This window comes from Notothenia rossii (genome assembly GCF_949606895.1).
Source record: "Notothenia rossii genome assembly, chromosome: 3".
Lineage (NCBI taxonomy): Eukaryota > Metazoa > Chordata > Actinopteri > Perciformes > Nototheniidae > Notothenia > Notothenia rossii.
The window spans coordinates 26313327-26385205 of NC_136901.1; the positions used below are offsets into that span (position 1 = coordinate 26313327).

At 41.6% G+C, this 71879-nt stretch overlaps 4 protein-coding genes and 2 long non-coding RNA genes across 9 annotated transcripts in view; 4 read left to right on the forward strand and 2 right to left on the reverse strand.

Moving 5' to 3' along the window:
- Nucleotides 1-196, forward strand: part of LOC307034250 (uncharacterized protein) — a 1243-nt gene extending 1047 nt beyond the window's left edge. Inside the window, exon 4 of the mRNA XM_079673008.1 lies at nucleotides 1-196. This exon is cut by the window's left edge and continues 322 nt beyond it. The gene's annotated coding sequence lies outside the window, so the exon portion shown is untranslated.
- Nucleotides 197-3981: 3785 nt separating this feature from the next.
- LOC307033276 (uncharacterized protein) lies at nucleotides 3982-5224 on the forward strand. The gene is made up of 4 exons (XM_079671681.1): nucleotides 3982-4106; nucleotides 4210-4328; nucleotides 4503-4556; nucleotides 4707-5224. The coding sequence occupies exons 2-4, from the start codon at nucleotides 4215-4217 to the stop codon at nucleotides 4980-4982; spliced, it is 444 nt and encodes a 147-aa protein (XP_079527807.1). The 5' UTR covers nucleotides 3982-4106; nucleotides 4210-4214; the 3' UTR covers nucleotides 4983-5224.
- Nucleotides 5225-9008: 3784 nt separating this feature from the next.
- On the forward strand, nucleotides 9009-10251 carry LOC307033347 (uncharacterized protein). The gene is made up of 4 exons (XM_079671777.1): nucleotides 9009-9133; nucleotides 9237-9355; nucleotides 9530-9583; nucleotides 9734-10251. Exons 2-4 carry the CDS (start codon nucleotides 9242-9244, stop codon nucleotides 10007-10009), a joined length of 444 nt encoding a protein of 147 aa, XP_079527903.1. The 5' UTR covers nucleotides 9009-9133; nucleotides 9237-9241; the 3' UTR covers nucleotides 10010-10251.
- Nucleotides 10252-27776: 17525 nt separating this feature from the next.
- On the forward strand, nucleotides 27777-30000 carry LOC307034242 (uncharacterized protein). 2 transcript variants are annotated; one of them, XM_079673000.1, is made up of 4 exons: nucleotides 27833-28034; nucleotides 28210-28303; nucleotides 28411-28529; nucleotides 28872-30000. In XM_079673000.1, the coding sequence occupies exons 1-4, from the start codon at nucleotides 28002-28004 to the stop codon at nucleotides 28914-28916; spliced, it is 291 nt and encodes a 96-aa protein (XP_079529126.1). In that variant the 5' UTR covers nucleotides 27833-28001; the 3' UTR covers nucleotides 28917-30000. The 2 variants fall into 2 exon arrangements, with proteins under 2 accessions (XP_079529125.1, XP_079529126.1); XM_079672999.1 differs by having other exon boundaries at nucleotides 27777-28303.
- A 44-nt stretch (nucleotides 30001-30044) lies between these two features.
- On the reverse strand, nucleotides 30045-32301 carry LOC307034243. Of its 3 annotated transcripts, XR_013806842.1 has the most exons (3): nucleotides 31426-32301; nucleotides 30901-31139; nucleotides 30045-30513 (listed from the first exon to the last, which is right to left on the reverse strand). It is a non-coding gene; the product is annotated as an uncharacterized lncRNA (long non-coding RNA). The 3 variants fall into 3 exon arrangements; XR_013806841.1 differs by lacking the exon at nucleotides 30901-31139; XR_013806843.1 differs by lacking the exon at nucleotides 31426-32301 and having other exon boundaries at nucleotides 30901-31407.
- Nucleotides 32302-44562: 12261 nt separating this feature from the next.
- LOC307033873 lies at nucleotides 44563-45902 on the reverse strand. Its single transcript, XR_013806691.1, has 2 exons — nucleotides 45764-45902; nucleotides 44563-45595 (listed from the first exon to the last, which is right to left on the reverse strand). It is a non-coding gene; the product is annotated as an uncharacterized lncRNA (long non-coding RNA).
- Nucleotides 45903-71879: the final 25977 nt, after the last annotated feature.

The window sequence follows — 71879 nt, forward strand, 5'->3', positions numbered from 1 at the left end:
GGGAGGTTTCTGTTTCTTACTGAGCTGCTCCATCTTTACATTACAATGCACTGGCTTAGAAATCATGAATTTCTGTAATTGAAAATAGGTTATCGATAATAGGTGTGTTGACCTGCAACTGTAAATTAATAAATGTACTGTTCAAATGTACTATATTCAGTTGTTGCTCAAAATAATAAAAACAATGATTGTATAACATGTCTTTTTACAGTGTTTCTGTCCTGAGGAGTTATTCCTTGTGTTTTCCAGTGAAGTCAAAATGTGTGCTGTGAGAGAGGTCACCGCCAACGGGTTTAACACTTATTTGATCAAGTACTGCCCTCTGGTGGTCACAGTAAACATAAAAAGGGTGTGTCAGGTGGAAAAAGGAATAACCTGTCCTGCATTAAATATCAGGTCCAGACTTATTATACAGGTGTTTTCTGTAGCATTGGTTAAATATAATAGTTTAACCTTAACCAATGCTGATTTAATTCTAAGATTTGCAGCACGCATCTCTCTCAAATATATTTAGAACAAATATTGGAATGCCTTTAAACAACAAATTATTGAAGGGAAAATGAAGTAGAAGATAAAGAAAGATATACTCATTTGCTTCTTGAGTGATAAATGGACTGCATTTATTCCTTTCTTATTCCTCTTTGAAGCGCAAGCAGCCATTCACTGTTTCACACACATGCACACACCTGTGGCAGAGGCAACCAAGGTGCAACCTGCTCATCAGGAGAAATGAACTTCACACACCGATCCGGAGATTTGCCTGAGAAAACTCAATCTGTTGTGGCTGTTGTCTGGCCCCACAACTAGGAGAGGTCACATATTATTCCTGTGGAAGTAAAACTAAAACAGAGTGTCATGTGGAAACAAAGGACTTTCTGCCCTGCATGTCATCACATTCTCATAGACAAGTATAAAGCTGGTGTGTTCCTGTAAAGAGAAACTCCATAATACTGTTTATCTGAAAGGGAAACTTAAGAGACAGCATGACGTAGTAGAAATACCAAGGAGTGAATGCAAAAAAAAAAAAAATAGCCAATAGACCCCGCCTGTTGTTAATTGATAAGCCTGAAACATGCACCTGTCAAGGTTCAGAGGCAAATTTTGCAAATATTGCAGTAGCCATCAATCATCTTCAGATTAACATGATGTTAAGAAATTAATGATTTTGATAACTATATAAGCAAAGCCATAACGGTAAACCACAACCTTAAACACACAAGTTTATTTAAAGGATAAACCTCTTGTGATAAACTCGCTTGACATTGCAGAAAAAGGTGATAGGCAGCAGTGATCAAGTACTGCCCCCTGGTGGTTACAGCAAACCTAAAAAGGGTGTCAGGTGGAAAAAGGAATAACCTGTCCTGCATTAAATATCAGGTCCAGAATTATGATACAGATGTTTTCTGTAGCATTGTTTAAATATATAGGTTTTAACCTTAACTAATGTTTAATTAACCTGTTGCATGCCTCTCTAAAATAGATTTAGAGAAAATACTGGAACGCCTCTAAAACACTAAAGGATAGAACTATTGACAAAGTGAAAATGAAGTGAAAGAAAAAGGCAGAGATACTCAGTACAGAAAAGTTATCATAGTATCGATTGTAAATATTTGTTAAGTATTGTAGTAAGATTACATTCAACACACCAGCATACAGACACCATAAGGGGGGGGGGGGGGGGGGAGCATTTAGCATTCATGTTCAAAGTACTGTAACATGTCGTGAAGTAAAACAAAAGCTGTTGGGGTTTTCTACGAGTCCTCTATACAGTACATGTTTTAAATATTGCTTACTTCCACTTGTCTACTGTTTGTTAAGTATTGTAGCAAGATCATTGCACACTTATTATCCTCATTATCACTATTCAAAAGCACCCAAATGAGAAAGCAATACTGTTTACTGGCAACTAAATCATATTTAGTAATGACGGTCTTCCTTCTCTCTTCACTGATGGATGACAACAACTGGTAAATAACTGTTTCACATTTTATTTGAGTTGTTCTTAAGAAGGATCTTAATTTATTTGAATCTGCAGTCTTTTGCGCTAACGTGTGGCTATATTACAGCTGCTGTCAAGCTAATACAATCGGTTTCCGTGTTGAAGCTTATTCTAATGATGGATTTCAAGGAGAAGTGCAAGAGAGAGGTACAGGAACAAAAACTGGAAAAAAGGAAGGCGAGTCAGTTTCTATATTGCTCACATACATTCTTAATACTCTGACAGGAGGAGAGAAAGTGATTTAATGCACTACAGTTGAAACAACATAGCTAATAGAGTCAGTGCCATGTCATGAAATTAGTGTTTTCTTTCCCATATTAGGCAAGATGGGACGCCATTTCAGAGCCTAAGAATACAAAAGTGCCCAGCTCTTTCTCGTTCCTGATAGGATTGGTGGAGGTATTTCTGCTGTTTAATGATGTCTTGGAGACACTTAAGGTTATCAAACAAAATCAAATGTGGGCGTTAGATCCAGCAATTCAGAAAATTGAACAGGATCTGAGAGAAATGAAGAAATTAGTCAAAGCCCTGGAGGTGTACGAAGCTGCGAGGCAACATTAGGAGATACATGAAGACCTTTAGAATTTTTAACATAATCTGATAGAAGAGGAGAATATAGAGAGAGCCCTGGAGGAGTACCAAACTGAGCTGTAACGTAATGTCAATCAGTGCCTCCATCCTCTTTGAGATTATGCAGCTTTATCTTATGTTGTTATTCACTGGTTTGAAATCATGAATTTATTTCAACTGTTAGATTTCAAACGGAAAAGGAATTTGTGTTGACATACATGCAACTGTAAATGAATACATGTACTCTTCAAATGTGCTATATTCAATGTTGTTGCAGATAATAATAAACTGTTTTTATTATTAATGGTATAATATTTGTAATTACTGACCCTTGATGTTCACAGTAATTACACGAGAAAACCAAAAGGATGTGTAAGATATGCATAAAATTGCATGCAATCACATTCAAATAAAATTATAAAAAAACATATTCAAGAAAGACGTATTCACAGCTTTGCTCTCAACCTTCATTCTCAATTTCAGTGCAGCTGTCTGAGGAGCTTTTGTGGGGATTGGCAGGGCGTTTAAAACTAAATTAGTAAGGTATTTGTGAGGGAGACATGCAAGATGACATATATATTGGTTAAATATATTTGTTTAACCTTAACCAATGCTGATTTAATTCTAAGACTTTCTGCACGCATCTCTCTCAAATAGATTTTAAAAAATATTGGAACGCCTTTTAAACAACAAAGTATTGTAGGGGAAATTAAGTGGAAGAAAAAGGAAGATATAATAATAAAAATAATAATACATTTTATTTATAAAGGCGCCTTTCAAGGCTCTCAAGTTCGCCGTACAAGGTACTCAAAAAGAACAAAAGTCCTAAAAACCCGACAATATAATCAATCAATAAAAACAGAAAAGCAGAGGACATGTGATGTGATCAGTGATATGCTCAAAAATGTTATCAGAGTTTAAATTGTAAATGTTTTTGATTGTAGTTTTTTAAAAGCATTGAGGCAAGATCAATCCAGACATTACTTTAACATCCACGTTTGCTTCTTGAGTGATAAATTGATTGCATTTATTATTTTCTTAGTGAACATTCAAAGCACTTCACAACACAAGAAGCCATACACTGTTTCACACACATGCACACACCTGTGGCAGAGGCAACCACACAAGGTGCAACCTGCTCATCAGGAGAAATTCACTTTACACACCGATCCGGAGATTTGCCTGAGAAAACTTCAACATGTCTTGATTCCTGTGAAAGTAAAACTAAAACAGAGTGTCATGTAGGAACAAAGGACTTTCTGCCCTGCATTTCATCACATTCTCATAGACAAGTATAAAGCTGGTGTGTTCCTGTAAAGAGAAACTCCATAATACTATTTATCTGAAAGGGAAACTTAAGGGACGGCATAGAAATACCAAGGAGTGCATGCAAAAATACTAACCAATAGCCAATCTGCATCAAGGCACACGGGGCGAGGTCACAGGAAGGAGAGTATAAAACATTTTGAGGTGAGGCATCAAATCATTCCCTTCATCCATCCCCGGTACAGACGCTCTCCTTTCACTCACATCACAGGTGAGATCAGAAACCTTTACTCACTATTAGATCAAATATATAGACCTCTAAATATTTGAACATTTCTTCAAGTCTCCATTGACTCTAATCATTTGAATCACAGCAGCGATGGCAGCAGCAGTTTCATCCAGAAGCAGAGGAGCAGCGGGGGGGCTGTTCTTCCTCTTCACTCTGCTGGGTCTGGTTTGCACCGCAGCTTCACTGATGGATGAGAACCAACTGGTAAATAAAAACTGACTTCACTTCTAATTGTTATTGGAAACAAATCCACATTTTCTTTCAGTTGCTCTTAAAACATGTTGAAATTCTGCCGGCTCATGCCCCAAAGTGCGGCTATGAGCTGCTTTTATGTTCCCAAATGTAACTGGTCATTTTCATTATGGATTATTTCTTTAGAAAAATCTCAAGGAAAAAATTCAGGAAGCAGAACAACACCTGGAAAAAGTGAAGGTGAGTCCATGGGTCACATCAATTCTTTGGAGGAACTGACAGGCTGAGAGAAGTAGGCCTTGTTCAGAAGGGACTTTATGCACTACAGTGGACACAACACAGCAAATAGGTTCACTGCCATCTCATGAAGTCTGTTTTTCCCCACATTAGGCACAAAGGGACACCGCTTCAGAGATCCTCAATGGATATATGAGCCTCCTTGACCCAACGATGGCGTTTATGAGGAAAGCTGCGGAAGATTCACCTGAATTCTTTGCAGTAACGGAGGAATATCTAAGGAGCACTAAGAGTTTCATGGAGAATGTTAAGTCCCTCATAGATGGGGATAATGAGGAGCTGGATGCAAAGATTTTGAAATTGGAAAAGGGTTTGAGAGCAAGCAAGAAAATAGTCCAATCCCTGAAGGAGTACCATGCTGAATTATAACCTCCATGTCAACCAGTGCCTCCATGATACTGCACCTATTGTATCTGGGAGGTTTCTGTTTCTTACTGAGCTGCTCCATCTTTACATTACAATGCACTGGCTTAGAAATCATGAATTTCTGTAATTGAAAATAGGTTATCGATAATAGGTGTGTTGACCTGCAACTGTAAATTAATAAATGTACTGTTCAAATGTACTATATTCAGTTGTTGCTCAAAATAATAAAAACAATGATTGTATAACATGTCTTTTTACAGTGTTTCTGTCCTGAGGAGTTATTCCTTGTGTTTTCCAGTGAAGTCAAAATGTGTGCTGTGAGAGAGGTCACCGCCAACGGGTTTAACACTTATTTGATCAAGTACTGCCCTCTGGTGGTCACAGTAAACATAAAAAGGGTGTGTCAGGTGGAAAAAGGAATAACCTGTCCTGCATTAAATATCAGGTCCAGACTTATTATACAGGTGTTTTCTGTAGCATTGGTTAAATATAATAGTTTAACCTTAACCAATGCTGATTTAATTCTAAGATTTGCAGCACGCATCTCTCTCAAATATATTTAGAACAAATATTGGAATGCCTTTAAACAACAAATTATTGAAGGGAAAATGAAGTAGAAGATAAAGAAAGATATACTCATTTGCTTCTTGAGTGATAAATGGACTGCATTTATTCCTTTCTTATTCCTCTTTGAAGCGCAAGCAGCCATTCACTGTTTCACACACATGCACACACCTGTGGCAGAGGCAACCAAGGTGCAACCTGCTCATCAGGAGAAATGAACTTCACACACCGATCCGGAGATTTGCCTGAGAAAACTCAATCTGTTGTGGCTGTTGTCTGGCCCCACAACTAGGAGAGGTCACATATTATTCCTGTGGAAGTAAAACTAAAACAGAGTGTCATGTGGAAACAAAGGACTTTCTGCCCTGCATGTCATCACATTCTCATAGACAAGTATAAAGCTGGTGTGTTCCTGTAAAGAGAAACTCCATAATACTGTTTATCTGAAAGGGAAACTTAAGAGACAGCATGACGTAGTAGAAATACCAAGGAGTGAATGCAAAAAAAAAAAAAATAGCCAATAGACCCCGCCTGTTGTTAATTGATAAGCCTGAAACATGCACCTGTCAAGGTTCAGAGGCACATTTTGCAAATATTGCAGTAGCCATCAATCATCTTCAGATTAACATGATGTTAAGAAATTAATGATTTTGATAACTATATAAGCAAAGCCATAACGGTAAACCACAACCTTAAACACACAAGTTTATTTAAAGGATAAACCTCTTGTGATAAACTCGCTTGACATTGCAGAAAAAGGTGATAGGCAGCAGTGATCAAGTACTGCCCCCTGGTGGTTACAGCAAACCTAAAAAGGGTGTCAGGTGGAAAAAGGAATAACCTGTCCTGCATTAAATATCAGGTCCAGAATTATGATACAGATGTTTTCTGTAGCATTGTTTAAATATATAGGTTTTAACCTTAACTAATGTTTAATTAACCTGTTGCATGCCTCTCTAAAATAGATTTAGAGAAAATACTGGAACGCCTCTAAAACACTAAAGGATAGAACTATTGACAAAGTGAAAATGAAGTGAAAGAAAAAGGCAGAGATACTCAGTACAGAAAAGTTATCATAGTATCGATTGTAAATATTTGTTAAGTATTGTAGTAAGATTACATTCAACACACCAGCATACAGACACCATAAGGGGGGGGGGGGGGGGGAGCATTTAGCATTCATGTTCAAAGTACTGTAACATGTCGTGAAGTAAAACAAAAGCTGTTGGGGTTTTCTACGAGTCCTCTATACAGTACATGTTTTAAATATTGCTTACTTCCACTTGTCTACTGTTTGTTAAGTATTGTAGCAAGATCATTGCACACTTATTATCCTCATTATCACTATTCAAAAGCACCCAAATGAGAAAGCAATACTGTTTACTGGCAACTAAATCATATTTAGTAATGACGGTCTTCCTTCTCTCTTCACTGATGGATGACAACAACTGGTAAATAACTGTTTCACATTTTATTTGAGTTGTTCTTAAGAAGGATCTTAATTTATTTGAATCTGCAGTCTTTTGCGCTAACGTGTGGCTATATTACAGCTGCTGTCAAGCTAATACAATCGGTTTCCGTGTTGAAGCTTATTCTAATGATGGATTTCAAGGAGAAGTGCAAGAGAGAGGTACAGGAACAAAAACTGGAAAAAAGGAAGGCGAGTCAGTTTCTATATTGCTCACATACATTCTTAATACTCTGACAGGAGGAGAGAAAGTGATTTAATGCACTACAGTTGAAACAACATAGCTAATAGAGTCAGTGCCATGTCATGAAATTAGTGTTTTCTTTCCCATATTAGGCAAGATGGGACGCCATTTCAGAGCCTAAGAATACAAAAGTGCCCAGCTCTTTCTCGTTCCTGATAGGATTGGTGGAGGTATTTCTGCTGTTTAATGATGTCTTGGAGACACTTAAGGTTATCAAACAAAATCAAATGTGGGCGTTAGATCCAGCAATTCAGAAAATTGAACAGGATCTGAGAGAAATGAAGAAATTAGTCAAAGCCCTGGAGGTGTACGAAGCTGCGAGGCAACATTAGGAGATACATGAAGACCTTTAGAATTTTTAACATAATCTGATAGAAGAGGAGAATATAGAGAGAGCCCTGGAGGAGTACCAAACTGAGCTGTAACGTAATGTCAATCAGTGCCTCCATCCTCTTTGAGATTATGCAGCTTTATCTTATGTTGTTATTCACTGGTTTGAAATCATGAATTTATTTCAACTGTTAGATTTCAAACGGAAAAGGAATTTGTGTTGACATACATGCAACTGTAAATGAATACATGTACTCTTCAAATGTGCTATATTCAATGTTGTTGCAGATAATAATAAACTGTTTTTATTATTAATGGTATAATATTTGTAATTACTGACCCTTGATGTTCACAGTAATTACACGAGAAAACCAAAAGGATGTGTAAGATATGCATAAAATTGCATGCAATCACATTCAAATAAAATTATAAAAAAACATATTCAAGAAAGACGTATTCACAGCTTTGCTCTCAACCTTCATTCTCAATTTCAGTGCAGCTGTCTGAGGAGCTTTTGTGGGGATTGGCAGGGCGTTTAAAACTAAATTAGTAAGGTATTTGTGAGGGAGACATGCAAGATGACATATATATTGGTTAAATATATTTGTTTAACCTTAACCAATGCTGATTTAATTCTAAGACTTTCTGCACGCATCTCTCTCAAATAGATTTTAAAAAATATTGGAACGCCTTTTAAACAACAAAGTATTGTAGGGGAAATTAAGTGGAAGAAAAAGGAAGATATAATAATAAAAATAATAATACATTTTATTTATAAAGGCGCCTTTCAAGGCTCTCAAGTTCGCCGTACAAGGTACTCAAAAAGAACAAAAGTCCTAAAAACCCGACAATATAATCAATCAATAAAAACAGAAAAGCAGAGGACATGTGATGTGATCAGTGATATGCTCAAAAATGTTATCAGAGTTTAAATTGTAAATGTTTTTGATTGTAGTTTTTTAAAAGCATTGAGGCAAGATCAATCCAGACATTACTTTAACATCCACGTTTGCTTCTTGAGTGATAAATTGATTGCATTTATTATTTTCTTAGTGAACATTCAAAGCACTTCACAACACAAGAAGCCATACACTGTTTCACACACATGCACACACCTGTGGCAGAGGCAACCACACAAGGTGCAACCTGCTCATCAGGAGAAATTCACTTTACACACCGATCCGGAGATTTGCCTGAGAAAACTTCAACATGTCTTGATTCCTGTGAAAGTAAAACTAAAACAGAGTGTCATGTAGGAACAAAGGACTTTCTGCCCTGCATTTCATCACATTCTCATAGACAAGTATAAAGCTGGTGTGTTCCTGTAAAGAGAAACTCCATAATACTATTTATCTGAAAGGGAAACTTAAGGGACGGCATAGAAATACCAAGGAGTGCATGCAAAAATACTAACCAATAGCCAATCTGCATCAAGGCACACGGGGCGAGGTCACAGGAAGGAGAGTATAAAACATTTTGAGGTGAGGCATCAAATCATTCCCTTCATCCATCCCCGGTACAGACGCTCTCCTTTCACTCACATCACAGGTGAGATCAGAAACCTTTACTCACTATTAGATCAAATATATAGACCTCTAAATATTTGAACATTTCTTCAAGTCTCCATTGACTCTAATCATTTGAATCACAGCAGCGATGGCAGCAGCAGTTTCATCCAGAAGCAGAGGAGCAGCGGGGGGGCTGTTCTTCCTCTTCACTCTGCTGGGTCTGGTTTGCACCGCAGCTTCACTGATGGATGAGAACCAACTGGTAAATAAAAACTGACTTCACTTCTAATTGTTATTGGAAACAAATCCACATTTTCTTTCAGTTGCTCTTAAAACATGTTGAAATTCTGCCGGCTCATGCCCCAAAGTGCGGCTATGAGCTGCTTTTATGTTCCCAAATGTAACTGGTCATTTTCATTATGGATTATTTCTTTAGAAAAATCTCAAGGAAAAAATTCAGGAAGCAGAACAACACCTGGAAAAAGTGAAGGTGAGTCCATGGGTCACATCAATTCTTTGGAGGAACTGACAGGCTGAGAGAAGTAGGCCTTGTTCAGAAGGGACTTTATGCACTACAGTGGACACAACACAGCAAATAGGTTCACTGCCATCTCATGAAGTCTGTTTTTCCCCACATTAGGCACAAAGGGACACCGCTTCAGAGATCCTCAATGGATATATGAGCCTCCTTGACCCAACGATGGCGTTTATGAGGAAAGCTGCGGAAGATTCACCTGAATTCTTTGCAGTAACGGAGGAATATCTAAGGAGCACTAAGAGTTTCATGGAGAATGTTAAGTCCCTCATAGATGGGGATAATGAGGAGCTGGATGCAAAGATTTTGAAATTGGAAAAGGGTTTGAGAGCAAGCAAGAAAATAGTCCAATCCCTGAAGGAGTACCATGCTGAATTATAACCTCCATGTCAACCAGTGCCTCCATGATACTGCACCTATTGTATCTGGGAGGTTTCTGTTTCTTACTGAGCTGCTCCATCTTTACATTACAATGCACTGGCTTAGAAATCATGAATTTCTGTAATTGAAAATAGGTTATCGATAATAGGTGTGTTGACCTGCAACTGTAAATTAATAAATGTACTGTTCAAATGTACTATATTCAGTTGTTGCTCAAAATAATAAAAACAATGATTGTATAACATGTCTTTTTACAGTGTTTCTGTCCTGAGGAGTTATTCCTTGTGTTTTCCAGTGAAGTCAAAATGTGTGCTGTGAGAGAGGTCACCGCCAACGGGTTTAACACTTATTTGATCAAGTACTGCCCTCTGGTGGTCACAGTAAACATAAAAAGGGTGTGTCAGGTGGAAAAAGGAATAACCTGTCCTGCATTAAATATCAGGTCCAGACTTATTATACAGGTGTTTTCTGTAGCATTGGTTAAATATAATAGTTTAATCTTAACCAATGCTGATTTAATTCTAAGATTTGCAGCACGCATCTCTCTCAAATATATTTAGAACAAATATTGGAATGCCTTTAAACAACAAATTATTGAAGGGAAAATGAAGTAGAAGATAAAGAAAGATATACTCATTTGCTTCTTGAGTGATAAATGGACTGCATTTATTCCTTTCTTATTCCTCTTTGAAGCGCAAGCAGCCATTCACTGTTTCACACACATGCACACACCTGTGGCAGAGGCAACCAAGGTGCAACCTGCTCATCAGGAGAAATGAACTTCACACACCGATCCGGAGATTTGCCTGAGAAAACTCAATCTGTTGTGGCTGTTGTCTGGCCCCACAACTAGGAGAGGTCACATATTATTCCTGTGGAAGTAAAACTAAAACAGAGTGTCATGTGGAAACAAAGGACTTTCTGCCCTGCATGTCATCACATTCTCATAGACAAGCATAAAGCTGGTGTGTTCCTGTAAAGAGAAACTCCATAATACTGTTTATCTGAAAGGGAAACTTAAGAGACAGCATGACGTAGTAGAAATACCAAGGAGTGAATGCAAAAAAAAAAAAAATAGCCAATAGACCCCGCCTGTTGTTAATTGATAAGCCTGAAACATGCACCTGTCAAGGTTCAGAGGCACATTTTGCAAATATTGCAGTAGCCATCAATCATCTTCAGATTAACATGATGTTAAGAAATTAATGATTTTGATAACTATATAAGCAAAGCCATAACGGTAAACCACAACCTTAAACACACAAGTTTATTTAAAGGATAAACCTCTTGTGATAAACTCGCTTGACATTGCAGAAAAAGGTGATAGGCAGCAGTGATCAAGTACTGCCCCCTGGTGGTTACAGCAAACCTAAAAAGGGTGTCAGGTGGAAAAAGGAATAACCTGTCCTGCATTAAATATCAGGTCCAGAATTATGATACAGATGTTTTCTGTAGCATTGTTTAAATATATAGGTTTTAACCTTAACTAATGTTTAATTAACCTGTTGCATGCCTCTCTAAAATAGATTTAGAGAAAATACTGGAACGCCTCTAAAACACTAAAGGATAGAACTATTGACAAAGTGAAAATGAAGTGAAAGAAAAAGGCAGAGATACTCAGTACAGAAAAGTTATCATAGTATCAATTGTAAATGTTTGTTAAGTATTGTAGTAAGATTACATTCAACACACCAGCATACAGACACCATAAGGGGGGGGGGGGGGGGGAGCATTTAGCATTCATGTTCAAAGTACTGTAACATGTCGTGAAGTAAAACAAAGATGAACAGCGTTGGGGTTTTCTACGAGTCCTCTATACAGTACATGTTTTAAATATTGCTTACTTCCACTTGTCTACTGTTTGTTAAGTATTGTAGCAAGATCATTGCACACTTATTATCCTCATTATCACTATTCAAAAGCACCCAAATGAGAAAGCAATACTTTTTACTGGCAACTAAATCATATTTAGTAATGACGGTCTTCCTTCTCTCTTCACTGATGGATGACAACAACTGGTAAATAACTGTTTCACATTTTATTTGAGTTGTTCTTAAGAAGGATCTTAATTTATTTGAATCTGCAGTCTTTTGCGCTAACGTGTGGCTATATTACAGCTGCTGTCAAGCTAATACAATCGGTTTCCGTGTTGAAGCGTATTCTAATGATGGATTTCAAGGAAAGTGCAAGAGAGAGGTACAGGAACAAAAACTGGAAAAAAGGAAGGCGAGTCAGTTTCTATATTGCTCACATACATTCTTAATACTCTGACAGGAGGAGAGAAAGTGATTTAATGCACTACAGTTGAAACAACATAGCTAATAGAGTCAGTGCCATGTCATGAAATTAGTGTTTTCTTTCCCATATTAGCCAAGATGGGACGCCATTTCAGAGCCTAAGAATACAAAAGTGCCCAGCTCTTTCTCGTTCCTGATAGGATTGGTGGAGGTATTTCTGCTGTTTAATGATGTCTTGGAGACACTTAAGGTTATCAAACAAAATCAAATGTGGGCGTTAGATCCAGCAATTCAGAAAATTGAACAGGATCTGAGAGAAATGAAGAAATTAGTCAAAGCCCTGGAGGTGTACGAAGCTGCTACGCAACATTAGGAGATACATGAAGACCTTTAGAATTTTTAACATAATCTGATAGAAGAGGAGAATATAGAGAGAGCCCTGGAGGAGTACCAAACTGAGCTGTAACGTAATGTCAATCAGTGCCTCCATCCTCTTTGAGATTATGCAGCTTTATCTTATGTTGTTATTCACTGGTTTGAAATCATGAATTTATTTCAACTGTTAGATTTCAAACGGAAAAGGAATTTGTGTTGACATACATGCAACTGTAAATGAATACATGTACTCTTCAAATGTGCTATATTCAATGTTGTTGCACATAATAATACACTTTTTTTATTATTAATGGTATAATATTTGTAATTACTGACCCTTGATGTTCACAGTAATTACACGAGAAAACCAAAAGGATGTGTAAGATATGCATAAAATTGCATGCAATCACATTCAAATAAAATTATAAAAAAACATATTCAAGAAAGACGTATTCACAGCTTTGCTCTCAACCTTCATTCTCAATTTCAGTGCAGCTGTCTGAGGAGCTTTTTTGGGGATTGGCAGGGCGTTTAAAACTAAATTAGTAAGGTATTTGTGAGGGAAACATGCAAGATGACATATATATTGGTTAAATATATTTGTTTAACCTTAACCAATGCTGATTTAATTCTAAGACTTTCTGCACGCATCTCTCTCAAATAGATTTAGAAAAAATATTGGAACGCCTTTTAAACAACAAAGTATTGTAGGGAAAATTAAGTGGAAGAAAAAGGAAGATATAATAATAAAAATAATAATACATTTTATTTATAAAGGCGCCTTTCAAGGCTCTCAAGGTCGCCGTACAAGGTACTCAAAAAGAACAAAAGTCCTAAAAACCCGACAATATAATCAATCAATAAAAACAGAAAAGCAGAGGACATGTGATGTGATCAGTGATATGCTCAAAAATGTTATCAGAGTTTAAATTGTAAATGTTTTTGATTGTAGTTTTTTGAAAGCATTGAGGCAAGATCAATCCAGACATTACTTTAACATCCACGTTTGCTTCTTGATTGATAAATTGATTGCATTTATTATTTTCTTAGTGAACATTCAAAGCACTTCACAACACAAGAAGCCATACACTGTTTCACACACATTCACACACCTGTGGCAGAGGCAACCACACAAGGTGCAACCTGCTCATCAGGAGAAATTCACTTTACACACCGATCCGGAGATTTGCCTGAGAAAACTTCAACATGTCTTGATTCCTGTGAAAGTAAAACTAAAACAGAGTGTCATGTAGGAACAAAGGACTTTCTGCCCTGCATTTCATCACATTCTCATAGACAAGTATAAAGCTGGTGTGTTCCTGTAAAGAGAAACTCCATAATACTATTTATCTGAAAGGGAAACTTAAGGGACGGCATAGAAATACCAAGGAGTGCATGCAAAAATACTAACCAATAGCCAATCTGCATCAAGGCACACGGGGCGAGGTCACAGGAAGGAGAGTATAAAACATTTTGAGGTGAGGCATCAAATCATTCCCTTCATCCATCCCCGGTACAGACGCTCTCCATTCACTCACATCACAGGTGAGATCAGAAACCTTTACTCACTATTAGATCAAATATATAGACCTCTAAATATTTGAACATTTCTTCAAGTCTCCATTGACTCTAATCATTTGAATCACAGCAGCGATGGCAGCAGCAGTTTCATCCAGAAGCAGAGGAGCAGCGGGGGGGCTGTTCTTCCTCTTCACTCTGCTGGGTCTGGTTTGCACCGCAGCTTCACTGATGGATGAGAACCAACTGGTAAATAAAAACTGACTTCACTTCTAATTGTTATTGGAAACAAATCCACATTTTCTTTCAGTTGCTCTTAAAACATGTTGAAATTCTGCCGGCTCATGCCCCAAAGTGCGGCTATGAGCTGCTTTTATGTTCCCAAATGTAACTGGTCATTTTCATTATGGATTATTTCTTTAGAAAAATCTCAAGGAAAAAATTCAGGAAGCAGAACAACACCTGGAAAAAGTGAAGGTGAGTCCATGGGTCACATCAATTCTTTGGAGGAACTGACAGGCTGAGAGAAGTAGGCCTTGTTCAGAAGGGACTTTATGCACTACAGTGGACACAACACAGCAAATAGGTTCACTGCCATCTCATGAAGTCTGTTTTTCCCCACATTAGGCACAAAGGGACACCGCTTCAGAGATCCTCAATGGATATATGAGCCTCCTTGACCCAACGATGGCGTTTATGAGGAAATAAGCGGAAGATTCACCTGAATTCTTTGCAGTAACGGAGGAATATCTAAGGAGCACTAAGAGTTTCATGGAGAATGTTAAGTCCCTCATAGATGGGGATAATGAGGAGCTGGATGCAAAGATTTTGAAATTGGAAAAGGGTTTGAGAGCAAGCAAGAAAATAGTCCAATCCCTGAAGGAGTACCATGCTGAATTATAACCTCCATGTCAACCAGTGCCTCCATGATACTGCACCTATTGTATCTGGGAGGTTTCTGTTTCTTACTGAGCTGCTCCATCTTTACATTACAATGCACTGGCTTAGAAATCATGAATTTCTGTAATTGAAAATAGGTTATCGATAATAGGTGTGTTGACCTGCAACTGTAAATTAATAAATGTACTGTTGAAATGTACTATATTCAGTTGTTGCTCAAAATAATAAAAACAATGATTGTATAACATGTCTTTTTACAGTGTTTCTGTCCTGAGGAGTTATTCCTTGTGTTTTCCAGTGAAGTCAAAATGTGTGCTGTGAGAGAGGTCACCGCCAACGGGTTTAACACTTATTTGATCAAGTACTGCCCTCTGGTGGTCACAGTAAACATAAAAAGGGTGTGTCAGGTGGAAAAAGGAATAACCTGTCCTGCATTAAATATCAGGTCCAGACTTATTATACAGGTGTTTTCTGTAGCATTGGTTAAATATAATAGTTTAACCTTAACCAATGCTGATTTAATTCTAAGATTTGCAGCACGCATCTCTCTCAAATATATTTAGAACAAATATTGGAATGCCTTTAAACAACAAATTATTGAAGGGAAAATGAAGTAGAAGATAAAGAAAGATATACTCATTTGCTTCTTGAGTGATAAATGGACTGCATTTATTCCTTTCTTATTCCTCTTTGAAGCGCAAGCAGCCATTCACTGTTTCACACACATGCACACACCTGTGGCAGAGGCAACCAAGGTGCAACCTGCTCATCAGGAGAAATGAACTTCACACACCGATCCGGAGATTTGCCTGAGAAAACTCAATCTGTTGTGGCTGTTGTCTGGCCCCACAACTAGGAGAGGTCACATATTATTCCTGTGGAAGTAAAACTAAAACAGAGTGTCATGTGGAAACAAAGGACTTTCTGCCCTGCATGTCATCACATTCTCATAGACAAGTATAAAGCTGGTGTGTTCCTGTAAAGAGAAACTCCATAATACTGTTTATCTGAAAGGGAAACTTAAGAGACAGCATGACGTAGTAGAAATACCAAGGAGTGAATGCAAAAAAAAAAAAAATAGCCAATAGACCCCGCCTGTTGTTAATTGATAAGCCTGAAACATGCACCTGTCAAGGTTCAGAGGCAAATTTTGCAAATATTGCAGTAGCCATCAATCATCTTCAGATTAACATGATGTTAAGAAATTAATGATTTTGATAACTATATAAGCAAAGCCATAACGGTAAACCACAACCTTAAACACACAAGTTTATTTAAAGGATAAACCTCTTGTGATAAACTCGCTTGACATTGCAGAAAAAGGTGATAGGCAGCAGTGATCAAGTACTGCCCCCTGGTGGTTACAGCAAACCTAAAAAGGGTGTCAGGTGGAAAAAGGAATAACCTGTCCTGCATTAAATATCAGGTCCAGAATTATGATACAGATGTTTTCTGTAGCATTGTTTAAATATATAGGTTTTAACCTTAACTAATGTTTAATTAACCTGTTGCATGCCTCTCTAAAATAGATTTAGAGAAAATACTGGAACGCCTCTAAAACACTAAAGGATAGAACTATTGACAAAGTGAAAATGAAGTGAAAGAAAAAGGCAGAGATACTCAGTACAGAAAAGTTATCATAGTATCGATTGTAAATATTTGTTAAGTATTGTAGTAAGATTACATTCAACACACCAGCATACAGACACCATAAGGGGGGGGGGGGGGGGGGGAGCATTTAGCATTCATGTTCAAAGTACTGTAACATGTCGTGAAGTAAAACAAAAGCTGTTGGGGTTTTCTACGAGTCCTCTATACAGTACATGTTTTAAATATTGCTTACTTCCACTTGTCTACTGTTTGTTAAGTATTGTAGCAAGATCATTGCACACTTATTATCCTCATTATCACTATTCAAAAGCACCCAAATGAGAAAGCAATACTGTTTACTGGCAACTAAATCATATTTAGTAATGACGGTCTTCCTTCTCTCTTCACTGATGGATGACAACAACTGGTAAATAACTGTTTCACATTTTATTTGAGTTGTTCTTAAGAAGGATCTTAATTTATTTGAATCTGCAGTCTTTTGCGCTAACGTGTGGCTATATTACAGCTGCTGTCAAGCTAATACAATCGGTTTCCGTGTTGAAGCTTATTCTAATGATGGATTTCAAGGAGAAGTGCAAGAGAGAGGTACAGGAACAAAAACTGGAAAAAAGGAAGGCGAGTCAGTTTCTATATTGCTCACATACATTCTTAATACTCTGACAGGAGGAGAGAAAGTGATTTAATGCACTACAGTTGAAACAACATAGCTAATAGAGTCAGTGCCATGTCATGAAATTAGTGTTTTCTTTCCCATATTAGGCAAGATGGGACGCCATTTCAGAGCCTAAGAATACAAAAGTGCCCAGCTCTTTCTCGTTCCTGATAGGATTGGTGGAGGTATTTCTGCTGTTTAATGATGTCTTGGAGACACTTAAGGTTATCAAACAAAATCAAATGTGGGCGTTAGATCCAGCAATTCAGAAAATTGAACAGGATCTGAGAGAAATGAAGAAATTAGTCAAAGCCCTGGAGGTGTACGAAGCTGCGAGGCAACATTAGGAGATACATGAAGACCTTTAGAATTTTTAACATAATCTGATAGAAGAGGAGAATATAGAGAGAGCCCTGGAGGAGTACCAAACTGAGCTGTAACGTAATGTCAATCAGTGCCTCCATCCTCTTTGAGATTATGCAGCTTTATCTTATGTTGTTATTCACTGGTTTGAAATCATGAATTTATTTCAACTGTTAGATTTCAAACGGAAAAGGAATTTGTGTTGACATACATGCAACTGTAAATGAATACATGTACTCTTCAAATGTGCTATATTCAATGTTGTTGCAGATAATAATAAACTGTTTTTATTATTAATGGTATAATATTTGTAATTACTGACCCTTGATGTTCACAGTAATTACACGAGAAAACCAAAAGGATGTGTAAGATATGCATAAAATTGCATGCAATCACATTCAAATAAAATTATAAAAAAACATATTCAAGAAAGACGTATTCACAGCTTTGCTCTCAACCTTCATTCTCAATTTCAGTGCAGCTGTCTGAGGAGCTTTTGTGGGGATTGGCAGGGCGTTTAAAACTAAATTAGTAAGGTATTTGTGAGGGAGACATGCAAGATGACATATATATTGGTTAAATATATTTGTTTAACCTTAACCAATGCTGATTTAATTCTAAGACTTTCTGCACGCATCTCTCTCAAATAGATTTTAAAAAATATTGGAACGCCTTTTAAACAACAAAGTATTGTAGGGGAAATTAAGTGGAAGAAAAAGGAAGATATAATAATAAAAATAATAATACATTTTATTTATAAAGGCGCCTTTCAAGGCTCTCAAGTTCGCCGTACAAGGTACTCAAAAAGAACAAAAGTCCTAAAAACCCGACAATATAATCAATCAATAAAAACAGAAAAGCAGAGGACATGTGATGTGATCAGTGATATGCTCAAAAATGTTATCAGAGTTTAAATTGTAAATGTTTTTGATTGTAGTTTTTTAAAAGCATTGAGGCAAGATCAATCCAGACATTACTTTAACATCCACGTTTGCTTCTTGAGTGATAAATTGATTGCATTTATTATTTTCTTAGTGAACATTCAAAGCACTTCACAACACAAGAAGCCATACACTGTTTCACACACATGCACACACCTGTGGCAGAGGCAACCACACAAGGTGCAACCTGCTCATCAGGAGAAATTCACTTTACACACCGATCCGGAGATTTGCCTGAGAAAACTTCAACATGTCTTGATTCCTGTGAAAGTAAAACTAAAACAGAGTGTCATGTAGGAACAAAGGACTTTCTGCCCTGCATTTCATCACATTCTCATAGACAAGTATAAAGCTGGTGTGTTCCTGTAAAGAGAAACTCCATAATACTATTTATCTGAAAGGGAAACTTAAGGGACGGCATAGAAATACTAAGGAGTGCATGCAAAAATACTATCCAATAGCCAATCTGCATCAAGGCACACGGGGCGAGGTCACAGGAAGGAGAGTATAAAACATTTTGAGGTGAGGCATCAAATCATTCCCTTCATCCATCCCCGGTACAGACGCTCTCCATTCACTCACATCACAGGTGAGATCAGAAACCTTCAATCACTATTAGATCAAACATATAGACCTCTAAATATTTGAACATTTCTTCAAGTCTCCATTGACTCTAATCATTTGAATCACAGCAGTGATGGCAGCAGCAGTTTCATCCAGAAGCAGAGGAGCAGCGTGGGGGCTGTTCTTCCTCTTCACTCTGCTGGGTCTGGTTTGCACCGCAGCTTCACTGATGGATGAGAACCAACTGGTAAATAAAAACTGACTTCACTTCTAATTGTTATTGGAAACAAATCCACATTTTCTTTCAGTTGCTCTTAAAACATGTTGTAATTCTGCCGGCTCAGGCACCAAAGTGCGGCTAAGAGCTGCTTTTATGTTCCCAAATGTAACTGGTCATTTTCATGATGGATTTTTTCTTTAGAAATATCTTAAGGAAACAGTTCAGGAAGTAGAACAAGGCCTGGACAAATTGAAGGTGAGTCCATGGGTCACAAAAATTATTTGGAGGAACTGACGGGCTGAGAGAAGTAGGCCTTGTTCAGAAGTGACTTTATGCAGAAATCATGAATTTCTGTAATTGAAAATAGGTTATCGATAATAGGTGTGTTGACCTGCAACTGTAAATGAATAAATGTGCTGTTCAAATGTACCATATTCAATGTTGTTGCTCAAAATAATAAAAACAATGATTGTATAACATGTCTTTGTACAGTGTTTCTGTCCTGAGGAGCTATTGCTTGTGTTTTCCAGTGAAGTCAAAATGTGTGCTGTGAGAGAGGTCACTGCCAACAGGTTTAACAATTATTTGATCAAATACTGCCCCCCGGTGGTCACAGTAGTATGCAAACCTAAAAAGGGTGTGTCAGGTGGAAAAAGGAATAACATGTCCTGCATTATATATCAGGTCCAGACTTATGATAAAGGTGTTTTATGTAGCATTAGTTAAATAAAGTTATGTGGCAATGTGTGTTTGGTAGATGATTTAAATGTTGTAACAAAGCTGTTTGTTCAAGGGACGGATTCCAGACGTCCCAAAAAATCAGGGGGTCCGGAGGACGGGTCCGGGACGAAAACCCAGAGGCAAGGCACAGTCCATGATGGGTGTCTCGGGGGGACGGCCCTGGGGCAAGGCAGAGTTCATGGTGGAGTCCTCGGCTGGGGAACTCAGGAGACCGGGCTCGAGGCCAAGACCACTGGGGAACTCAGGAGGCCGGGCTCGAGGGCGAAGGCCGCTGGGGAACTCGGGAGGCCGGGCACAGAGATGGGCAAGAGCTGGTGGAACCCCTGGAGGGTCAGGCGTAGACGAGACCCTGGACGGAACCTGGACTGGTGTCAGTGTCGATGGGACCCGAAACAGGACAGGACACGGTGTTGGCAGGAAACTCGGTGGAGCAGGTGTCGGCGGGGCCCCCAACAGGACAGGATCAGGTGTTGGCAGGAAATCCGGCGGAACCCCCAACGAAACAGGACATGGAGTTGGCAGGACCCCGAACGAAACAGGTGTCGGCTGGGACACAGGGTTGGCAGGACCCCCGGCAGAACAGTAGTCGGTGGGGCCTTCAACGGCACAGGACGTAGGATTGGCAGGGCCCCCGGCAGAACAGTAGTCGGCGGGGCCTTCAACGGCACAGGATGTAGGGTGGGCAGGACCCCCGGCAGAAGAGTAGTCGGCGGGGTCTCCTACGGCACAGAACATAGGATTGGCAGGACCCCCAGCAGAAGAGTAGTCGGCGGGGCCTCCAACGGCACAGGACATAGGGTTGGCAGGACCCCCAGCAGAAGAGTAGTCGGCGGGGTCTCCAGTGGCACAGAACATAGGATTGGCAGGACCCCCGGCAGAAGAGTAGTCGGCGGGACCCCCAACGGGACAGGACATGGAGTTGGCAGGACCCCCAGCGGAACCTCCAAAGGACTAGGACATTGGGTAGGGACTTCGGGAGGAGGCTTGAGAGGTGACTTGAGAGGTGACTTGAGAGGGCACTCGAGAGATGATTTGAAAAAGGACTCCAGAGGGAACTTGAGAAGGAACTCGAGAGGAGACTCAAAAGGGGACCTGAGAAGGAACTTGACAGGGGACTCGAGAGGAGACTTGAGAGGGGACCTGAGAAGGAACTTGACAGGGGACTCGAGAGGAGACTCGAGAGGAGACTCGAGAGGAGACTTGAGAGGGGACCTGAGAAGGAATTTGAGAGGGAACTCGAGAGGAGACTTGAGACGGTCGGTAAGCCAACAGGACACAAGAAGCTGGCATCGGCCGAAGAGCCAGTACTGGAGCCGAAACTGGAGTCGGGACCATGGCTACTGGGGCCGGTAGTGAAGCCGGAACCATGGCTGCTGGGGCCGGTACTGGAGTAGTCCGTAGGTGAGTAAACAAACAATTAATCTGTGCAGCAGTTGTTGCATCTGTGTAGAGATGTTTTCTTTATACTCTGCCTGGCGTCCTACCAGTTTTTTTAATTCCTGGGCGGCTGTGCCCAGCTGTTCCTCGTGGTGAAAAATCTTCTCGCCGTGTGCTGACAGGGCGGCGTGAAACGTTCTTGGGTCGGCTGGGTCCATCATGGTCAGTTCGTTCTGTTAAGAACTCAGACACTTAGGATGTAGGACCCAATTTTACGACCCGGGAGACAGAGGTAAAGTATTTGTAAGATACTTTATTTTTCCAAAATACATGAATATGAACAACAAAAGAAGGTCACTATCAAATCTCAAGTTTGAGATGACAAAAATAGAGAACAAAATGAAAGCGCTCACGTAGTGAGGAACCAAAACTTTTCACAAGCACAGAGAGCTACCTGACCATAGCAAGAGACAATACGAACTGACACTGAACACTGGGAGACAGGGGAATTTAAACACATGACAACAAGACAAAGAGTTATTAAAGCCTAATAACTTGAAGCCTGTTTCCGACTCCCTTTGTGATCGTTACAATACTGATGAACGTTCAAAACAAAGCACTTTGGCAACTTACCACATACGTTTTAAAAAGCTTAATAAGCACCGTAACTTTCATGATATAATTTCTCCGTCATAATCGTTTGTGTCCGTGAACGGCCGACTGTTGTGTGACGTCAAATGCTGCGGCTGCAAGGCATTGTGGGGCAGCATTTTCTCCTCTCCTTTCGGTAAGGGAGGTCCAGTGGTTCCTAAGCTAAAGGAGGTTATAAAGGAAGTTTGAAACCTCCTTTCCTTTCATTTAGAGAATTGGAACGGCACTTAACATGGCTGCCACTGAGGTACTTCCGGGTCATTTTCACTTGGTTAGGAAGGTTCCTAAGCTAAATGGACTACGCAACCGAGATGTCCTTCAAAATGGCGCGCTGAAATTCATTTCCGGGTCATTACCGTAGGACCGAGGAGTCGAGGAGGGGAAATTTGAGTATTGAGAAACCTCTCCTGTCTGCCACGGCGTCTAATCCCTTCTCTTCGTGTGGCCGGTCTTTTTTTGTTCTTCGTGTGTGATTATTTGACAGATGAGAACCACACAACTGCATTAGCGGCCGCTGTCGCCCTCTGTCGGCCGTCAGCGCAACTTAAATGATGACGTTAAACAATTTTTTTTAAAGGGCTGGCCGTCAACGGCCCTTGACGACCGGCCGTTCTGTGGTTCTCCAGATTCTACAGATGGCCAGTCCGCGCCTGCCTGCAACTGTAAATTAATAAATGTACTGTTCGAATGTACTATATTCAATGTTGTTGCTCAAAATAATAAAAACAATGATTTAATAACATGTCTTTGTACAGTGTTTCTGTCCTGAGGAGTTATTCCTTGTGTTTTCCAGTGAAGTCAAAATGTGTGCTGTGATTTGATCAAGTACTGCCCCCTGGTGGTCACAGTAGTATGCAAACATAAAAAGGGTGTGTCAGGTGGAAAAAGGAATATGGCAGTGGATCATCCTATTCGATTCCCTTCTTACACATCTATCGCAGAACCCTCTTTCCATCAAGGATGAATGGAGCTAGAAGGCCATTTGCGGAATCCGGTCCTGGTTCTGGTTGTGTTTCTGCTTTCTCTGCGTCGCCATCCATAAACTTCACATAGTCAGCCTTGAATTTAGGATCTCTTTCCAGTTCCCTTTTAAGGTGCTTTGGTCGAATCAAAGCCAGCCTTTTGTTGTTTGGGAGAAGAGGTTATGCTTTGAATGTAAGAGGCATTTCTAGATGACCCATCTCGTTTTGCTGAAAGTGAATATCATCTTGTGATATGCTTTTGTCCCCTGGAATGTGTGTCTGCAAAATCGGACTCCAGCACCTTGATAACCGCTGATGGCGTTACAGGTGGCACCTGAAATTCCTTGTATAAGCTGGAGGCAGATCAATGGATGTATTTGAGTTGAACCCTCTGACTCTGAGTCCACAAACTCTCTGACTCTTTAAAATTGAGTCTTTTCCCATCATAGTCGATAATTTTAGTTTTACCGGCTCCATCTTTGTTTGCAGCTTCTCACAAACCTCCTGTTCAGGTGTGACTGCTTTGGGTGTCCAAAAGAGCATACACCAGAGTTTCAGAATTAGGAGTATTAGATGATGAAATCCACACTGGCACGATCATTGATGTGCTCCCACCTTCACCTCCATTCACACAACATGATAGTGAGGATGTATTTCCTTCAAACCTGCTGTGTGTGTAGGGTTTGCACTCCGCTGAGGAACGCTCTTCATGCAAAGGAGTCGCATGACCCTTTTGCATATGCCACACATGGCTCTGTTCTTGCAGTCTCTGGAGACATGTCCCTTTCTCAGGCATGCAAATCACAGCCTATTTTCTTGTATGCATGTTCTCTTTTCCTCCACAGTCAATTCCAGTAGCTTTTGGCATTTGAATAAGGAATGATTTTCTCCACAGCAAAAACACTCAGTTGTGTTTTGTGTTAGCATGCTCCTTTTCTTCACTTCCTCTGCATCTTCTACGTTGGTTTCTTCTACGTTGGTTTTAGCCACAATGCAAAGTGTGTCTGAAGCCCCCACCTCGGTGACAAATGTGTTTGCTTTTGGCCCTTTTGCTTCTCTTACTGGTATTTCTGCTGAGGGTTTCAGAGCATATAGTGATGACACTGGGTTGCATGCTATACGGGCCTCCTTTGATATGAACCTGTCAAACTCTGCGAAGCTTGCATAATCATTGCCTAAGTCCAGCTGTTCTGTGACATAACGGTTCCACCTTGATGTGAACCAATCCGGAAGTTTGGTTAGCATCTTCTGATTCTCTTCAGTCGTTAAGAACTTGTAGGCCCTTAACGTGAGGCATAGCGTTGCTGCATGTTTGAAGGAAATCACTAAATTCTCTCAACTTGAGATACTCCTTTCCCCCAATCTTTGGCCATCCGTTGAGTTTCTCTCTGAAGGCTCGCTGCACAACAAAGGAATGACCGTATCTGGCATTCAGCCTATCCAATGCTTGTTCATAGGCCTCCTCATCTTTTCTGTAGAAGCTACCTTCAAGGGCAGATTTCGCCCCCCCTGCTACGTACTTTTGCAGGTAGAACAGCCTATCTGCAGGGTTAGAGCATCGCCTCTCTATTAGAGCTTTAAAGCTTGCGCTCCACTCAGTGAACTTCAATGGATCACCAAAGAATACAGTGGGTTCTGGGACTGGAAGTCGGGTGAGAGCCATTGCTTCTTGCAATGCCTGTATTAAATGTGCCTCATTTTTAGTCATTTCTTGATGTCCAGAGTGAGGAGAAGATGGGCTAGCATCATTCAATTGGCTGTGTACAGGACTACACCTCTCAGTCCTTTCCTTTCTCTCTTCTTCGGTATACACATTTAACTTTGCCTGAATGAAATCAAGATCTCTTTGATTTTCAAGTTTCTTCCGTTGTTGACGTTGAGCTTCAATAGCAGCTTCCATATCCATTTCAGCTCTCTTTGCAGCTAACTGTGCAACCGTCTCTGCTCTCTTGGCTGAAATACTAGGTGACGGTCTGAACGGTAGCTAGGTGCAGTGGCTCTAGATGCTGTAGATCCATATATGGACCGAGCATACTGACTGTTAAGTAGCATGCGTAACCTTGATTTCTCTGCTTCAGCGTCGAAGTCGCCTGCATCTTCAGTTAACCTTACTCTCATTAATTGTAGTAGATCTGCAGTTACAGCTGAGCATGCATCAATTTTCCTGCAAATTTCCTGATTAGGTGATTAGATGAAGTTGAATGTTGTCATACAAGTCTTTTAATTCGTATTCAAGCCCCTCAACTTTGTCCATTATGTTATACATGTCACACTCAGGGCATTCTTCTTTAAATCTAGTACGAATGTCTCTCACCTAATTTTTCCATTTTTCATACACCGTTTTGAACTTATTTTCCTTTTGAGTTAACTCATTGCATTTTTTGTGTTAGCCGTCGGATTTCCTTACTCTTGTCTCTGATCTTTAAGAGGCAGCACTTCTTTTCTCATCTTTCTCTTCTGCTTCAAAGTCTGAGCTTTGCTCTTTTTCATGTAGCGACATTAAATCAGACTGACAGACTAAGTTACAGGCATATGAATGGCAACCTTTGGAATACCTTTAACACTTAGCCAAAACAATTCTTAACAGTAAAAACCCTTAACAATAAGAGTTACTTTTCAGGAGCTTTAAATATATTTTCTTGGCTTTATTCTATTAAGTCTTTATTCAACCCAGTCTCACGGCATTTCATGTTCACCAACACGATTTTTAATCTATTGATTCGTGTTCACCAACACGATTTCCCCCTTTTTTTCGTGTTGCACAGCACGATTTTAAAAGCAATGTATTTCTATTGGTAGTCTTTCCCCTTTTTTTTCGTGTTGCACAGCACGATTTTAAAAGCAATGTATTTCTGTTGGTAATCTCACGGCATTACGTGTTATAGGCAGTCTATGGTTATAGGAAGACCGGAAGCTGTGTGGTTCATAAAAACATTTTCTTACTCAATATCAAGCCACGATTATTGCTTTTATTTAAAATCGTATCATTTCGGACTTTTGTTGCTGTCTGTGAGGAAAATAAATGGGGCTCATTTTTCCTTCTAATTTGTTATTCTTTTCAAAATAACACACTGTTATTTAGTCAACAATAACACACAATTATCCTTGTTTTTATTTATTTGTTTAATTCTATAATCTCTGGCTTTTTTGCCGTCCTTCAGGAACTGAATTTCAAAATAAAAATAACCGGAAACAGACGTAGGCCTATAAGGGACATTTCGAGCATCATCGAGTTTAGGATGGCCGAAGACACTACACTACCCATAATCCCCAGCTATCGTTTAGGACTACAGTCCCCGTGATTAAACTTCAAATCGGGATTGGATGTTGGAGTGGCAGTGCGCCAAGGTTACGGAATCGAAACTGGATCGAACGCCGCCCCCCCCCAACAATTAGAAGTTGTCAGTATTAAACACCAATTATTAACCAATTAAAATGAACCTATTAAACATCTCTCTGACACAGTTTAAACGCATTTCAAGTGGAAGAATTGTTCGTGTCTCCTCTTCGTGTCTCGGGAAGCTGGAAGCTGTATTATTTTAAAAAAAAAATTAAAACAATTATTTTTTAACCATAACGGGTACTTTACACAACATTGAGTCAAACTTATCCTTGTTTTAATCCTTGTTTTATTTATGTTAAATTGTTGTTGTCGGTTAATTTTCCATTTTATTTATTTTGGTTTAACATATCATTATTTTTTATTTATTATTATCATGTTAGATGTTTAAACTTTTCTGCATTTTATAATGCAATATATACTTTTTAGTTTTTGTCCGTAGGCTACTTAGGTTATTAAAGAGTTATCGTGTCAAAATATAGGAAATGTATTAATACTTTATTGTATAATCGGTACAGGAAATTACATCATTCAGAGCACCACCTATTGGCCAAAGACGCTGCTACCGGCATTGCAATCCATCCTCTGACAAAGTAAGTTGGGTCACTAAAGTCTGATACATGTTTTGCTTAGATTTAATAATTGGGGCTTTTTTTTAAGCCTTTACTCGCATGGTTCATCATACATACTGAACTGTTCTCAGTCTGAGAAATGCTTTCGCCATAATCAGCAAAGCAACCTTAATGTGAAATTATTCTTGCGGGCGGCTAGCTAGCTAGCTCACGTTCAACATAAGCTTAAACTAGTTTAGCTACATTTATATCAACTAATAAGTGGTGTGTGAAAAATATTTGTCTTAATTACGGCTACATACATCGGTGTTAAAGTGTGAGTTATACGTTATCTTAATCGCTTTTGTTTTACACATGAAAGTACTAACGCTGGCCGACATTTTAATATATGTTGGGGGGGAGGGGCATGGTCCACGTCCATGTGCTTGTTACGCGTATGAAACAGGAAATACGTTAATGAACTCAGTCTGTCTAAAGTAGTTAAACCGTCACAATGTGCATTTAAAAAAGCTAGTTTCACTACATAATTCACTTTTTCTGTTCTCTCCTGCAGCTCCCGTACCCACACCACAAACCCATACACTGATCTACACCATAATAAAACCAACAGCACTTTTAAGAGCCAAACTCAACCTATCTCCCTATCTCCCTATCTAGCTCTCTTATAGACCCTTTTACAGCCGACGTCATCACAAAGTTGCGCGCGCATGTGGGCAACGGAAGTGGTGTTGTTTTCAAGCAGTTCTGAATGACAAAGACGAGGTAGCAACTGGTTAGCAAGCATTTACAAACTGTACCCAGCATCAACATGTCTGGCTGTTGCGTATACGGTTGTACGAATCGCTATTCCACCGGCGGACTAAAGTTTTATAGGATTCCGAGAGGACCACGACCATTTCAGAGCAACCGGCGGCGTCTGTGGCTGCAGGCGATTAAACGTGTGGACTGGAATGAGGACATAATCAAAAATGCTCGCGTCTGCAGCGCCCACTTTATATCAGGTAATGAGGTTATCTAGCCTACTCTTTGATTTTACGGGAGAGCCTTGTTTACATTAGTGATTGTCTGTATGATGTAGAATAATAATCAAATGCAGCTAAAGTTTGATAAGCTGGCGTTAGATTTGCCTAGTAGCTTGCTAGGCTAAACAAACGTGTTTGTGTTTTATTTTTGCAGGCAAGGCATCATTGGACTCTAGTAGTCCTGATTTTGTGCCATCTGTGTTCATGTACACAAAACAAAGCCAGAACCCAAATGCAAAGATGGACAGGTAAGATTAGAGTTGACATCCTCTCAGTCGAGTATAAGCTTTGGTGCCTACAGCTGCTGTTCTGAGATATGGATTAGTCTAACTATGAATTTCTGCTGTTACTGTAGGTACCATAGGAAAAGGAGGAGAGCTGACACTGCAGCAAATCAACGTGTTACTTCTGAAACTCCAGAACAAGAATGCAGCATGGATCCAGAACAAGAATGCAGCATGGATCATTGTCCTGGTATGAATATATGAATATATGAATATATCATCTTACAATTAACTGATTGATTGTCAGGGTTCACACCCTCACTGAAAGAGTCAATGTGCTCCTAGTGTGTGTGTGCTCCTGCCAGGCCCACTGCTCCAATTGCTATGTATTTCTGTGTGTGACGTGTACACTGGCCCCTGGATGGGTCAAATGCAGAAGAAAAATGTCCCCCTGGGATCGATAATGTATCTTCTCTTCTGTCATGGAAAAGTTTTGAAAATTCATTGGTAAAAATGTGTGAGAACCCCTGAATTGTGAACTTGTTTGCATTGGTTGTAGCACATGCTAATTTTTCACTTTTCTATATTAAAGCTGAAGAGGATATCCCAGTTCCAAAGAGAGAGTACGATGATCTGAACCTGAGATACAGTCAACTTCAGGAGGAATATGTCAACCTGCGACAGGAGTTTGACACACTACGAGCAGAAAATGTAAAGCTGAAAGAAGAGCTGCAAAAATCTACATTCTCCTACACCACTGTTAAGTGCAATATTGGACAATTGATTTTTCTCACAGGACTGACCTCTGTGGTCTTTGAGTGGCTGATTACAAAAATGATGGGCAGCGTAGAAAGAATTCACAACAAACTTACAGTAGAGGACCACCTATTGATTATATTGATGAAATTAAGGTTGGGCCTATGTAATACTGACTTGGCTTATAGATTTCAGGTATCAAAAACCACCGTATCAAATATTTTGCGGAGCTGGGTCCCTGCTATGGCCTTGGTCCTCAAGCCACTCATTAAATGGCCAAGTAAGGGTGTAGTACTTAAAAATATGCCAAAAATATTCAAGCGCAACTTTAGAAGATGCCGGTGCATAATAGATTGCACAGAAATGTTTATAGCTAGACCCAGTAATCTGACTTCCAGGGCCCAGACATGGTCAAACATTAAACACAACACCATTAAATATTTGATCGGCATCACTCCAGCTGGTGCAATTTCCTTTCTGTCTCCTGGGTGGGGTGGATGGGTTTCAGACAAGCAGATCACTAAGGAGTCAGGTTTCCTCAAACTTTTGGAGCCTAGGGATGAGGTTTTAGCAGACAGAGGATTTCTCATCAGAGATGAGCTTGCGGCCTATGGTGCAACCCTTCGTATCCCTCATTTCACAAAAGGAAAGAAGCAGCTTTCTGCACAGGAAGTGGACACATCTAGACAACTTTCTTGTGTGAGGATCCATGTAGAGCGAGTTATTGGTCGGTGGAAAAACTTTAAGATTTTACAAACAGTTATTCCTTTGTCGCAGGTTGACATAGATGATGTTGTTATTGTATGTGGTGCCCTCACAAACCTCTGTAAGAGTGTTGTTCCCAAATGAGTTACACATAACCATGTATGACTTATAAAGTGATTTTACATTTGTAAAACATGTATATAGGCCTACTGTACTTAAAACTGAATGCATTTGAATAAACTTCCCCACATTGGCTGCCACTGGTGTGTCTAATGGTCCTTTCCCCCCCAGATTATCTCAACAATTCAGAGTGCAGTATCACATTTATTTGTAATGTTGTTACTAACAGAGTTTCATTCCATTCAGGTGCCATTAAAGTGCCACTAAGCATTAACAACATAAAAAGTAGGAGTATGTACAATATATTAGAATCAAACGGGTTCTGTATGTTGTAAACAGTAAATAATAATTTTAGGTCGCAAATTATCTCTATGGATACATATATAGCATTACAGAATAAAACTTAAAATATCTTGTTGCACTGAAGTGCATCTAGACACGGCTGTCAATAACAACATCAAATGTAAAGAAAAGGCTGATGATGAATTCATTGTTTCAACTGTAATGCAACTTTAACAACCAGGGAAAGACAATCCATAACCGACATCTAACACCATATCTGGCCATATCCGTGTCACTGTTTTCCAGGCTCGTCAGCACTGCAGCACCTGGGTTCACATCCCGCAGTTCCCGGATGTCATCATCTGTCAACACTGATAATAGAGCAACAAAAAGACACAATTAGTGTGCTGCATAATGTTCACATTTTAAGAATAATGACTGAATTATTCTAAACCCAGACCAGTTAAGCTGTAGATAACAAACAATCGAATTTCTAGAATCAGTAATCTGAAGACAAAAGGACAGACATATTCAAACTAACATAACAAATGATACTGAAACTATTCAAACTGAGCGTGTATGTTTACAAAAAGTCATGATGCCACGTTGGTCTGTAGGCCTTTTCATCTCTGCATCACCAAGTAACACCTTTCTCAGGCTACATTATGGTGTCAAAACACTGAGGAGAAATCCTGAGAATTAATTAAATGCACTATGGCAAAAGGAAACTTATCTCGGCTCTGTCAACTATTACATGCCTCTGGGTGTGATACTATTCTTCCTAGCAGATGTTGAAGCTGCTGGAAGTTGCCTGCCAAGCCTCTTTGGTTTGTGGAAGTATATTTCCCTCAATGGAGCTGGTCTGACTTCTTTCCTGCTGATGTCTTTCCACATGCACACTCCAGAAGTAACCGCTGCTTTCTCTGTCCTTCCCATCCTAACATAGAGCTTAACTTTGAATAATATTGCAGCTGCATGGCTGCAGCATGACCCAAGCCTGAAATTTCACAAAATCATAATAAACATACTGGGCTTGAAAGTAACATTTGCTCTCAGACAAATCTCGGCTCTGGCTATGAAGTAGGTAAACATCTAACTTACTAGACATGTGAGACATTGTTCATGAAAATGTTAGTTTCAAACCCTGGTTATGATGAGAAAGTTACAGGGCAAGGCATACGATTTTTGATATGGAAAGGAGAGTAATAGCCAGCTGAAAGGACAGTAACACACCCCTGAACTGTTACCTACAAGCCCATAACACCAAATAATAGGCTACTTACCCCGCCATACAGGTGCAATTCGCTGTGAGGACGTAGTTTTCTCGTTGGTTGATTATGACCCAAGCCTCATACATCGTTGTCTTGTGTCCTTGTCTTTGACTAGGGAGAATTTCTGATCTCAAAATACAAAACTCTGAGTCTATGTCATGGTATTTGAAGTTCTGTACATGACCACAGACAACGTATTCGTAAGCATCCACTGACTTATAGGCTCGTAATTTCTCTCTGGTGTTCACGCTCGGTTTCTAAATTAAATATATCTGGCCACTGTATATTCGGCCACTTGCTATCGTCTTCAACCCACTCATCAATAGAACACGGATCTGGAAGTCGGACACCATTTGTCAAAGTCAACTTGTTAAGGTAACATTCACGATCTTTAGTTGATAATCCCCTTGCGTAGCTTGACAAGCCGCTTCGCGTCGGGCCGAACCACGCCCCTTAGCTGTGATATAATGAGCATATACCACGGCCTGTCGTGAGCTATTGCTTAAATATACACTTTGATATCAACTTCAAATATAGATATTATTGCAAAGGTATTATTTAATATTCTCTTTTCTTTCAATTTTAAAACTATTCTTATCTTAACTTTCACAGCCAAGGGACACTATTTTAATTCAGCTACACATTTAAATAAACAGAGCACTTCCTTCACTTCCATGTTGTGTTCCATTCTTGCTTATGTACACACTTTTAGACCTCAAAGGTAGGGTATGTAAGTTTGACAAACCGGCTCGAGATCGCTAGAATTTGAAAATACACAACCGGAGAAAATCTGCCACTTCCTTATAGAACCCCTCCTCCAACACACACTAACGCGCACATGACCAATGAGGGCACGAGATAAGTTTGTGCACAGATGGAAGGCTGACAGGCAGGTAGGCCATCCAGTTACTTTAGCCGGGCAGGCTCAGATGATTGGTCGTTCTTTTTACAGTACGGCTTCCACAGATGACATTTTTTTATGCATTTTTTGTCAAAGCACTTAAGATATTCATTCTTATCGGAATGTTAAGAGCACTCCATGGAATATAACAAAAAGTGTATCTCGAGCCGGTTTTTCAAACTTACCTACCCCACCTTTTAATAAGACTACATAATTGTATGTTACTACTCTATATTACTCTTACGACTGCAGCCACAACATACGGGAACGTTTTACATCGTAGCACGCAATTTCAATTTCAAGTGTCAAGCTATGCTTGCATTGTGTTACATTTTTAATTATGCAATAGTCATTGTAAGTGTTAACTGTTCATTGTTGAGTGGTCACACATTTGTATCTTATTGTACTTTAACTTTAAGATTATCAGGGTTTGAACTGGGACTCAGGATACTGATTTATTTGTATTTTGTGTTTGTCTATAAAATATTTTCTGTTTCTACTGTGTAACCCTTCCTGGTAAATACATGATTCTGCAAAAGCTTAACTCAGCATCTACCTTTATGAATGGCATACAACTAGATGCTGTCATCAGTAATGTTATAGTTGTAGTTATATAGTTGTTGTTGATGTTTCCTTTCCATTTCTTTAAACAGTAAATATATTATTTTGTCATTACAGCTTGAGAAACTCCATGCCATTGGCTTTAAACCAGTGCTGCTTCTTGGCAAGGAGACCAGGAAGAAGGACGTCAAATGTGAAATCCTAACCCCTCGCTGCACACTGACCGCCTATGCCCAGGATTACCTTGACAAGATAGGCACTTTTTATGAGTACCTTTGTGAAGGTGAGATGCTTGCACTATATCTTCACAGTTCACAGTATTGTGTACACAAAATGTTTGTATCAATGGAGAGCTTAACATTTCCTTATAACCAACACAGTTATATGGAATGAGTTTGGATCAACTCATTTAATAAAGTCAGTTAAGTTAACAACAACTTACAGCGACTGTTTTCAATCCATCCAAATCTTGTGGAACAACAACTTGATCCAGTATTTATCCTTTGATACAGCCAGAAAGCAGTCATTCGAGCCCTTTATTTGGGTTTGGCAAACTATATTTTTGTGAGACAACTAACACACATCCTTTCTACCTGTTAACTGTCACTATTTTTAGCTGCAAAGTATTACAAAAGTTGAAAGTAATTGCAAAATATTTAGGGTTATGGACAACGTTTGACTGTTTATTATTTTAGCAAACTACATACAATAAATACATTTTTAAACACTGAGTATGTAGCCTAATGAGACATGGCTTACTCTGCAGAGGGGACTTGTGGACATTTAACTGTTATTTATCAGGAAATAGTTAGGCAAGTTTACGTGAATTTGAAAAACCATTTTGGGGTATTGTGCTACCACTTGCGCATTCATTGTATACAAATTGAAAGTTGTAAAGTTGTTAATGTCAAGGTAGTTAGGTTTGATGACTGAAATGTATGTTTAGGCTTGAGCCATCCCTTAAGCAATTTCCTTTTAGAAAACCGTTCCTAAACGGTTTCCTTTATCAACGCCCAAAAGGGAGAAATATTTTGAGGTTAATGGTAAGAGCACAATACATGAAGACGATCCCAGTTGACCATATATGCAGTTTGGCAGTTCTGTATTAAGGTCATGTTTCTCGGGTTGTAAACAAAAGCAGTTATCCAGTGCATCCAGAGGTCCCTTTACATTACATTTATGTTTTTATCCAAAGCGACTTGCTACTTATTTGATTGCACTTATGCAAAACACGTTTGCGTCAGTCTCATAAATTCTGAACAAAATGTGTGGATGTAAATAATGTAAGGGAACATACATGCACACGTCTATATGTTGTCTACCGACAAATTGACATGTCACATCACATGGAATGTAGACACAAATCGGAAGAATAATATCGCAAAAACAAAACCATAAATGGTTGACTGGATAAATACCACTATTTCTCTGCTATTAACTTTGACTGCACACAGTCCTATGACATGACGAGTATATGTTTGACCCTGTCTGGAAACATACCTTAAGCAAGCTGTATTTCTTATTTCTAGATATATGAGTTAACCTCTTTGTCTTAAGCAAGTCAAGACCAACATTTGTTTAACTTGCACAGGTTGGACACAGGACTCCACTGGCCAGGGGGTTGCGGAAGATCCTGAGGAAGAGACAGTCACGCTGAACCTCACACCCTGTGACCCATCTGAACCAGAAAACAACTGGCAGGAGGCAGGGACCACAGAGAGCCAGGTGCCAGAGACAAGCACCGTGCAGGTGGAGGTGCTGAAGACCCCCCCCGTGAAGCAGTGCACCATCATAGAGGTGGGGCAGGAGGAGCAGCCCCAGCGGGATGATGTGAGACAGGCTACCACCACGGAGGGGCCAGGTAATAAAATAGATAGATAGAATCGGAGGGATGAAATCCTCTTTAATGGTCACACATGCAGAGCACACAGCACACACAGTGACATTTGTTCTCTGAGATTTGCAGCTTTTATATTGTGACGACCCCTGCTTCACTGCCTATGCTGGTGTGGGTGTGCCTTTGTGTGTGGGTGTGTGTGCTTCTCTCTCCCTGATTGTATCCAGGTGCAGCCTCTCTCCAGGTGCTCCCAATCTGATCAGCGCCTCCATAAAGGATCTAAGTAGGCTGCAGTGGCTCTCTCTCTGCCCGGGGAACGTAGGAGGAAGAGCAGCCCGGAACAGCTATCCTCCTGCATAGAGCTTGTTAACCCTGTTTGGTGGTCGGTTGTTTTGGGAAGTGTGAATAAACTCCTCTTTTTTCCATACTCACGTCGTCGTCTCATCGCTGCGTTTGTTATGGCTGACAGCCAAGCCGTGACAGCTGGGGGCTCGTCCAAACCGGTAAGATAAGCTTGGGTGCGTGTGAGTTCGTTCGTTATTTTGTGTGGGGTTTCTCCCGATAGGTGGTAGCGACGGTTCCCTTGGGACCGTTGTGCGGGGTGTTAATGTTGTGGTGAAAGTGGCTGAAGCTTCGGTTTGGGGGCATGGCCGTGGTCGCAGTATTTTTGCTAGCTTGCTAGTCGCTTTGCTCGGCTAGCGGTCTTTAGTGCATAAGTACCCGCCGCAAGTAACCACATGAAGACCAGGGAGGAGATTAGTTAGCGGGTGTCGTAGTTAGTGGGGAAACTCCAATCAGTTTTTTTTTCTTTTCTCTCTTTTGTCTCACTGTAAACTCGGTGTTGCGTTGTAGTATGGCGGAGGTAGACGCGTTTTTCAGTGCTCCCTCTCAGGAAGCCCTTGAACATTTCTCAATGGAGCAGCTGCTCGTTATTGCGGAACATTTCTCGGTGGAAGTTGTTGGCGATAAGAGGCTAAAAAGCACTATAAAAACCTCTATTGTGTCGGTATTACGTGAAACGGGTGTGCTTCCGGAAGTTAAGGAGGGGGTGTTAAAACCTCTGTTGCAGGCTAGTTCACTGTCCTTTGAGCAGCAGAAGGAGATGTTGTTGTTGCAGCTGAGTCATGACAAAATGAGGTATGAGATGGAGTTTGAAAAGGAGATTGCAGTGGAGAGGATGCGGCAGGAGACTGAGAAAGCCAAACTTGATATGGAAGGACAGCGTCTTTCCATAGGCAGAGGTAGTGCGGTGTTGGGTGAGCGGCACGGTGAACAGGTGCCCAGGTCTCCTCAGCGGTTCGATGCTAACAACTTGCGCTTGTTGCCGCAATTTAAAGAAAGTGATCCTGACACTTTTTTATTGCTTTTTGAACGGGTGGCTAAAGCTAGGGATTGGCCGGATGCAGACTGTGCCCTGATGCTTCAGTGTGTACTCACAGGAAGAGCACAGTCCGCATATTCCGCATTGTGTTCGGAGGATAGCTCTTGCTATGTTAAAATAAAAATGGCGGTGCTTAGAGCTTATGAACTTGTTCCAGAGGCTTATCGACAGCGTTTTAGGTCCTTGGAGAAAAAACAGGGTCAGACTTATGTGGAAATGGCGAGGGATTTGTCTGTTCATTTTAAACGTTGGTTAGCTGCTATGGACATCACTTCCTTTGACAAATTGGGTGAACTCATGATTTTGGAACAGTTCAAAAACATCCTTCCTGACAGCATTGCAACCTATATAATAGAACACAGGGTAACTTCGGCATCCGAGGCTGCAGTAGCAGCGGATGAGTTTGTGTTACTGCATAAGGGCAGGTTCGGAGGGCGTGCTGGAGATCTACCTGTGTTTGGGGGAAGTCGAAGGTCTGTTGATGTTGGGTCATTGGGGATGAATCTAAAGAAAGTGGCTTGGGAGAAATCTGAGGATACTTGTCTTGTAACTATTGTCGTGAGAAAGGCCATTGGAAACCAGACTGTCCGTTGCTTAGAGCAAAATCCAAGGGAGGAAGATTTGTGGGTAAACCGGTTGCGTTCGCTGCTCCTGTGAGTATATAAAAGTCAAGAGTGTTTTCCGATATTTTCCTAAAAAATTATTGTAGGTAACTTGTTGACAAGTCATGCTTCTACAATATCTCAAAACACCTAATTGCACTTCTTGCATTTTTGGGAATAATGATTGTTCCAATAGGTAAATAATAATAACAACAATAGCTTAATCTAAATAACAATTTCACCTACAACTTCATAAATATGAAAGGAAAATGGGATACTTGGGTATGTGTATATCCTTAGGTACTCGGATATAAATACATTTTAAACGTTTAGAAAAATACAGTCTTTCATTCCTGAACAGACATGTGGTTACTATATGGTTATACCTTTTTCACACAAAAATGCAAAGCAATAGCAGGCTTACTTTACATTTGATAAATCACAAAATAAGTGTGATTTGGTTTACACACAGAAAGGGTCTTACATTGTAGCGTTGGGCAGTAGGTCGATTACATCAAAATGATTTGGCTCATGTCCATATATTGTACGAGAGGTTGATATCATTAATATTGTGGTCTACCTAAAGCAATCCCTGACCATAGGGGTAAACTTCGAAGCAACTCATGCAACAACGTCATGCAGCATATTTAAACTTTATACTCAAGAACTGCATTTACAGTAGATACGACACTGTCCCATAATGAACATACGGGGAATAAACTTAGGTTTTTGAATCAAAGTTAAATTCATTTAACGTTACAGCACAACATGTTAATATTTATCAAACTATTCCTTACACACAAAGTATGGAGTCAATTATATAGGCAAGACAACAAAACACCTAGACTTCATAGATCAACCTCAATTAAATCGCAATAACAAAATAATATCTGTACCTAACACCTATTGCATCATGTGATGCTGCATTTGTGGGATGTATTTTGAAACTTGAGTTTAAGCTTAACTTGGTGTACTTTATATAGTAATATTTCTTCTTCAACCCACAGCTGTCAGGACAGGGTCCGTGAGGGACACAGTACTTGGTCCTAGACGCAAAAAGAAAAAGTCAGGTATATTAACAGTATTAAGTATTTTGACTGATTATAAACATTTGCATGAGTCGAATTGATTGGTATTCTAATAAATCTATCGACATGTACTTTAGCAAAGTGCATGTAAACGCAGTGATTGATGCTTCTTCAGTGAGTTAACAATGCTATATTGTGACTAATAACTATAACTGATACATTATCCAAAAATCCGAAGGGCTTTAATTGTCTAATTAGAATAAAATACATACAGTCATAGTTGATAAGGTGGTGATGAGAATGCTAGGCAGTAAAGGAAGCAGCAGTGCAGTATTTTCTTTGGTCATCTCAGGCTCAGCAGTGGTATGGCCATTCAAACAAGCATCCCATGTTAGGACTGAGAGCAGCTTGGTTCCATTTCAATGATGTATACAGTAACTTTTGACCAGTGATGACAGTGTGGTCACTTTTCATCGTGCAAGTCTGGTTGCTACTTAAGTGTTCATAGTTGTATTTATTTAATTTTAATATGACTAATACTGTATGTGGAACCTGCTTTGATGTTCACAGATTGCTCCTGCCAAACTTGCCTAGAAACTTTCCCCATCAGGAGTGTAATAAAAGAAAGAATGAGAAAGGTTAGACGGGAATAAAAGTAATGCATAGGGTGTGCTTTATGATTTACAAACTTCCAACACAATCTTTTGCTAAATAGCTAATATGCGTTTGGTCTTTCCGAAATTAGAGATTTGTTTTCTTCTCTTGATAGGGAAAAGCAGAAATGTTGGTGGAGTGGGAGCCCTGTCCAGTATGGTATATATCTTCCAGTTACTTGGCTTCATTTCATCTGATGTAGTCCCATGTTGGAGAACAAACACATGATATTTAACAAATGCAAAACATCCAAATCTACCACCAGTCCTCTTATATATTTCACTGCTGTTATTCTGAAGCAGCTGAAGTAGTGTAGGAACAAATGATTGTTTAACTTCATTGTTGTTAATGTATGTGTTTTTGTTTGTTTTTATTGTTTGTTAGAACATTTGTTTTCATTTCTATGTTCACTTTTTCTAAATGGTAGATGAAACATTTACTTATATAAATTGAGTTATAAGATGTTTGCTTCACACATGGTTTATGCTTTTCGGAAAGACGAAACCAGTAACCGTAACTAACATTATTCCATTCTGTTTTCAGTGGCAAGGAGTGGGCTCATTCCTGGCAGCCGAAGAATTCTCAGGGATAATGCATAAAAATAAAATCTGTTATTTGAACAGCAGTTTTGTTTTTGCACATTTGTTCTCTTGTTTATATGCTCCATTTGAGTCATATTTAATATGTTTCTATTAGAAATAAGATGAAAACCTCAACCAAAATGCATTTGACTTTTTAGGAAATTACAGTTGAAATACTACATGATTTCATTGTCAGTGATAGGAACACCATAACCTATTTTAAGCATATTCATGTGTGAAATCCGGTACTTTGCCATCCACTGCCTTATCTAATTTGTTTAACTTCCGAAGTATAAGGCTTTGGAGGTAGGCTTGCATATAAAGCGTCTTTGGGTTTCAGAAAAGCGCTCTAAAAATAAAATGTATTATTATTATATCATTTAATTATCAAAATGATCCTGATCTGGATCACTGGTTTTGCTACTACATTTGAAAGCTTTTGGGGACAAATGCTTGAGATATTAAAATGGTAGTGATTACTTTGAATTTTCTTTTTCACTTATTGAAAAACCACAACTCGAGTATCAGGATGGTCTTTATCTGGAAAGTTATCCACATCTCATCACAACGTTGTCACGGCGACCCTTTGTCACGACACAGATACGGTACCCGAACTCAGATCGCCACCCAAACGATACTGCCGTTGCTAAGGAGGCAAAAGTGCAAATTGTATTTTATATTTTTTTAAACACGGTTTGGTTCTGAAAGGGAATGGAGCCTATACGGCCGTCAACGCAAGACAAGTCGAACGAGTCCACGCACACACGCCGGAAGAACTACAAATATGTCAGCTCTGTGTACTTCGTAACGATTGTTGGGCGCGTATCTAATGGGAATTGTAGTTTGTAGCACTGCTCTCATATCATTTCAACGGGTTAACTTTCTATTCTGTGTTTTTGTATGTTTTGAGCTGAGGTGCCAACTCAACATACAATGTTAATGAAATGAATGAAATTTGGTGATGATTCATGGTTTTTGTGTTAATGTAATAGCAGTTAAAACAGGACCGCGAACACCAAAGTAAGGGGGGGAAACGAATACAATAGGAGGGTTTTAATGTAACCATTGCTTATGACATTGATGATATTTTAAATCAAAAAACATATTCCCTAAAATGTGGAAGCTCTGGATGCCATACAAATGAATAGTTGATATTTTTTTAGGGCCACAACTTTGGCACTAGAGCACCTAGTGTTATCAAACGCATTTCAATGGTGAAACTATCCAAACATATTGCATATGACAACATTTTCCATTACGATGAAAGGCGTGTAAGCCAAAAAAAACTTATTCTGGTTCCATCATGGGTAACCCCACCCATCCTCTCCACCTGGACAGACAGGAGCTCCTTCTCCAACAGACTGCTGCAGCTCCGCTGTCACAGGAACCGATACAGGAAAACATTCCTGCCCACTGCAATAACTCTGTACACAACACGTTCTCACTCCCAACCGGTCACATGTTGACGGACGGTCAACTCCTTTCAGTATCAATACTAATTCGGCTGACTTTTATATTTGATCCAATCGGTATATTGGTATATTTACACCATAACGGTGCACAGCTGATAGAAAGGGACACCTAGTGGTTAAAGCACGTTATTGAAATGTATTATTTTTATTATTAGATATTAATAGGAGACACAGACAGACAAACTAATAGGGCTTTATTTAAACATTAAAGAATACTTTAGGTTAAGGTCTTATTTTGAATAAGAAAAAAGCTTTGGGGGTATACATATTAAGCCTGACAAAGTACTAATATATTGCTTTCCTGCAATGTTAACTACTGTATGTTTAAGCACTTATTTTAACTGATATTATACATATGTATTATACTCTTATAAGATGTATGTAGATAGTATAAGAAATGTGCAGAATATGACAGTTTAATGGTGGAGGTATACACACATATTGATAGATGTCTTGTAATGCACTGTTGAGGAACCTGCAACCCAAGTTGTTAATCTCCGACCTTGTCAGGTATTGAACATTCAATAAATAAAGAACACAGAATTATTAAATATAAAACACAGAATTTGTGTGATTATACTAAATAATTTACAAATAAACACCACTGCATAATTACAACTGTTACACATGCTGATGTAACGCAAATGTTTCCAACTTGGGATCAATAAAGTATATCTTATCTTAAGATGATCGATGGCTACTGCCATATTTGCAAAAAGTGCCTCTGAACCTTGACAAGTGCATGTTTCAGGCTTATCAATTTACAACAGGAGGGGTCACAGACATAAGACAAGCTGTTAAATAAAGCTCTTCTGACCTTAGCTGGCATGTGGGTATATATACCCACATGACAGCTAAGGTCGGAAGAGCTTTATTATTTATATTATATTATATATATATATTTATATATATATATATATATATATATATAATTTATATTATATTATATATATTATATTTATATTTAGTATTTTATTATATATTAATGCTGCCCATTATGGGCACAAGCAATTTTCCCCCATTTATTAATTATATGTTTTAAATGTGAGTGTTTCCTATCCCCTAAACCTCCAGGGATGTACACAGTTTAATACTGGCAACTTCTTATTATGGGAAATATGAAAACGTCTTTTAAAACTACAATTCCCAGCAGAGACGTGCCATAGAACATGTTGCGAAACACATAATAGTGTGTAGTTACTACACAGTTACTACATTTGTAGTTCTGGGGACGGGGCGGGGGAGGGGGTGGACCCGTTCAAATCCAGTTTTGGACAGTCTGCCGTGGTTCCATCCCATTTCAAAGTGCTGTTTGACGCTCGGCGTAACCCTCGGCGCACACTCAAACATCCAATCAGAGCTTGAGGACTATCACAGGGTTTGTCCATGGATGGGTTGTGGGTTGCTGGGTTTGTCAAGCGAAGCGGAGAGAATACTTACTTCCGGGTGTAAAATTCTAAAGCAAATGAGCTGCTCCGACCGTCGGTCCTGACGGACTCCAACTTGTGTTTATTAATCAAACAAATAAATACACACAAGGATACTTATGTGTTGTTGAGTAAATAACAGTGTGTGGTTTAGAAAAGAATACAAAATTAGAAGGAAAAAACGATGAAACAATACAGTGCTTGAATTGGGCCGGTACTCACCGGTACGCAGTACCGGCACTTCTGATTTTTACCCATGTGGTACCGGCACTTCTTACTGAGTACCGGCAAGGTGCCGGTACTCAGTAAAATGCCTGTACTCAGCCGCCGGCAATATACGTATATATTGTAAACGCAGCGCAGCGCAAATGTGGGTCTGACTCTGCCTCACAGAGGGTGACTGGCTGTCTACATGACGTGGCCTGCCGTCATTGCCACATTCATACAGATCATACTAATGCCCTCGATTGGTCTCTGTGTGTCATTCAAGCTCGGGAGGGTGTGTTGATGTATGTGTGGCGCAAGCGAGCGAGAAAGCGCGCACACCGGTTACGTGTATTGTTGTTAGCATCTGGTGCTAGCTAGCTGCGCTAATGGATATAAGGAGCTGTTTCAACAACAAGGTGGAGGGAGAGTCCTTTGCTGTCAGACTGAGAGGCTGATAACTACAGCTCTGGTGAGGTAAATTACTCTCCGAGTCTTTAGATAGTTAACTTAGTTTAAGTTATCTCAGTGGGTCTCAAACGGTTCGGTCACCATTTATGTAAACACATATTTCCATTTGAGGGGGTAGTGATTAGTAAAATATGCATGAATAATACAAACAAAATGTTAACTAGGTGAAAAAAGGTAAGATAAACTTGTTGAGAGCTAAAACTAGTCTTTGCTGTAAGTAAGTAAGTAAGTAAAGTTTATTTATATAGCACTTTTCACAGAAAGGATTCACAAAGTGCTTCACAGTGAGATCACGATAAAAAGGAGAATACATGGTGTAAAACAAGGAACACACAGCTACATATACACATCAAAACACAACATCAAAACATAAAACAAACTGTCAAAAAGAACCTTCTTCTTCTGAGGCTGTTGCCTCAAAGAGGAGCAGGGTGGAGAGGAGGGAGACAGGAGAGGCCGATTCAGGAGCCCAGACACACTCACAACTATAAATGAACCAAAAACAAATAAATAAACAAATTTCAATGTTTTTTCATATTGGATATTCTATGTTATTGGTTATGGCCATGTACTTATGATTTTATGATTATTTAAATGTATACATTTTTGTTTCATATGGGTGTAGTCTCTTTATTTCCCCCTCAAAATGCACCAGATTGACGCATTTAAGTCCAACATTTAAAAAAAAATCTTATCGGGGGAGCATGCCCCCGGACCCCCCTATAGGATTTGAGGCCCGGCCCCACTGTTCCCAAATAGATTTGCATTTTTTTTAAAATAGTAACCCATCTCCATATGTTTCTTTTTGGGTAGTAGATTTAAACTAGAGGGCTATCACTTTGTGCAGCAACGCTATTGACAAATAAATCCAGCAAAATGGCACAAAAAACTGATAGTGGCCTCAGGGACGAGGAGTCATTTAACCAGCCAGTAGGAGTCAAGCTTTACTTTCTTTTATATCCATAAAGAAAAAGTAAATCTGTTTACAGTTGTTTCATTATGGATGTTGAGAGGTATCCATATATCTCTTCATTTTGCTCTCAAAGTGCACCAGATTGATGCATCTAACTTCACTATTAAAAAAAAAAGAATCCCGGGGGAGCATGCCCCCGGACCCCCCTAGACTAGAGGGTGTCAGGTCCGCTCCCCACTTATAAAAATAGCACTTTACCACTGCACCCCCTCTAATCTCAGATGCACCCTGAGTCATTTTGTTTAAGTACAGTGAGCCTTTCTAAAATATACAGTAAAGAGACAAACCCACCAGCATTATAGGATATACTATGACTTTGTGCCAAATACTTGTGGCTGATTTAGAGTACTGGCACCTTTTTTATTCCAATTCAAGCACTGTCCATAACTGACGGCAACAAAAGTCCTAAATTATTCAATTAAAATAAAGAAGTAAAAACAATAAGTGTGGCTTGATATTAAGTAAGAAAAAGGTTGATAAACGCTGTGAGAATGGATCTGCGGAGAGCATTTTGCCGCGATTCCAACGTGTCTATTACCAACGTTCAGGGAGCTCTATGCAAGTCGGTGACGGGGAGGGGTCCTGACCGTCCGTCAACATGTGACGGGTTGGGAGTGAGAACGTGTTGCTGTACAACAAATCACCTCTGGCTGGAAGAGAACTCTCTGCTCCATAGTTTCTCTCTTCACTGTACATTTGACATATTCAGTGTAATATTTAATATTTCATCTGTCACATAGTTATGTAAATATAATACCTTGCATATCTTGTTATTGCTCTTTTGTAAATTCAACATGTATATTTTCTTCTTTATTTCTTGTCTTTTTATTTGTATTGTATAATGCCATGTGTTTTAATGCTGCTGCAACGCAAAGATTTCCCAAATTGGGATCAATAAAGTTCTATCTTATCTTAAACCAACAACCAGTGTTCCGGATGAGGGTCATCTCTTTACAAAAATATTCAAGTGCTAACCCATATTGTTACTTCTAAATGAATTTATTTCCAAACGCATTTTAATGCAGTGTGATGTAAACAACAAAAAGTACCACAGACGTATGCTTAATTTATATTTATTCATCAACCAACCACATCAATAACATTGTTTTTAAAACAATAAAATGGTCCTCTCTGGCAATGGTTTACTTATGTGTTTCACCACAATACAAGTAAAAGGCCACCATAAGGGTGTATGTCTTGACTCTAGAGCGTTGGGGTTAGTCTAACATGAAAAGCATGGACAACAGAACATAAAATAAAGTTATGCAAACGGTTATAACATACAGTATTAAGAAATCATACAACACAACCATTTTTTTATGATTTAACTATGTATATTAAACATGTACATTCTATGTGTAAATCAAATATAACAATTTATAACAATGTATTATTTGGTTTTGAGAACAACAATGAGGTGATTCACCAAATAAACTATGTGTTGTTTATCTCAATGTCCCTAATTATACATCCTAAAAGACTGTGCATTGTACATGTTGATTGAAGTACTTAAATCAATCAGGTTAATAGCTGGAGACCAAAAAGGAAATATAACTGACAAAGCAATTAAAGCAAGTAACGCAAAAGAAACAAAAAGGAACAATTAGAGGAAAGCTGTTATTGGCCTGCGGTGTAACAGGTGCAGTCATATAAAGTTAATCACAGGTAAATCCTATAAGAGATCGAAAATAATAATGCATAGGCATCCCGTTCTGTGAAAAAAGGGAAAGACCTCCTGCTCTTGGACAATGATGTGCTCACCAAGTTGTATGGAAACCAGCAAGATATACTTGGAGATTTAGGAATTTACATTCTAGTGTTTCAAAAAGGATCAAAAGTGAATGGTTCATTGCTCAGGATGCATTCCAGGGACGCTGAGCATTTTCTTCAATACAATTTAAGTTGTGTACAAGTGAAACGTTTGGCCTGATGCTGCGGCATAGGGAAAAGTCATATGGTCAACATATTCAAGGGTGATCTTCCACTGAGGAGTATGAATACAATCTCTAAATATAAAGTCAGTAAAGTATTTACATTTCTGATAGCACATCAAGTCTTGGCGGATATTCGTGCTTGAGAGCAGCAGCAATCTGGGGAAATGCAGAGAAACAAAAAAGAGGGGCAGATCAGAAACCAAATTTGAGGTTTTTGAATACACAATGTATGTTTAGCATTAATGAATACAAAAGTAACAGCAACATGTGTAGGTTGAGGCTAAATCAACAAAGATACTGTACATTAATTCATAAGTAAATTACCTAAATTATGTTTCCTTCTTCATCTTCACTGGTGTCTGGACTGCTTAGGCCACTTTGACTTTCCTCTTCATGTTGAAGGAAACAAGCATCAGGACCTAAAGCAGTCTTGTACTGCTGCAGTACCACCTGCAACCTCTCCAACGCCAGCATGCTTCCTTCTTAGGGTGCACCCAAGTCCTCCATTCCCCTTGTTTACATCTGAAAATACACAAAATATTGTTATATGGACATACTATAAAGTAAGATTGCTTCACGAGGCCAGAGCACTTCAATGGAGTATATTCTCTCCCATGTACATATAAAGATGATTGTCACTGTCAAGGGACTTCATTATGTAAAATGGCCGGGTCGAATGGGCAAAGGCCATTATACTCCATCCAATTTCTGAGACCAAGAATGATTTGGGCTGACTTTTTTTCCTTTAAAACTCATACTTTACAAGGGAGGTTAAGTTTTGCTTTCAACTTACCTTCCTCAGCCACCTTATTTTTTTAGAGCAACTGCCATGTTCTGCAACCATGTGCAATGCTGCGCCATCTCCCACAATAGGATGCCTCTTTTAGTCTCCGTGTAAGCATGAGTTGATCAAGTATCTTTTTCTTGGCTGTAAAGTTAGCTAAAATCCAATCACATTTATGTATAGGCCTATACATGAATCACATTTTCATTATAGCATAACAATATGTTTAAAACTCCAAACATGTACTTTCAAAATAATCAAATGTATACACAATAAGAAAACTTAAGATATACCCTTAAACTAAATGAACGTTCTAACACTCTACATGATATGTGCATAACTCAGCAAGGTATAGACGAAGAGACGAAGCTAATGCTCGGACTGTCGGACAGTAATAAAGTAATAGATATACGTAAATGGCTGCAAGGTGCAGCTGCTACACGGCCTCCTCCAACTCCTCCAACTCCTCCACCTCCTGAAAACTAAGGGAATAATGTACCCATCTCCAGCATCGCCGGCGGCACCACCTCTGAAGAGCTGGAGCCGTGCTCTTCGACCAGCCAACCTGCTAGCCAAGCCCATCCACCTGCTGCAGCTAACGTTAGCGCTGGAATTCAACAACCCATAGATGATCTTGGAACTGATCAGCCCAAACAAATCTTCTTAAAACAGTACCCCTACAGCATCCTCACTGGCAGGAGGCGTTCGTTTGTCTCTGCTTGGTATCACAACCGAGACTGGCTTGAATACAGTGTCAAGGCCGATGCTGCATTTTGTTTCTGCTGTCGGCAGTCTAGCAAAACCCGGAGAATGGATGCATTTATGTCTGTTGGCTTCCGTAACTGGAAAAATGCGGTGGAGAGAGACAAGGGATTTCAGAAACATGCAAATTCAAAGGAGCATCTCTCTTGCTATGCAATGCTGAAGGAGCGAGAGAGGCGTGCCAGCAATGGAAAGGATATTTCTACACTTGTTAACGCAGACCAACTACGAAAAAACAGGTATTATATCTCCTCTCTTATTGATTTCTGGTGGAAAACCAGCTGCCTTTACGAGGGAAGATAGAGGCTTTTGATAACATGTCAGAGGGGGGCCGTGGCCTTTTCCTCTCCCTGCTAGACTATACGATAAAAAAAGACCCAAAATTGGCTGATGTAGTGAAATCAATCCCTCGAAACGCCACTTACACTTGTCACAAAATGCAAAATGAACTCATAAGTACACTCAGCAATATGGTGACTGAGGCTATCGTGGAGGAAATAGGAGACTCCTTTTACACACTGAAAGTAGATGGAACCCGACCAATAATTTCACCATATATGTAAATAATCTCTGTAATAATTTATCAAAGGCTGCTTTCCATTTTTATGCAGATGATACTGTTATTTATTGTTCATCCTCTTCTATAGAGCAAAGTCTTGATTTCCTCCAGTCTGCCTTTGATGTTATTCCATCTAATTTATCTCAACTCAAGTTAGTATTAAATGCAGACAAATCCAAACTCATTATATTTTCAAATGGCAAAAAGTTAACTTATTTTCTCCCCAACATTTGTACTGTTCAAGGGACTGACATTGACATTGAAAGGTTCACTACATACAAATATCTAGGTTTTATTATTGATCAGAACTTATCTTTCAAGTCACACACTGAAAATGTTGTTTTAAAATTAGGTTTCTCCTTTCAGACAAGGAAACATTTGATCTCTGTAACGTTTTTACCAGTATTGGATTCTGGCGATCTGCTTTACATGAATGCCTCTAACCAGTGCCTAAAGACTTTGGATACTGTGTACCATTGCATTGTGCATTACATTTTATTACTGGAAGGCAGTGGCGGCCGGCCCATAGGGGCATTAGGGGCGCCGCCCCACCTCTTCCCACATACAAAAAAAATATATTAAAAAAAATATTAAATAAAAAAATATATATTTAAAAATATATACTGTATATTTCAAAAATATATATTTTATATTTTTTATTTTTAATGAACAAGGTAAATATCATACAATTGGTATCAGTAAAATGTATAATCTACAATAAAATCTTGTTTAAAATTGTGTTACGATGTCTAAAGTTACTGATAAGTCACATGTTTCCTGCCTGGCCTTGCCCTTGGCATTAGTTTATCATTACGGGGCGCTGCCCCCGAGCCAAACAGCAGCAACCAGCACGTAGCAAAAGTCTCAATAGTAAACTGTGCCGTCGAAACATAATTTCAGCCAATCAGCGCCGTCAAATATTTTGGTCACGAGAGCGCTCACGTTGGCGCCCACGTTGCTTTCGTGCGTTGACGTGAGTTGTTTTTTAGACTCGTGAGGAACTGGGGTAGTGTTCACTGGAGTCCAGCACCTCAGCACCCCCATTCAAAATACCTTCCCGCGCCTCTTGTATTTTGGACGTTCTGCCTCTGCCTCCTTGCTTGGTCGGGCCGCGTCTATCGTTATTCCAACCCAGTTTAGATTTAACCACTCCCACTTCCGCATTACGCAAGGATCGACGTAGCTCTACGCGATAGCGTCATAGACATGGCACACTCGCGAAATCTGAATCTGACAAGCAAAATACCGTCCTTATAAAAACTGCATAATATACAATATAATAGTGCTTCTTTGTCAATATGACTGACGACCACACTTATGCAGTGCTGAGGTAATATTAATTCATCATTTAATATTAATTCCTGATGGATATAAGAGGGATACATGAGCAAACATCTGTATATATAGCCTATATATAATGTTTCATTTTTTTGTTTGTCATGTAACATGTTAACGTTTATTTAATATTTTATAGATATTTATAATATGTTATAAATGTCTATTTTAACATTAATAACATATTAACGTTATGCCATGTAAAAATGAAATGTTGGGACATTTATAAAAATGTATTCCTTTACATAAAAGTGCTTTCCAGAGGTGTAAGAAGTGATAAGATCTTGTACTTGAGTAAAGGTACAAGTACCAGAGTGTAGAAATACTCAAGTATAAGTACTAAAGTATTAGCATTAGTATAAGTACTAAAGTATTAGCATCAGAATAGTACCTGAATAACTATAGGTTCTTTTTTTTTGCTTTCATTTCAGACCTCGTGTTTTAGTGTGCTCTGGAGGCACACAGAACAATATAGAGGAGTACCCGCAGTTGAAGGTATCTGATAAGACCTATCTCTCAATACTATGATGAACATCAAATTACATTGGATGTGTTTGCTCATATCAATGCCTCACCTACACATCATCATCATCATCATCATCATCATCTAAACTATACCATTTAATAACAGACTTATTGTCCAGATAAAAGACAAGGCATTACAAAGAATAACGCACATGAAGTACATTTAAAGAGAATATAAACATTTGAGCATAACTATACCAATGTTTTAGGATTTTATATATGTTTATAAATGAATAAATGTGTGTATATATATATATATAAAATAGTATCATTAAATAATGCTGTGTGTGTATAAATGAATGAATACATCTGTGTGTATAAATGAATAAATACATGTGTGAGTACATATAAGTGTGTGTTTATATATATATGTTTATAAATGAATAAATGTGTGTGTATATATATATATAAAATAGTATCATTAAATAATGCTGTCAGATAAATGAAGTACACAGTAATAGTCAAGGTTATATTCAATATTCTGCACTTACACCAGCTGAGATGATAAAACACCAGTAATACAATCTCAGGACTCTTCGAGATGGCTTTGATTACAGGATCGTTTACTTTCAGTCAACAAATCCTTTGGAAAGACAAAAAACAACTATTCAATATCCTGCTTTACTGCGACCGCTATAACTGGCGAAGATGAAGTCTATGACGCTAAAGCTACGTTCTTGCGTAATGCGGAAGTGGGCGTGTTTAAATCTAAACTGGGTTGGAATAACGATAGACGCGGTCGGGCCGCTCATTTGTCAGCTTCACACATTTCATATTTAAATTTGAAATGTTTGCATACAACATTATTCATTTATACATTTTTATAATTTTTTTAAATTATGAATCCATTTATTTTATTGTATTTCCTTGAGGCTGGGGAAGATATCCAGCATGTGGTTCAACATGTAATACAAGTAAGTTTATGTACAACATGGAAAAGTAAATAAAATAAGTTTAATAGGAAGATGTGGATTTATTTTCTCTCACCTTGTAATTACACAATCAAACAATCTATAATTTAACGCGTATTCAAAATAGCAGATAAACATGCATTATTGTACTCAGGAGGGGACATTGACAGAGGATTACTCGCAAAGTACACAGTAAAAGTACTAGTGCCGAGTGCAACAGTATCAGTTTTATTAATTAAGAAATAGTGGTACAAAATATTTGTATCACTCATTGAATATAGCAGGAAAGAAAATGAAGAGCAGCTGATTTGAAAAGACTAACTCGAGAGACGGCTGAGTGACCGCAGTGCAGAATCGCTGTATAGTTTAAATCTCCTTAGTTACAATGTTGTCCATTTTACCCATAGGCTTATTATATTTACAGCCCTAATAACATTAATTTTCGGGGGTCAATGTGTGCCTTGGCTGTTTTCGTTGTGATCGCTAAATGCACCTTATAATATTATCACTATAACACTGACCCAGATCGCTGGATCGCTAGAAACACCTGCCATCAAGCTGGCAAGGGCTGTTCCATGCTCTGCTAAACCTCCCGCCTTCCCAATGGACTCAGTAGCGCCCCCTGCTGCCGTGGAGCATGTGTGAGTGAGCATGTCTGATTGTGTTTGAGCACAACCACGGCGGAATATTAGTGCCAAAAGTCACGTGACCTTTGGCAGTAATATTCCGCCGTGAGAAGAAAAAGTTTTGTACTTGTAAAAAAAAGTGTTGTACTTGTAAAAAAAAGTGTTGTAGTTGTAAAAAAAAGTTGTGTAGGGCCTACTTGTAAAAAAAGTTTTGTACTTGTAAAAAAAAGTGTTGTACTTGTAAAAAAAAGTGTTGTAGTTGTAAAAAAAAGTTGTGTAGGGCCTACTTGTAAAAAAAGTGTTGTACTTGTAAAAAAAAGTGTTGTACTTGTAAAACCAATGTTGAATTTGTCTCTGAAACATGATTTATTAGAAAAATGTTATGTGTTTGTTTGATAGATACGTTTTTTCTTTGCAAAACTAAATGCATTAGTTTGTAGATGGTGTTTTGTATTTGCAAACCACACTGTGTTTGTTAGTGAATCATGAGGCATTTGTAAAACCTGTTTAGTTTGTTTGTGGAGTTATGCCATGAACTTGGCTCAAATAGTATGGGAGTTTCTCTTCAAATGAATACACCAGCTTTATACTTGTGATGACATGCAGGGCAGAAAGTTCCTACATGACACTCTGTTTTAGTTTTACTTCCACAGAAATAATACGTCAAGACATGTTGAAGTTTTCTTCCTGATGAGCAGGTTGCCTCTTCCACAGGTGTGTGCATGTGTGTGAAACAGTGTATGGCTTCTTGTGTTGTGAAGTGCTTTGAATGTTTGCTAAGAAAATAATAAATGCTCAAGAAGCAAACGTGGATGTTAAAGTAATGTCTGGATTGATCTTGCCTCAATGCTTTTAAAAAACTACAATAAAAATAAAATTTAAACTGATAACTTTTTTGAGCATATCACTGATCACATCACATGTCCTCTGGGTCCGTGTACTTTTTGTCAGTTTGATTTTTAATTTAAACCAAAAGCCAAAAAACGGAAATACCAGCCTTTTTTCGTTTTTGATTTAAAACGAAAAAACGGAAAACGAAAGCCGTTTTTCCGTTTTTGTTGTCTGCATCAAAAGACGGATAACGAGAAAACACAATTAAAAAAAGGTAAGTGTACGTTTTGATAGTTTGATTTTTCATTTTAACCAAAAAATGAAAACACCGTCCTTTTTTCGTTTTAAATCAAAAACGAAAAAACGGGAAACCAAAGCCGTTTCCCCGTTGTTGTTGTTGTTGTTGTTGTTGTTGTTGTTGTTGTTGTTGTTGTTGTTGTGTGAATCAAAAACGGATAACAAGAAGAACTAATAAAAAAACCGGTCTGATTTTGGTTTTTGATAACAACTTCATTCAATTTTCCGTTTTGTATTGAAGAATGAAGAAAAGCAGTCCGGTGGACCAGAAGTCAAAGAACATATTTCAAAATAAAAGACACGAGGATATGCTGTAAAAGTTAAATCCTGGAACCCAGAAGTCTGACGAGCAGTGGCGTTTTCTCCTGGTGGCCAAGGGAAGCCAGGCTTCCCCTGTTTTTTCGGATTGTAGTTATAATTTTAATAAATAAATAAAAACACTTCGTTTAGTTTCGGAAATTCTTTGTTCTATTTCGTATATGGCTTCGCCCTCTAAGGCTATCGCTATTGGGTAATCCCCCTGCGCCCCCGCGCAGCACTGAAACACTTGTAGTCCACGCCCACCCGCAAGGTGGGCCCCACCCTCGGGCCTCCTTCCGGTATAAATAGGAAGGTGGCCCGGCAATCTGCTCCCTCTTTTTTTCAGCAAACCAGCACAGTTACTGAAGCACAGCAATTGAGAATCATCATGAGCAACAACTGCGTCCGTGGTTGTCCCTCATGTGGCTCTGGGTTCATAATGAGTTATGACCTGCAGAGATAAAAGCAGTATGCGATTGTTGCCGGGGGTCAGAGCACGCGTACGCGGCTCTAAACCAGCAGGTAGCATGCACTGCGCTCGTCTCCCCTCGGGCGAAAGGAAGCGGAGAGCGGACACTCTTGCTGCTGTGGCCGAGGAGGACGATTGGCCCGTCCAGGCTTACGAGCCCGCGGACGGGGCCTCGTGTCCCTGGGGCAGAGTGCCGGGCAGGAGTCCGAAGCAACTCCTGCCCCGCCTCCCTCCACGGTTCACCGTTCGGTTCTCCCCTCCCTCCTCTCCCCCGGACGGGGGAGACAGAGTCGGAGCAGGGTGCCAGCTTGGCGGCCGAACATGCTTTCCCCCTCTCCGTCACCACAGCGCGGCGGCGTCTGTTACGGAGATGGCCAGAAAAGTGCTACTGAACGCTCCAATCAGCCCGGACGGGCTGTTCGGACCCCAGTTCATGAAGACGGCCGCGGAACAGGTGGACGGCATTCGCCAGCATGTACAGCTGGCTCCAGTCCGCTGAGCTGCCACAGCGGCACCAACGCCCGTAGCAGCCGCGGCGTCCACGCCGGCCACAGGAGGCCGCAAGCGGAGAGACGCCCACAGCAACCGCCCCGGCGGCTGCAGGGGCTCCTTCCTACGTCTCCGCTCCCCCACCACCCCGGAGACAGGGTCTCCCGGCGGCGAGTCAAATGGGAGTGAGGCTCCCCCGCTCCTGGTCGGCTCCGCGAGAGCCTCCGAGGAAGCGGAGCCGGTAATTAAGCCGGCTGCCACTAATCCGTTGATTAAATAGGCAGCAGGGCTCCCTGCAGAAGCCTGCTGGTTTTAACCTATCGGTTAATAAACCTGCAGAGCTCGCGGCATTCCCCTGTCCGAGATACGCCTCCTACAAACGGTCATAACCCATGAGCGCCGGTATAACGCCTCATGTGGACAGCACTGCACACACCTCCACTCATCCCTTGAGCGTGTACACGCCTCATGATGACAGCCGGAGTGAAACGCAGCGTGTGGAGGTTTCCTCGTAGCCCTTTCGCCTCACGGGCAGCGGCGGCCAGGGCAATGCCCCGCCTCCCTCCACGGTTCACCGTTCGGTTCTCCCCTCCCTCCTCTCCCCCGGGCGGGGGAGACAGAGTCGGAGCAGGGTGCCAGCTTGTCGGCCGAACATGCTTTCCCCCTCTCCGTCACCACAGCGCGGCGGCGTCTGTTACGGAGACGGCCAGAAAAGTGCTACTGGAGACTCCAATCAGCCCGGACGGGCTGTTCGGACCCCAGTTCATGAAGACGGCCGCGGAACAGGTGGACGGCATTCGCCAGCATGTACAGCTGGCTCCAGTCGGCTGATCTGCCACAGCGGCACCAATGCCCTCAGCAGTCGCGGCGTCCACGCCGGCCACAGGAGGCCGCAAGCGGAGAGACGCCCACAGCAACCGCCCCGGCGGCTGCAGGGGCTCCGTCCCACGTCTCCGCTCCCCCGCCACCCCAGAGACAGGGTCTCCCGGCGGCGAGTCAAAGGGGAGTGAAGCTCCCCCGCTCCTGGTCTGCTCCGCGAGAGCCTCCGAGGAAGCGGAGCCGGTAATTAAGCCGGCTGCCACTAATCTGTTGATTAAGTAGACAGCAGGGCTCCCTGCAGAAGCCTGCTGGTTTTAACCTATCGCTTAATAAACCTGCAGAGCTCGCGGCATTCCCCTGTCCGAGATACGCCTCCTACATACGGTCATAATAACCCATGAGCGCCGGTATAACGCCTCATGGGGACAGCACTGCACACACCTCCACTCATCCCCTGGGCGTGTACACGCCTCATGATGACAGCCGGAGTGAAACGCAGCGTGTGGAGGTTTCCTCGCAGCCCTTTCGCCTCACGGGCAGCGGCGGCGAGGGCAATGGCGTGGCTCGTCACCATGACGACCATTACAGCACATCACAGAGAAGCCAGAACGGGTGAATGAGCACTATTCCAGGCTGAGTGCCCCCAGCGGAAGCGCCCGCAGCGCCACGGCGCCAGAGCTCGCTACAGAAGCCTGCTGGTTTTAACCTATCGGTTAATTAACTGCAGAGCTCGCTAATTAAGCCGGCTGCCACTAATCTGTTGATTACCAGCAGGGCTCGCTGCAGAAGCCTGCCCGTTTTAACCTCGGTTAATAACCTGCAGAGCTCGCGGCATTCCTCTGTCCGAAATACGCCTCGTACACACGGCCTTAATAAACCCATGAGCGCCGTTATAACGCCTCATGTGGGCAGCACTGCACACACCTCCATCCATCCCCTGAGCGTGTACGCGCCTCATGATGAGAGTCGGAGTGAAACGCAGCGTGTGGAGGCTTCCTCGCAGCCCTTTCGCCTCACAGTGGCGGCGAGGGCAATGGCATCACAGAGAAGCCAGAACGGGGGAATGAGCAGTATTCCAGGCTGAGTGCCCCCAGCGGTAGCGCCCGCAGCGCCACGGCGCCAGGTCTCGCTGCAAGAAGCCTGCTGGTTTTAACCTATCGGTTAATAACCTGCAGAGCTCGCTAATTAAGCCGGCTGCCACTAATCTGTTGATTAAGTAGACAGCAGGGCTCGCTGCAGAAGCCTGCCGGTTTTAACCTCGGTTAATAACCTGCAGAGCTCGCGGCATTCCTCTGTCCGAGATACGCCTCCTACACACGGTCATAATAAACCCATGAGCGCTGTTATAACGCCTCGTGTGGACAGCACTGCACACACCTCCATTCATCCCCTGAGCGTGTACACGCCTCATGATGAGAGCCGGAGTGAAACGCAGGGTGTGGAGACACCCTGGCGTGGCTCGTTGCCATGACGACCACAGAACATCTCGAGCATGTGCGCCCGCTCTTAGAGTGTTTCTCAGAGTGGCAGCGCGTGTGTCTGATGGACAGATGGATGAGCAGGATGATCAGCAGAGGATACGTCCTGCAGTTCGCCTCTCCCCCACCCCCACAGTTCAATGGGATACAGGAAACACTCCTGTCCTCCCAGAAGCTATGTCTTGCGCTCCAATCCGAGCTGCTGGAACTCCTGTTGAAAGAGGATATTTCCAGGGTTCCTCAAAGGGAGGAAAATCAGGGGTTTTCCCTCCCGTTATTTTTCTAATCCCGAAAAAGATTGGGGGAATGAGACATCCTGGATCTGTCAGTATTCCACATGCTGACGATCAAACAGGTGCTGGAATGTTTTCACCAGGACGACTGGTTCACTTCCACCTGAAGGATGCATACTTCCACGTACCCATCATCCCAAAACACAGGAAATTCCTGCGTTTTCCATTCAGGGAATATCAGACCAGACAGTCGTCTGCCGTTCGGATATTTCCTGGCTCCTCGCATTTGTGTAGAGAAGGCTGGAGCCACTACACAGAGGAGGGATGAGAGTATGGTTTTCCTCTGGACGACCTGCTCTTTGCTGGCTCGCCCCAGGGAGGAAGTCGCTTTACAGACGGTACATCTCGTATCGCATCTGTCAAAGCCTGGGTTTCATAATAAATTGGAAGAAGAGCTGTCCTCTTCCCTCTCAGACAATCGTTTATCTGGGAGTGGAGTTAAACTCAGCCAGCATGAGAGCGCGACTCTCGCGGCAGCGAGGGGAAGAACTGACAGCTTTCCTCAGGCGTGTCACAACCCACACAGCCCTCTCCGTGACGCAGCTGCTCGGCGTTGGCGTCAGCTGGTCACCTGATGATCCCCCTGAGTCTCTTCCAACAGGGGGACACTCCAGAGGTGGTTCATTCGCTGCAGAAGCCTGCTGTTTTAACCTATTGGTTTATAAACTGTAGAACTCGCGGCATTCCTCTGTCCCAGATATGCCACACGGTCATAATAACCACGAGCACCGTTATAACGCCTCGTGTGGACAGCATGCACACACCTCTCATCCCCTGGGCGTGTACCGCCTCATGAGGAGAGACGGAGTGAAAGGCAGCGTGTGGAAACTCCCTCGCAGCCCTTTTGCCTCACGGGCAGCGGCGGCGATGGCGTGGCTCGTCACCATGAAGACCATTACGGCACTTCACAGAGAAGCCTCTCCCCCCAGCAGTTCCATCGGATACGAGAAACACTCCTGTCATCCCAGGAACAGTGTCTTGCGCGGTTTTTACCCCCGCTATTTGTCTAAATCTCAACTCCTGCGCTGTCCTGCTATGTGGCGCGCACGGCGGCCTGGCGCCGTTCTCAGCGCCTGTTCGTGCACTATAGAGAGAGCTCGATCGGGCAACCTCTGTCTGCACAACGGCTGTCACACTGGCTGTGTGAGGCTGTGTCACAGGCATATGTCTCCTCTGGGGTGGAGCCCCCGGAGAACATCAAGGCGCACTCCACCAGAGGAATTTCCTCCTCCACGGCTTTGCACGGAGAAATGTCAGTGGAAGATATTTGCACGGCTGCATCTTGGTCTTCCCCCTGTTCATTTATTCATTTTTATTTGAGGGATGTCTCCCATTCTTCTCTGACACAGCCTGTACTGGGTGTCCTGTCGGGGTGAGTGACGTCAGGGAGCCAGCTGTGCGCCTCTCTCCTGCCTTTTGGCACACGGAGAGCGGCCCATTTCTCCTCTTATAGGAAGGATGTTCCTTTTTCCTCTAACACACTTTGTACGGAGTGCCTGGTCAGAGTGAGTGACGTCAGGGATCCAGCTGTGCGCTCTCCTGCCTGTCTGCACGCAGAAAGCTGCTGTTCCCCCACTACGATCGCAGGACGAGGTGGGACTTTCGTCTCTACTTTCTCACAGCGGCCGGTATGTATTGTTCCCAGCCTTCACCCCGTCGGGAAGATAGGCATGTTTTGCTATGTTCCAGGTACGGTGATGAGCCATTACGCATGGCACATCAGGCAGGGGGGTGTTATTGAGCAGGTATGTCTGTGCTTCTAGTGCCGGGCGGACCCAGTGGGGCGCAGACTACATCATGCTTCGCCCTTAACCCAATAGCGATAGCCTTAGAGGGCGAAGCCATATACGAAATAGAAGCTGGGGTTACAGTAGGTAACCTCAGTTGTGTGTTGCTGCCGGCCCGTCTCTCCCCCATTCTCATTGAGTATTTTACAAAGAGTGAAACAGCGCCCCTCTAGATGTTATGGTGAAACAGTAGATTGCACTCTCTGTTGCGAGAGGAGGCCAGGTTATGGCTAGAAAGGATCCGTCTAGTGTAAAACTCTCGCGAGAGTTTGCAAGTCACGTAGCTGAATGTTTACGTTTGGCAGGCAGCCTTTCAGTTACGATCGTTAACATCAGTGGGCCACAGCAAATGATCGTGAGAAGCTAAACTATCTATTAATTATGTCAATGACAGGGAGTGTGATTGTTGAAATAGGGTGTTAGCGGTCTTGCTGTTCAAAGAAGAATGACAACACTGTAGATCACCAACACTATGGTTTATTTTGTATTCACAGGCAAGTCAACGTTGTCGCAGTAAAAGTCCCAAGATAGCTCCTGGTGCAATAAAATGTTCCCTTTCAGTGTTTTACTATTATCCTGCTGCATTAATGTGTATGTTGCATCATGTTACTGCTGTAGATGTGTTTCCGAGCCGCTCCAACGAGAGTTACAACGAGAACGTGACGTCACATTTACACAAGACGGATCCTTTCTAGCCATAACCCTATAGCTGGGGCCTCTGTGAATTCATAGCTGGACCTATGGAGTCAGATTTGGCTCAATATTGTAGCGTGCAAAACAAGCTACTCACGAGCGGGAATATGGAAAGCCTAAACTTCGGCGTGAGAGGACGCTGGCGCTGACTGTTCGCCGCTTCTCTGTCCGAAAATCTCGTCTTTCTTTGTGTTAATCTAAGAGTTTCTGACCACTTTCTACTGCTATAGATTTCTAACTATTCTGTGGCTTTTGTGTTCTGATCTGGACATATTTGTTACACCATTGCCATTTTTGACGGACGCTTTGGTTTTCTACCCTGCTACACCTACCTGCTAACGCTGCTCCATCCATCAAATAACCAGCCCCATTCTTCGTCCTGCCCCTCCCCGTGGGCCCTGACTCTGGTTCTTTAAACCTCCCGCTCCTGCCGGTCCCCCCATCTGCTGTAAAGGACAGCCTGCAACTGACCTCTCATCCTGTCTGACGGCTGCCAACAGCTCCACTTTCAGCGCCGCTGGTCTACAACCATAGCCAGCGCTGTGCTAACGCTAGCATCCTACCGCGGCACTACGATGTTACGATACTCTGTCTCCCAACTTTTTAATCTCAATAACTTTTCTGCGCTTCCTCTAAGCTTGTCTGTCATCAATTGCCTCGGGCTTCTACGCAGACCGAGGTATGTCCATAGAGGTTCCAAACGCAGATTTGTTTACTCCCAGTCCGGAAAATCATCCATAAAATCTATCTGGTCGACTAACCGCCATGTCCCACAACTGTCATGTCATCTGAGCGCACTTATTACTCCATATTATACACCCACCACTGGTCCGTTGCAATCCCAGCTGTACCGAAAACCTGGAGTGGATTCCACTGCCCTCTTCTCAAAGCTGATCCAAATTCCTGGAGTGGATCCCACTGCCCTCTGCTCAGAGCTGGCCCCAATACCTGGAGTGGATTCCACCGCCCTCTGCTCAGAGCTGGCCCAAATACCTGGAGTGGATTCCACTGCCCTCTGCTCAGAGCTGGCCCAAATACCTGGAGTGGATTCCACTGCCCTCTGCTCAGAGCTGGCCCAAATACCTGGAGTGGATTCCACTGCCCTCTGCTCAGAGCTGGCCCAAATACCTGGAGTGGATTCCACCGCCCTCAACCACCAAAAACTGATAATAACACACTTCCTTCCACCTCCTCTCCGCTCCTCCCCCCCATCTCACATTCCTCCCCGCACTGTCAACCTGGACAACCTCTCACCTCTTCAGCCTGTGACCATACCACGCCCCTCCCACTCAACTAATATTGCCCTCCTTAACATCCGATCACTCAACAAGAAAGCCCTCATCCTCCATGAACTAATCTTGGAAAAATCCCTTGATTTCCTTCTGCTTACCGAAACCTGGCAACAGCCCGATGACTTCTTCTCCCTCAACCAAACATCCCCACTGGCTTTAAATACATCACTAAACCCCGCCCCTCCGGCCGTGGTGGCGGCCTTGCTGTAATCCACAATCAGAACATCCAGATCACAGAACTAACCCTCCCCTCAGTATCATCCTTTGAATTCATTGCCTTCAAAGCCCCTCCCTCACTGACAGTCATCCTCATCTACCGGCCTCCTAAACCTCATCCCTCCTTCCTCTCCGATTTCACTGAGTTCCTCACACTTGCCTCATCCCTGTCTCAACGTCTGTTACTACTTGGTGACCTCAACATTCACATTGACTCACCCACCTGCAAGCTGGCATCCGAATTCACAACCCTACTGGACAATTTCTCTGTCACCCAACATGTCACCTTCCCCACCCATGACAAAGGACACATTCTTGATCTCGTCTGCTCTACCAACCTCCCAGTGATTGACCTCCACCCTTGCCCATTTCCCCTCTCCGACCACAAACTCATACAATTCACCATTGCCTCCCCCACCCGAAACCCCTGACCACCCAGAAACATCACCTTCCGTAATCTACACTCCATTGACTATAACCATCTCTCCGAACTGCTATCGTCTAATCTCCCCCTGGACGCAACCCTCAGCTCACCTGATGATCTGCTCAACCACCTCAACTCCACCCTACTCACCTCCCTCAACACTTTAGCCCCCCTCAAAAATAAAACTGTTACTTTCAAGACCTCCTCACCCTGGTTCACACCTGCACTGCGTAAAATGAAGCAGCGAGGCCGCCAACTTGAACATCTTTCAAAGAAATCATCCCTCACAGTCCATTACATAAGCTACAAACTCCATCTCAATGCATACAGAGATGCTCTTATTGCCGCTAAATCTGCCTACCTCTCCAACATCTTCCCTGACCCCTCCCATAACCCCAGGACCCTCTTCTCCACAGTTAACAAGCCCTTCAAACCTCGTGCTGATAACCTCCCTACTTCTACTTTCGCTACTTGCAGCTCATTCCTCCAGTTTTTCGCAGACAAAATTAACGCCATTAACCACTCCTTCTCAGCTCCATCTGATATACAAGCATCTCCCCCAACCTCCACCGCTACCATTTCTCCCCCCATCTCCCTTGACCTCCTGACTCCTCCTCCCCAGCGCCGTCTTTCCCAGTTCAACCTCGTTACCCCACTTGAAATACTCCATCTGATCGGTTCCTCAAATCCCACAACCTGCTCCCTTGACCCTCTACCCACTCCTCTCCTGAAGTCCTGCCTCCCCGTCCTCTGCCCCTATCTTGCTAACCTTTTCAACTCCTCGCTGTCCCATGGAACCGTCCCCTCTGCCTTCAAAACTGCTGCCGTTACTCCAATCCTCAAAAAACCTGGTCTTGATCCCTCCTCCCTCACTAATTACCGCCCCATCTCCAACCTACCATTCCTCTCAAAAACTCTTGAACGCATTGTAGCGAAACAAATTCACTGCCATCTCCAAACCAACCAGCTTTATGAACCCCTTCAGTCTGGATTTCGTCCTCACCACAGTACAGAAACTGCACTCGTCAAAGTCCTCAATGACCTCCTCACCTCTGCTGACACTGGTTCCCTCAATATTCTCATCCTCCTCGACCTGAGTGCAGCCTTCGATACCGTGAGCCACAATATCCTGCTCACCCGACTCAGGGACATTGGTATTGAAGGTATTGCACTCAGATGGCTCCAGTCCTACCTCACTGAACGATCCCACTTCATCTCCCTCCCCAACCACTCCTCTGCCACAGCTTCAGTCACCCAAGGCGTTCCTCAAGGATCAGTACTTGGACCCCTCCTCTTCATCATTTACATCCTGCCCCTCGGTCAGATACTCCGCCACTTCAACCTGGACTTCCACTGCTATGCTGATGACACTCAGATCTACCTCAGCACCAAATCCCTCCATAACCCACCCCTTACCCACATCGATTCCTGTCTGACAGCTATTAAAACTTGGATGCAACATAACCTCCTCAAACTGAACAGCAACAAAACAGAACTCCTCCTAATTGGCTCCAAATCCACCCTCAGCAAGATCACTAACATAACACTCACCATCGATGGCACCATTGTTTCCCCCTCCAATCAGGCACGCAACCTTGGCGTAATCTTTGACCCCACCCTCTCCCTCGAACCTCACATCCGCCAAACAGTCAAAACCTCATTTTTCCACCTCCGCAATATTGCAAAAATCGTACCGTCTCTCACCCGCCCTGCAGCCGAACGACTAATCCATGCCTTCATTTCCTCCCGCCTTGACTACTGCAACTCACTTCTTTACGGCATCAGCACTACATCCCTCAACAGACTCCAACGGGTTCAAAATGCAGCTGCACGTCTCCTCACACATACCAAATCATGGCATCACATCAGCCCAGTCCTCAAAGAGCTCCACTGGCTTCCTGTCTCCCATCGCATCAATTACAAAATGATGGTCCTCACCTACAAAGCACTCCACCATTTGGCCCTGTAGTGGCAATTTCTTATGTTACTTTATATGGTAAAGCCAAATGATTATATTATGCTTAGAAATTGAATTGGAGCAACTCAACCTGTTGAACCACAAGGGAGCATCCCGCCAAGGTCGTACCTGAAGAATCCGGCCCTCCCTAAGGGAGGATTGTAAGATAATAGTTTTCTGTAGTTGTCTTATCTTTTACTTCCTGCACAGCAATCAGTCCTCTATAAAACACACACACACATTATACCCTGTGTGCACTCCTGCAGACTAATATATACTCTGTGAGACATGTACCTTCGAGGCTTCGAATAAAGATCTTAAAAGACAACGCTGCCTGCTTTCACCAATTTATTATTGATTACTCTCATAATACATCTTTACAGTATTGACGAGTTTAAAATATCCACGACAAATTGGTGTCAGAAGAGTGGGATCTCTGAAAGCTCCATCGGGGACACCTACGGACGCTGGTGGTTGGCCGCCGGGATCCTCGGATTCTCCTCTACCTCGACAGAAAACGTACGGGACGAGAGGACCAGCGCCGGGGTGAAACCGATTGACTTCACAAGATCCAATGAACTCAAAAGGCCTTCAATGCTCGGTGAGATGTACAATTTCTAATTGTTTAAAAGTAAAACGTAATTAACCTCCATGACATTTATTAAGCGGGTTGCTCAAAAGTAGGATATTTGGTATATCCGTAGGATATTTGGTATATCCGTCGTAAAAGGTTTTACGATCAGTTTTTGTGTGATTTGTACTGAGGAACAAATATCACATCACCGACGGGTGAAAAATAGTGTTTTGGTAACACGGGGTTTTTTGGTAACACTTAAAGACTTTCTCCATGGGGACAAAGCAAAGTAAGGGGGCAGAGCCTCCTGAGGGCCCAATTGTAGATGTCATGCAAGCAAAATATGGTGAAAGCAGTCTGTCTAAATTAAATATATGGACGAAAATGTTCGGATTTCCAAAGGGAGGATCTTTGAGTAAATAAAAAATCAAAGACCTAAAGGACAAATTACAAGAGTGTGAAGATGGAATGAGAAAGAAGAGTATAATTAAAGTAAAAGAGTTGGAAAAGATAGAAAGTCACAGAAAGTGGTTAAAATACTGGGAGGGTGAAGCAGAATGCCGTGAAAGGAGGCAGTTGGCCTCGGCAATAAAGAAAATAAAGGTGGATGATGAAAGTGAAGGAAAAAGGGAAAATAAATGTTGTCCGAAATCACACAATCCATTCCACCAGACATCCACTTCTCTGTATCCGTCTCTTACAGGTACGAGGGACCCTCTCCTCGACCACGGATTTCCGTTCCACCCTCAGGCCCATCCACCTCCCCCGTCGTATCGAGACCCAAACCATCTGGACGCCGGTGCCATGGGTGGGGATCCAGCAAAGGCAGTTCCACCTGTTTGGGCATCTCCATCTACACCACCCAAAACGGGGACACAACTCAGCCCGAACACCTTAAAAAAAATCATAGAGAAAGAAGAAAAACGCCAAGACGCCGCAAGAAGGAGAGTTGCTAGAGAAAAAGCTAACAACTCTGAAATATACAAACAGCACCTCCGGGACTACGACCAAACCAACAATGACGACAGCGAGGAAGACGTTTCGACAGCGGAGGAGAAAGAGAAGGGGATTATGCAGCATTCTTTCCCTATGGTCCAGGTAGCGGGACACGATGGACCGTCTGTTGTGTATCGCTCTTGGACCATCAGAGACATGAAGGACATGATGAATGACCACCTTCCTGACATTCAACAAGACGGAGAAAGATTCTCCACAGCCCTTCTCCTTTTCTGCCAACAGTTCTCTCCCACCATGCCTGAGATAAAGACATTGCTGGCATTAAAAATAGGCCCAACTCATGCCAGCCATTTCACTGGTACTCAATCTGGACACGGACCACTATTGCGGTAAGCATGTTGTAACTTCCGGTTGTTGTTGTCATCTCCGGGTATCCCGTGTGCCTGTTCTGTTGCTGATAGCTTATTATCTTAACTTAATCGATCGTTTTAAAACTCTTGATCACGGCAACTGCCTGACGTTGTAATCACACGTTACTACAGCTTAAGCACTCACAAACTCTCCTTCTCTTAGCGACTGTAACTCCACAGTTGCCTACACTCTTTTCGGGTTTGCTAACGGTAGCTACTTTAGCTTGATAGCTAGCCATGGCTCTTTCCCCACCCTCGGGTGCTATTTCCTGCTCTAACTGTCTCATGTTTGGTTACTCCCCTACCTCCTTTACTGGTACCGATACATGTGTTAAATGTAGTATAGTTGTTAGGTTGGAGGCGGGAATCATAGCCATAGAAGCCCGGCTCCGCATCTTAGAAAATAACTCAGCTACATTAAAGCCCATGTTAGCCGGTGCGGACCGGCAAAAGGTAGCTCCTCTTAGCCGTCCCCCGGCAACTCCCGAGCAGCAGGGAGAATGGGTGACTGTTCAGAAGGGGCATAACGCGAAACCCGCAGGTCCCCACCAACCCGTTCACGTATCTAACAGATATTCCCCACTCAGCGAGACACCCGCTGAGAAGCCAACTCTGGTTATTGGTAGCTCTATTATGAGACACGTGAATTTAGAGACCGAAGCGTCCACAGTCACATGCATTCCGGGGGCCAGAGCGGGCGACGTTGAGGCGCATCTTAGACTGCTGGCTAAAAATAAACGTAAATACAATAGGATTGTTATTCACGTCGGTGGTAATGATGTTCGTTTACGCCAATCAGAATGCACCAAACTTAATGTGGCGTCGGTGTGTAGTTATGCTAAAACAATGTCGGACACCGTAATCTTCTCTGGTCCCCTCCCCAATCTGATCAATGATGACATGTATAGCCGCATGTCATCATTTCAGCGCTGGTTGTCTTGGTGGTGCCCAGCAAACAATGTGGGCTTCGTGAATAATTGGACAGCCTTCTGGGGAAAACCTGGTCTGATTAAGAGAGACGGCATTCATCCTACTTTGGAAGGTGCAAATCTCATTTCGGCAAACATTTCAGGGCTCTGTGGACTTAATCCATGACAAACTGGAGTTGAGACCAGGAGGCAGAGTCGCAGTCTTACACGCTTCTCTGCGCTCTCTCCTAGGCAGTCATCCATAGGAATCCCGAACCCAATAAAATACCCAATATTAACGGTGTGTGTGTCTGCCCAAGGACAATTTAAGGTAAAACCTAATAGAGGTGTCATACATAATAACCTAATAAAAGTAAATGTAACAACTACTACAGTGCAACAAAACAGGAAGATTAAATGTGGTCTCTTAAACATAAGATCTCTAGCATCTAAAGCAATACTGGTAAATGATTTAATATCAGATTATAATATTGATATATGTTGTCTCACTGAAACTTGGTTGAGACATGAAGAATATGTCAGCATAAATGAGGCCACTCCACCCAGCCATATCAATACTCATATTGCCCGAGGCACGGGCCGAGGAGGTGGAGTTGCAGCAATCTTTGACTCAAGTTTACTTATCAATACTAAACAAAAATTAAATTATACCTCCTTTGAAAGCCTCATTTTCAGTCTTACGCATCCGACCTGGAAAACTTTGCAGCCAATCTTATTTGTTACAGTGTACCGTGCACCAGGTCCTTATTCAGAATTCTTATCAGAATTCTCTGAGTTTTTATCAGCTTTGGTACTTAAAACAGATAAAGTAATTATCGTAGGTGACTTTAATATTCATGTTGACGATGATAAAAATAGCCTTACTGTTGCATTTAACTCTATATTAGATTCTGTTGGTTTCTGTCAGAGTGTAAATAAACCAACCCACTGCTATAATCACACTCTTGACCTTGTTCTGACTTATGGTATTGAAATTGAGCAACTATTAGTCGAACCGCATAATCCTGCTTTATCCGACCATTTCTTAGTAACTTTTGAAGTACTGTTACTAGACTACAAAGCATTAGCCAAAAGCTCCTGCAGCAGAAACCTATCTGTTAGTGCTATAGCCAAATTTAAGGAAGAGATTCCACCAATACTTAACTCGATAGCATGTCTGCATGTAGGGGAGGAAACTTATACAAAATGTACACCACCCCAAATTGATCATGTTGTTGATAGTGCTACAGATGCGCTGCGAATAAAATTAGACTCTGTTGCTCCTTTGAAAAAGAAGAAAATAAAACAACATAGATTAGCTCCATGGCATAATGCCGAAACCCGCAAAATAAAGCAAAAGTCGAGACAACTTGAAAGGATATGGCGTTCCACTAAACTTGAAGAATCTCGTTTAATTTGGCAAATTACACTCAATGAATATAAGAAAGCACTGCGTAAAGCCAGAGCAGCATACTACTCTTCATTAATAGATGAGAATAAGAATAATGCAAGATTTATTTTCAGCACTGTAGCCAGGCTGACAGAGAGCCACAGCTCGACTGAGCCTTCTATTCCCATAGCACTCAGTAGTAATGATTTTATGTGCTTTTTTAACGATAAAATTGTTACTCTTAGAAACAAAATCAATGACCTCTTGCCTTTAACCAGTATAGTGTTATCAACAGCTCCCGGAAACGTAAGTTCTAATATTACACTAGATAGTAAACTAGAATGCTTTTCAGCCATAAACCTTGAACAATTAAATTCAATGATGCTCTCTTCTAAACCATCAACGTGTATCTTAGACCCGATTCCAACTAAGCTGTTAAAAGAAGTTTTTCCATTAATTAGCACTTCTTTATTAAATATTATGAATATGTCTTTATTATCAGGCTATGTTCCACAATCATTCAAAGTAGCAGTGATAAAACCGCTTCTTAAAAAGCACAACCTCGATCCAGAGGTTTTAGCCAACTATAGACCTATTTCTAATCTTCCGTTCCTCTCAAAGATTCTTGAGAAAGCAGTCGCAAAACAGCTGTGTGATTACTTAAAAAACTATGATTTATTTGAAGATTTTCAGTCTGGCTTTAGAACACAACATAGCACAGAGACAGCTCTGGTTAAAGTCACAAATGACATTCTAATAGCCTCTGACAAGGGACTTGTCTCTATTCTTGTCTTGCTCGATCTTAGTGCTGCATTTGATACTATCGACCATGATATCCTATTGCAAAGACTAGAGCACTTAGTTGGCATACAGGGAACTGCTTTAGGCTGGTTTAGGTCCTATCTATCTGAGCGCTCTCAGTTTGTACGTGTCAACGATGAATCTTCCATGCAAACCAAAGTTAGCCATGGAGTGCCACAGGGCTCAGTGCTTGGACCTATTTTGTTCACCCTATATATGCTTCCGTTAGGCAATATTATAAGGAATCATTCTGTAAACTTTCATTGTTATGCGGATGATACTCAACTATATTTATCAATCAAGCCTGATGAAATTAATCATCTAAATAAAATTCAAGACTGCCTCAAGGACTTAAAAACGTGGATGACCTTAAATTTTTTGATGTTAAACACGACCAAAACTGAAGTTATTGTACTTGGCCCGAAGAATATACGAAACAAATTATCTAAAGATATATTAACTATGGATGGCATTAATTTGGCCTCCAGTGAGACTGTAAGGAATCTTGGTGTTATATTTGATCAGGATTTATCCTTTAACGCCCACATAAAATCAATTTCAAGGACCGCCTACTTCCATCTACGTAACATTGCAAAAATCAGGCATATCTTGCCTCAAAACGATGCAGAGAAACTAGTCCATGCATTTGTTACTTCAAGGCTGGAGTATTGTAACTCCTTATTATCAGGGTGTACCAAGAAGTCAGTCAAATCGCTTCAGCTGATTCAAAATGCTGCAGCTCGTGTACTAACCAGAGTTAGGAAAAGGGACCACATTACTCCTGTTCTGGCTGCCTTACACTGGCTCCCTATAGAACACAGGATAGAATTTAAAATTCTTCTTCTCGCCTACAAAGCCCTTAATGGGCAGGCGCCATCTTACCTTAAAGAACTCATTATACCCTATTGTCCTACTAGGGCATTGCGTTCCAAGAATGCAGGGTTGTTGGTTGTTCCTAGAGTCTCTAAAAGTACAATGGGAGCCAGAGCCTTTTCTTATCAAGCTCCACTTTTGTGGAATCAGCTTCCAGTTTGTGTTCGGACGTCAGACACCCTATCCGTTTTTAAGAGTGCGCTTAAGACCTTCCTTTTTGATAAAGCTTATAGTTAGGGCTGATTAGATTCAGCCCCTAGTTTTGCTGATATAGGCTTAGTTTGTCGGGGGACATCTTACTTCTTCCTTCTCTCTGTCTATACCTGTGTACTCTCATGTTCCGATTAACCCAGCTTCCCCAAATGTCTTTCTTTTTGGTGTCTATATACGCCGGGATCCGGAGTCATGGATGATCCTGCGGTCCTGTGTCATGGATTGCGAGTCCTGGATCTTGAGTCGTGGCTGTGGTCCTGGATCATAAGTCCTGGATGGATATACTCATGGATTCATCTTCCTATTATACACACATGCATTTCCAAACATTTGGACTACCTATGTTGCAAATGTATTATCTTTTCAATTTACACACGGCATCTATTGCACGTCTGTCCGTCCTGGGAGAGGGATCCCTCCTCTGTTGCTCTCCCTGAGGTTTCTCCCATTTTTCCCTTTAAACTGGGTTTTCTCTGGAAGTTTTTCCTTGTACGATGTGAGGGTCTAAGGACAGAGATTGTCGTATTGTCATACTGATATTCTGTACAAACTGTGAAGTCCACTGAGACAAATGTAACATTTGTGATATTGGGCTATATAAATAAACATTGATTGATTGATTGATTGATTGATGGTCTGATGAACGGTCACCAACACCAGATGAATACAGATTGGCTCCACCGCAATAATGAGGGATACCGCAACGCAATTGCCATCCTCTGCGCAACAATTAAAGCAAAATTCCCCGCAAAGGTTGATATGGAAAAAATCACCACCTGCAAACAAAATCCTGATGAATCGGTAAATGACTATTACCACCGCCTGCACCTTGTTTTTAATGCAAACAGCGGCATCCAAGAACCTGATGGCTACCCAGTTGGGGTTGTAGGAGTTTGGGAAACCCATCTCAGCAACGCTTTTCTCAACGGCCTGTCCTCTGCTATCTCTACATATGTGCGAGCCTCCTGCATTGGCGTTATGGACGGTGCCCGTCTGGAAGAAATCCGCCGACATGCCATACATGCCGAGAAGCGCCTCTCAGAAGAAAAAGCTAATGACGACAAGAAACGCCGCGACCGAAAAGACAAGGCCCAACTGACCATGGTCCAAGCCGTTACAACCGCCTGGTCACACCAACCCCAAGGAGACGGCCGTGGCAGGGGGGGGCCAAAGAGGCAGGGCAGGTGTCCGAGGCCGTGGAGGTTTCAGAGGAAAAGGCAGAGGACGAGGAGGCAACTACACTGGCAATAATGGTGCTTGTTTCCACTGCGGTGAAATGGGTCACTTTATCGCTGAATGTCCGAAGAACACCCAAAAGAAAGACACTCAATCTGCTCAAAACAATGACAATTCTTCAAACTGACATCGTCTGCGGGAGGAGGTGGAGGAAGAGGAGGGAATTCGGTCGAGTGAGACGGGACCTCTGCCTGCAGCATCAAAACAGGGAAGTGCCACACACACACACATCGTGCAAGCTATTGATACATTAGAAAAATTAGAAAACATGCCTGTGGTTAAAGAGGGTACATATTTGAAATATGACACTGAAACAGCATTTAAGACATTTCCCACACTAACTCTGGCTATCATGGGTGTTGATGTTACATTTTTGGTTGATTCTGGGGCTACACATTCTGTAGTAAAACTGGCAGATTTGCCAAATTGTAAATTTAGTGGTAGATTTATCTACTCAATAGGAGCTGCTGGTGTGACTGTAAAGGAGAAGTTTTCTGTACCAATTCAGTGTAGAGATAACGGTGATGCCAGCCATCCATTTCCCACATCAGTAAAACACAGTTTTCTTCTGTCATCTGTCTGTCCTATACATTTATTGGGCAGAGATCTGATCCTCCGGTTTGGCCTTGATCTCATTTCTACAAATGAGGGTCTAAAGGTCAGACGACCATCTCCTATGATGGTCCAAAAACTCGCATTTGACGAAGAATTGTTGTATGTGTATCAGTGGCTGGCAACATTTCCTGATTCTCAGAAACTGTTGCGTTTGGCCCGTCAGCGTGTCTCCTCACTGGCTGTGTTTATGGAAGCTCCTAATTTGCATTGCACTGCTAGTGTTTCTGATGATAAATGCAAATACTATGATGAACAGTTTCTGTTGGAATGTGTGAATGATGAAATCATGCTTAAAACGATGTATTGGAGCTCGCTGCGCAGCGCTATTTCTGTCACACCCGCACAACACCAGCTGTATCAAATCCCAGGGGCGGTCCCACACATTTCACTAGCAAGGGGCCCCCCTGATAAATGGAGGGATTTGGGTCCATTCGTTAAAGATTTGGAATCTATTACTGATTGGACAGCCACACACACACCTCAGATCATGTACTCTATGTCACATGATGTGTTTAAGTACGATTTAAACTGTAATGTACACGCGCTGCGTACTCTGGCTCTGATTGGGGATGATTCTGTTAACCCTGTGCCAGGCCCAGGGGAGCCTGTGTTTTCAGGTTACTCTCATATTTCTGAGCTTCCTGCTGCGCTAAAAGATGTGCCTCCGACACTCTGGGCAGCTCACAAATATGATGTTGGTCTAATCCGTTCTGCCGAACCTATTGTTATCACCCCAAAGTCTACCTACCGCCCAAACCAACCCCAGTACCCATTAAAGCGTGAAGCTGTTGATGGCATCCGGCCAGTTTTTACCTCTCTGCTTAAACAAGGGGTCATTGTTCCATGTAATGATTCTCCGGTACGCACTCCAGTGTTTCCTGTTAAAAAGATCTGGGACAAACCTCCTGACGAATGGAGATCTGTGCAGGATTTACGAGCTGTAAATGAAGCCGTACATGCACGTGCGCCGCTCGTTCCAAATCCTTATCTCATTCTCTCTCAGGTTCCAGCCTCTGCAGCCTTTTTCACTGTTGTAGACCTCTCAAATGCATTTTTCAGTGTCCCTGTACACAAAGACAGTCAATTTTGGTTCGCATTTGAATATGAGGGTAAGCCATACACATTCACACGTTTGTGTCAAGGCTATTGCGAATCTCCCACTGTGTACAACCAAGCATTGTGTACAAGTTTGGCCTCTCTACAAGTTTCCAAAGGCACCGCTCTCATACAATATGTTGATGACCTCATGATTTGCGCACCCACAGCAGAACAGTGTGAAGCTGATACCATCTCCTTGTTACAACACCTCGCAGCTGAGGGCCACAAGGCCAGTTTGTCTAAACTTCAGTATGTGCAAAAGACAGTTACATTTCTGGGTCACATCATTTCAGGAGAGGGAAAAACACTTTCAGATAAGCGTATTGCATCATTGGCTGCTCTGCCAAAACCTGTCACTAAGCGACAGATGATGTCATTTTTGGGTATGTGTTCATACTGCAGGTCATTAATTCCTAACTATTCTCCGCTCGAACAGCCACTCCGTACAATCATGCATGTCACCGGTTTGAAACCTGCGGATCGCCTTATATGGACGCCGGAAGCCGACGAAGCCTTCA

Coding starts and splice junctions, on each gene's coding strand:
- LOC307033347 (XM_079671777.1), top strand. CDS start 9,242: ATGGCAGCAGCAGTTTCATCCAGAAGCAGAGGAGCAGCGGGGGGGCTG. Junction 9,356..9,529: donor TGATGGATGAGAACCAACTG/GTAAATAAAAAC, acceptor TTATTTCTTTAG/AAAAATCTCAAGGAAAAAAT. Junction 9,584..9,733: donor AACACCTGGAAAAAGTGAAG/GTGAGTCCATGG, acceptor TCCCCACATTAG/GCACAAAGGGACACCGCTTC.
- LOC307033276 (XM_079671681.1), top strand. CDS start 4,215: ATGGCAGCAGCAGTTTCATCCAGAAGCAGAGGAGCAGCGGGGGGGCTG. Junction 4,329..4,502: donor TGATGGATGAGAACCAACTG/GTAAATAAAAAC, acceptor TTATTTCTTTAG/AAAAATCTCAAGGAAAAAAT. Junction 4,557..4,706: donor AACACCTGGAAAAAGTGAAG/GTGAGTCCATGG, acceptor TCCCCACATTAG/GCACAAAGGGACACCGCTTC.
- LOC307034242 (XM_079672999.1), top strand. CDS start 28,260: ATGTACACAAAACAAAGCCAGAACCCAAATGCAAAGATGGACAG. Junction 28,304..28,410: donor CCAAATGCAAAGATGGACAG/GTAAGATTAGAG, acceptor CTGTTACTGTAG/GTACCATAGGAAAAGGAGGA. Junction 28,530..28,871: donor CAGCATGGATCATTGTCCTG/GTATGAATATAT, acceptor TCTATATTAAAG/CTGAAGAGGATATCCCAGTT.